Source organism: Erigeron canadensis, chromosome 1 (genome assembly GCF_010389155.1).
Source record: "Erigeron canadensis isolate Cc75 chromosome 1, C_canadensis_v1, whole genome shotgun sequence".
Classification (NCBI taxonomy): domain Eukaryota; kingdom Viridiplantae; phylum Streptophyta; class Magnoliopsida; order Asterales; family Asteraceae; genus Erigeron; species Erigeron canadensis.
This window is the reverse complement of record NC_057761.1, coordinates 52254470-52326558: the sequence shown is the minus strand read 5'-3', so window position 1 is coordinate 52326558 and position 72089 is coordinate 52254470. Positions and strand designations below refer to the sequence as shown.

The following is a 72089-nucleotide window of genomic DNA, read 5'->3' as shown; positions in this document are numbered from 1 at the left end:
TATTCAAAAGATCACAAATCATCAATAAACTACCATATTTGTAATCATATTTGACATGCTTTATTTATAGCTTTGGACAGAATAATTGCTTCTAGACAACATAACCAGACAAAACATCCATGAAAAATAATTTGTTTTAACCCATCCACCTGCCCGACCCACCCATTTTGCTTCTTCTAGTCCAATAACATGATAACATTTAGCATACGGTACAAACAGAAACATGGTATGTATAGAAGGAAACTTACAGAGTTTGTAAATTAGCGAAGTTGCCAATTTGTGGCGGAATTTTGCCGGTTACTAGAGAACTTCTCAATGAACTTCAGAGTATATACAGGTTACATCAATTATTTACAAATTAGAAATAACTTACACATAGGAGTTATCTACTTTAAAACAACATACTTTGCTTTTTATTACTAAACAAACTACCATTCTTGCCAAAAAAAACACTACTTTTTTTCAAGAATGAGTGGCTTTCTGCATTGAAAAGCCAAGTATGGTGGTTCAAAGCAGAAATTACTCCCTAAGACAAAAGTACTAGCAAAAACAAACATAAACAAGAAAGCTGTCATACAGAATCGAAAGGCTTGACAAGTTAACCAGGAAATCAAGTGTCGAATCTCCACCACTAAGATCACCAATTCTCCTATACAGCAGAAGAGCGAAAATAATAGATTGTATTTATTCACTTACAAGCAGAGTAATCCTTCAAAATTTCTGAGTGTTACAAAATTGTTAAAAACAATCTTACAGGTCTTCTAGTTTAGTTAATGCAGCATAACTGCCGGGAATCGGGCCTTCAAGAGCCGTTCCTTCAAGTCTCCTGAAGAACACAAGCAAGAATTTATTACCAGGAAACTGAAACTTCATAGCCAATACTAGAGGTGACATTATTGACCCATTTGCCTAAATGGCTTGATTTGAATTGTATTTTATCTTATAGTGTCAAACAGGCAATACAAACTTGGCTAAAATTATAAGAGGACATAGAGGCCGAAAGTCATGCAAAATATTTCCAAATGCATAAGCTGCATAGACAATTTTATTAAATAACAGTTACATTAAAATGATCTAGTTAAATTATGTTGACCTGACATTTTTGCAGGGGTTAAAAATGACCATTTTGACCCGAACCAGTTCTCATCCATTGCCCAGCCTGTCCACCCCACCCCGCCCATTTTGTCACCTCTAACCATAAGAAATGACAGGCAATTATGCATACAGCGTTGTTAGATTCGTAAAAGTTCCTAAGAACTCTGGAAGCTTTCCAGTAAAAGCATTGTCTGACGCCCACCTGGTGAAGCAAACAAAATGTTTAATATTAGAAAGTTTTTCATACCAGAAGATTAACAAATGTTTATGGAAGCACTAAATTACAAAGTGTGAAGGGATTTCAAGTTTGATAATTCTTGGGGTAACAGGCCACTCACTCCACTGCTATCTATGTACCTGGTTTATGAACAGCATATTGTATCAAAATTTAAGAAATATAGACGAATGCATTCCTTAAAAAGGATGAATAAAAAGTGAAAGGAGTAGCTAATAAGATAAAATTTACAGTTGCTCTAAGGAGGTCAACTTTCCTAAGTCAAGAGGCAAGGGTCCGTTGAACATGTTTGAGCTGAAGCTTCTGAAAGATAGTAAAAAATCTTTATTAGTATGAAAAGTAATATAAAAGAATAAATGAAAAAACATCACAAATAATTAAGGATATTTACTAACAGAGATTTCAACTTGGTAAGGTTGCCAAGGTTCATAGGCACAAGGCCGCTAAAATTATTAATGCCAAGACTCCTGATGATGAACAAGAATCCTGTAATGTTAAGTTATATGCTTATTTCACAGCTATAATAAGTTTAGGATGGGACGGAGATGTACTAACAAGTATTGCATTTTGAATAAGTTTCCGATTTCTGGAGGGATAGAGCCACTTAGTATGTTCTGCCCGAGGTTCCTGCAGCCAATTAAAAAATGAAGTTGCATTTCAGTTGCGTGCTCTAACTTTTAAGGTCAAATAAAGTCATATTTAATGTTGAAATGGTAAAATAATTTGTTTTCATGAGAACAGTTGATAACTACATTGGAGATAATGATGGTGTGAATTGTTAAATGTTTAACAAAATTCACATGGCTTTTACACTTAAAAACTTAGCATAAATGTTTATCATTTTCTCACAAGTCCATAAGTTCGGTCAGCTGAAAAAGTTCTTGTGGCAGTTCACCAGAAATGTCCAGAGCATAAATCTTCCTGCATTAGAACTAAAAAGATTAATCATATAATAGTAAATGTACTTATAAAATAAATATGAACATAAAGAACTGACAGGTGAGTTATATGGCAGATATTGGCAGGACAATCACAAGCGATTCGTGGGTTTGCATTGTCTGCAGCCCACGCTGCACCTGGTGTGCACGGGTCAGTGGTCAAGTTCACCTTTGACCTCAACCCCCAGTAATCTATCAGCTTGTTGATAGCAGCCACTATCAAGAGAAATAAAAGATCAAACAGTGTGTTAATAAGTCAATTAACTAATCAAATATCTTTACATACACAGACCTTCACTGGGTTCGGTGGTTGTTTGAGCAGCAACAAGTTTATAAATGGATAAAAGCAAGAAACAGAAGCTCAGAATCCCCATAATTAAGCTTATGAAGTTTCAACTTTTGATTTCTAACTCATCATAAAGCTGTTATATATACCAAGAGCTTTTTACTTCATCTATAGATAATGCACAAGGTACAATTTGAACATCAAAGTCATGTATACAAACACACACAGACAAACAAGTGTTTTAATTTGTCATGTTCACATCATCATATTTCTTTAATAATTCAGTCAGCTTCCTTGATCAGTATCATATAGTAAACAGCAAGTGGCAAGCAGGGAATTAAGGAAATTGAATTTAAGAGGTGTGAGTGAATCTTAATCCAAATCTTGACCATAAGATGTTGAGTCTTTTCTTTATATGCATCAAAATTCTTTAGATATAAACTAAAAAATTTAGTCCTTTAAGTATTTCCTTTTGCTATTTTCGGCTAAACTATATCAATCTGTTTCAGTCCCCGAGCTTGAAGTCATTAGCGAATCTACGTGAATAAAGTGATGTGCATAAAATGGTACTACCCTAATTTTATTCGTTTCCTCTGATCACTATTAGTTATCGACTTGGTAAGCTATAGTACTTGGCTTATCATTTGCAATTTCAGCATACAACATTGGGAACTCCTAATATGTAACAGGTTCATGCTAGTCAAGCATGACATTGATGAGATACACGAAGGAAATGTTTACACAAATTGACCAGCCAACAAGAATACGCCATATGACATACTCAAAGGATGTTGTTTACACAGGTTAACAATACATAGTTGCTAACGGGTAAATGCAAGTAGACAAACCCTTAACTATGTTCTATCTACAAGGAAAAAAGGCTTAAAATGAGCAAATGGAGGGTCCCTAGGAGGTGCTGTGGTGCTGCAACCATTCATATTTAAAAATCGGATTAAAGTATGAATGAAAACAATTTGACAAATAAAAAGGATTGCCGGCCAGGGAAGATAGTAAAATACAAGATTAAATTAATTTTGGGGGGTCATAATCCCAGAGTTGTTTATTTTAGACTTAATAAAGGTCATATAATATAGAAAAATTATTATAAGGGTTGCTTTCCATAACTTTTTGGTCATAGATGTTGATAATCACATAATGACAGTGAAGTAAAACAATTTGATATTGAGTGCCATGCTAATGGAGTAAGAATCTATAATGACAGACTATTATCAAAAACTGTAGAATGTATGTGAAGCTTTTGTTGCAGCATTTTATCAAACAGTTGTTTGAGTTAGTGGACTCAAAAATACTTAAAAATCTAATGGACTCAAAAATGTTTTCTTGGCTCTTAAAAGGTCAAGATAAAAGGCTTAATATAAAGAAATGATGATAATAATCATCTATTATTATGGTGGACAAAAAAATACAATTGACTTTTTGACTTTGTATGTGTGGACATTGTAATTTTATAGTGACCATTTTTGATTCAGATGTATGAGTAGTTACTAGTTAGTTATATTTTCTTTCCCACCATTTCCCTGTCTAATCTCAAAATTTTTGCCCAATACTCATTGCAACTAGACCATTGGATGATGGACATGAAATAAATACTAGTACAGTAAAAAATAAAGATAAAGATTGTTGGAAATGACTAGAAAACAAGCAATTGACATTCTTTCATTATAAACTCACATTCGCCTTCTCTCAACTTCTTTGCAATCCATTGGATGAGTTACTAGTGTTGATCATGGCGTTGGCTAAAACTAGAAAACACGATAAGGTGGCTACGATGAAGGGGTTTAATGAGGGTGAGGCCTTACTGCTATGATCGATTTGGCCTTACTTAAACAAAACATGGCTTAAGTGCTTAACGAAGACTTCTTTTATATCCAACCGAAACAAACATTCAAACAATATTCTACGAATTTATGGACTTCATGTGGCTTAGATTTTAATTTAAAAATTCCTAATCCTTTGTATTATCACTAATAATTCCATTCTCATGCCTGAGTCAAGTCTAACTGAATAGTAGGAGTTCATAATTAGAGTTCATTTACATAACAACAATTTTATATAGATATATTCTTCGACTAGATAACATGATTCCGAATGAGAACAAATTCCCCATATTACAACAAAGATCAAATACAGGAAAACATCGTAATAATAATAATTCCCCATATTTATTTAACATTTAAGATCATTACAAATCAAACCCGGATCCAAAACCAAACTTGGAATCCGAATCCTCCAAATTATAAACAGCTTTATGTAACCGTCATCAATCATGAAAAATATGTATAAAAAACTTATTGAACAGGAAGGACCTTGTTAACAATTTCCTGACTAAGAGCCGCGATCTGCGAATCAAGTGATTTTATCGTTTCCTCTTTTTGTTTCTCCAAACTCGCAAGCGCTTCTTGCAACTCCGCCTCCACTTTCTTCCTTCCTTCCGCTAATTTCGCATCCACTTCAACCGCCGTTTCTTTTTTCATTTTATTCAAGGCCACCGCTATTTCCGCCCTCGCCGCTCGCATTATCGCCGCCGCTTGTTCCTCCAGCTGTTTCACTTCCGCTGACGTGTCTTTTACGCTGGAAAGCTTCTCTTTAATTTCTGAATCTCTCTTGTCCATGAAGTTTCCTAGTGGTGAGTAGTATAATTTGTCTAGTGTGAACATCAAGAAAAGGAATTCGGCCGCGATTATCGGAAGAGTCAAGTCGAAATCGAAGAGCTGAGCCTTTTCGAATTCTTCGGCTAGTGAGGGGAGTGGTGTGGCGGTGATTATGGCGGCGATTGTGGCCGCGGAGGAGAAAATTAAGGGTTTTTTGGTGGTGGTGGTTTGAGGGAGTGAAATCTGTGGGGCAGGGGTAGGGATGATTGGGGAGGGTTTGGGAGTTGGGGGAGATGTGATTAGGGTTTTGGAAGAGGACATAATCATGTTGGCCATGGGTGAGAAAATTGGGGGTGGTGAGAATGGTGGGTGATTGATTTTATTTTTTTTTTGTGAAAGATTTGGTTGTGTGACTGTGAGAGTGAGGAGATTGGGGATGAATGGAAGTGAATGATAGCATGATTTTTGGTGGAAGGTTATCTCTATTGTATGTATGCCACACAATTTGATATTGTGATTTTAGAGGTTCCCAGTTGTCAAGAGACAAAAAAAATAAAAAAATCAAAGTGGATTTTTGTTGTGTGTTTTCTTTTTATTTGAGGTTTGTATAATTTTTTCTTGATTTGGATTAAAGATTTATTATTTTGTGACATAAAACCTCTATGACTTATTTTCTTACATAATTATTACGAACTTTGACATATTAACATTTTAACCGTGCATTCTCGATAAGCAACGTATATAAGCATAGAACACATTCGGTTATCATGCATTACAGAAACATACTATAATGTATAAACTATGTTGTTGATTAATTCCTTTTGGAACATGGACACAATAAATTAATCATACAATTGAACGAACACAAACAATTATATGAACCATAAACCAATTTATGATCTTTGTGTTAAATACCATAAGCATAAGATTGAGAAAAACAAGTAAATAAATACTAGATTTTATATCATTTCAAGACATAGTTTCGCTTCAATTAATGGCTTTCATCCCGTCATCACCCATTAAACAGGTACTAGATTGAGTAACGGTATTCATATGTAATTTAGATGGGGGCGACGTGTGTTTTGACACATATGTAAGCGATTTAACTAGAACATCCCCGTAACTGTTTTCAAACATTTCCTTTGCGCACACCTCCAATATGTCAACTAGTGAGATCCAAGCCTCGAACCCCTGAAGATGTATATCGGTGACCACGACTAAGGCACCTTGATGGGGATATGTTGATAATATATATCATTCCCGTATTCATAAGAATACGCTCTTGATCATACATGAGATGAAGAAATCATGTTAAATTGATCATGGTAATTAATTTGATCTAGTTTATGGACAGTGATAAGAGACCACATGGATGATTAGTGTAATTTACAATATTAATAAGATTAGATAGGTCAATTAATTTATTGAATCAGCAAACACATGTTGTCGTTCAAAAAAACTACTAACACAATTGGAGTTATCTTCAAATTAATTTATGAATCAGCAAACTACTAATTTATTGAATCAGCAAACACATGTTATCTTCAAACGACTACCTATCAAATCCCTCCTCCGTTTTTGATCACTCTCCAAATATTGGTGTTCTCGTATCGCTAGCCCCAACTTCATCCCTCTTTGCTCTGACCAGAAAGTCTTCATTAGACAAACAATTGGAGTTACAAATGTCAGATATATAGACATGTAAACCTTGCACTCGCCTAGCTAGAAGCCTTGGGTACATCGAACCTGGAGTTGAGTTACAGCATAGGATTGACCTAGACACTGTTGGTACATGTAATGGTATCATATGTCTGTTGGAATCCGTGATTAATCTGTGGAACTTTTCAATTAGGCGTAAACTAACCCTTCCCCGCCATCCTTCTTTCAAAGACACTATTGGCAGTATACGGTTTTGGTATTGACCCAGTCACCCATGATTACAAGGTTGTGTCCATACTGGCTTCAGATATATAGCTGGTGTTGCACACACTGATGATTCCTTTATTTACTCTTTGAAAACAAACTATTGGGATTCGATTATTTTTTCACCAACTACTCCGTTTATATTTACATTTTCAAAGCCATGTCTTTTCAATGGAACACTAATTAAAATGGCTGGTCATTGGCTTAGTTCACGAACCACTAACAATCATGACATTCAGTTAGTGAACTCATGCTTTTGGTACAATTTCATTGCCAATTTCTTTGGGAAAACGGGACGAATAACAACCATTAATGGTTAGCTGTGGTTTCCTTGAAAGACGGTTATGATAGGATTTGGGTGATGAGTGAGTATGATAATGCTGAATCTTGGTCTGTGGAGTTACAACAGCCAGGGTCTCGCAACCTATCATCAATGGTAAATTATTGATATACGATTTCGACAGGCTTCAAGTTTATAACCCCCGGACAGGGTTGGTTACAGAACTTTTGAAATTCAGACATCGTTGTCACCGAGTTATGGAAAACTACGTTGAAAGCCTTGAATTGTTAAATAAAGGGACTACTTGCGGGGAAACCATCTTCTCTTGGATAATCGAGAAAGAATTCTTGTATCAGAATACTCTGGTTTGAGTTATAAGTAGTATTTTTCTAGTCATGAAGCCATGTTTAAAATCTGACTTTAGCTACAATAATACTCCGTAATTAACATACTTGAAGGTCGCTCTTTTTTTCCTTGTAGATAAATATTTGGGCAACAAACAATATTATCTATCAAGTTTTTCTCCCCTATGTTTATTGTTTAGTGATAATGCTACAAAACCAACAAATGCAATATATATCTGTGTGTGTGCATTTTGATTCCATTTAGTTGTCATAAACATTCATTTGTTTTGCAATATAACAATATGATTTATACATCCACGCTCACACTCCAAAACTATATGGATCGTGCCTATACACCAATATTGTTATCACCACCAACTATATGCAAACTCCCCCCCTATTAAATATTTCTGTCTTTGAAATACATTATTTGCCTTTAGACTTTATTGTTTTTTTTTGCCGCGGGTACCATCCTCGTCAATGAGTAAACTACAATTGTATCTGTTAGTTCAAATAGTCACAACCCATAAATGCTATTTCAAACAGTAACCAGTTGGATAACCAAAACTTCCAAAATAGTCATCATATGGTGGTGGTAATGTACTTAACGTATCTCTGTTTTCATGGCTATCCATATCATCACTTGGAAACATTCGGCCAAGTCTTATGGTTGAGTTCACAACATGGTCATTTCCCTTTGTCTGACCACCTTGTTTTCGTCGCAAAAGCAAGCCTCTCGCCGATTTGGATTGAGATTTCTTATCAGCGCTATCGTGGTTACAACCTTTATTGACTTCATTTTGGAGAAGGATTTGCTTATACTTCATATATCTACATACACGTTTCAGATTTGTTTGATGACCTATCCAAAATTCCTCAAACTATGCTCATGTATTTTTCCTCAATTTCACAAATGTGCAAATGCACGTGCCCAAAAGGGTAGATAGGTCGGACAGAATGATGGGTTACAAACAAAACGGGTCATCTCTATATTTAAGTTGTATTAGAGTTTTATCCAATTTTTATTCTTATAATAATCTACAAATAATTAATGTATCAGATATAATTGAGAAATATTTGATTTCGTAAAACAATTATTTATTTTACAAAAACACAAAATAATGAATTTTGGGCTGCACTGTAAACAACTTTCAAGTTTCAAGTTCCTTAATTTGAAGGCAATGTTCTACATTATCAATAAATACAACCCAAATGGATGCACAGTCAAAGCATTGCATCTAATTATAAAGCTTACCCCTCGGACTCATGTGGAATAGAATGGAAATTCTCTGATGCTTCACCTGCTAACATGTAGACGGGGGCACGTCGAACAAACTGAAGCTGCACAATGAAATTAATGTTAATTCTTAACGATGTCACCTTTTATTTTAAATCAACAAACATGTTTGAGGTACATCTAATTAAGTAGCCTAAACACAATGTAATACACTAGAACACACCATATATATGGTTATTCACTGAAGCACATATATAAAGGAAACATTCCATGTCAAAGACCTACCTGATCACCGTTCTTGATCCCAAAACGTGTAATAGGATCACTGTCACGAAGAAGCTTCATACGCTCAAAACATAAGCAAAAATTATCCCATACATGTGACCTAAAGAAGAACACAAACTAATATAAGCAAGCTAGCTACTCTTTCAATATTATAGTTTCAAGTTAAAAACGGAATAAACGGGTAACTGAAGAAGGTTTTCCTTGTTAGGTTTACTCGGGGATGACGAATTATTAATTGACTCAAATGTAATGGTCTAACCGGATTTTTTTTTTTTTTTGGCTAATGGCTTGTTTCCTTGGCCATCCCCAAGTAATTATATTCTTAAGATGAGTTTCAAGATTGAAACTTCTTGTGAGGAAACAAGATCCAATCATTTATTCATTATTTTACAGTGATATTAAAAGTTTAATATGTGAAGGGTTAGATAAAAATACATATTTACTTTTTTGTCTACATATATATATAGGTATACCATGAAATTATGCAATCTTCTTGTTTAGGCAAATGACTAAAAGCAGCCTCAACAGCTAGCTTGACCTTCGCAACGGTTGCTTTATTTGTAACCAATATATCTGAATCATACAAAAAAAATTAAAAAATTACCAATTATTATATTATTAAATAGTACATAATTCCACGTATTCAATTATATAGTGATTTTTGGATCATGATATGTTACCAAAAGACGATCCGTCTAGCTTAAGGACAGAGAGCCTGATCGACCGAGAGGATGATTTTCGAAACCAAAACCGCCTAAACAGGCTGCTACGTTTCGGTTTATCACGAGACAATGTGGGAAAAACGGTTGCGTATGTTGTCATTGTAAATAGAGATGGTTGATTTATCTCAAACCAAACTTGGGGCCGGATTAAATTTAATTACTAGAATTCGTATCGCTTGTGGATATTGTTCGATGAGGTTGGCGTTGCTTATTAGAGTTAATGCTTATATGGACGAATATAAAAATATGATGATGATTTGATTCGATTTTGAATGAAATTTCGTTTTTTTGAATATTTAGATTTCGGTCGAGGGAGAGGATAATGAATGGGGGTTCTCTAAATTCCCTCCCGACTTTTATTGTGAAAAATTTGACACCTTCTTTGGCGGTGCGCTTTTTCGAATACAAAGTTATCACCAAGTATATATATCCTGATTACACATTCCTTAGATAAATATATATTCTTTAATCATAAACATTCTTTCCTAATTATTTAGATCGAAATTATAAGAGTAATGGGCCGGGTATGATTTGTCAAAAATTGGCATGATCAATTGATCACACCCAATGGTTGCTTGCCAAATTTACATCATCATAGTAATGCCAATTTGGGTTAAAGATGTTGCATGCCGCTATATGTTGACTGATAAGGAATGGAGGTGCCGCTAGATGTTGCTAATACATGCTGATGTCCCATATTTATTACTTATATATGTTTGCATGCCAAATCATCATCTCATCGTTTTAAAGAAAAAAGAAGATACTTGACTTGAGGAAAAATAATAATAATAAAAAAAAAACAAATAGAGGAAAAAACAAAATATATATGAGTCTTTAAAGTTTAAACCATCGACTATTGTTGTAAAGTATATTAAATAGAGCTCCGACATCCGAGGGATGGATGGGTTTGAAATTTGGCGATGATGATACTTGCAACACTCGATAACCATCGCTTTGCTTACTTTCCGTGCTAATCTTTTTCTTCTACACAACCGCACTTTAAGTATTCAATATCTATCTATCTATTTATTATATATATATATATATATATATATATTTAATTTCATTCACGATTCAAATTTCATGTCAATCTGACTGCTGTATTCTCCCCTAATCGACCAATACCATCAATCAATTTGTCGAAATCAATCCTGCTACAGGTATCTACCATCCAACCTATTTTACTCTAATCATCATTATCATCATCGGATCATTTCAATTTTAATTCCTAATTATTGTTGTTATTTTATTTCTGATCATGAAAATATTGAAATTTTGTTGTATAATAAACATATTAATTGTTTACATTTTTAGGTAAAGCAGCCATTTGGTGTTTTAAATTTTAATACTAATTACCCTTCTTATATACGAGTAACTTTTATTATAATAACAATAATAATGGTGTCGTCCTTCTAATTTATCCAATAATAATATTAATAAGGATTAGGATTATGGTGAATTTTTGTCACAGCTAGGGATATACTATGTATGTATCTATATATATATAGCTTATTATTATTATTATTATTATAGCATAAGCTCTTAAATGTGAGGAAACATGCATTTCGGGTACAAATTATCCGCGGGTTTTCTCTGTTTTGGTAACTTAACTTCCATCTACATTTTTTTTTAATCTACCAACCTGGCATGTCACTTATCAGTATACCAAATCAGCAAAACCGGATACTAGTGTGAGTTATTGAGTCAACTTTTAAAAGAAAGCAAAGTATATTTCATCGATTGTGGAAATATTAAGAAAGTTACTCAGATTGAGATAACACATATAAATGTTTCCGGTGATGCAATTTTCGCTAAAGTTTGTATCTGCAGTAGCCACTCAAGTTACTGAGCAATATGATATAAGAATAGCGGAAATGATTAGCATACAACTATTGTTGAATGGCTGTTCTTATAAACAACTTTTGACTTAGTCTTGCTAAACACGTGCATTTTTTAAGGTTACATATGAAGGATATTGAAGTTTTTTTAAGCTAAAGCTTATTGGTATCTTATTTTTGTTGATTATATGTGATTAGTTTGTCTTTCACAAGGAGTTAATGGCTGCAAAATTAGTTGCAAAGCGACATTCAACGTCCTTTGACTTTGAGATTGTTGATAAGGATTATGATCAGTTTACAAATACTGATGCATCTGCTGATTACGTTACTCCATGGATAAATCCGGCGTCTATTAAACTTAGGCATAGGATTGGAAGGGGACCATTTGGTGATGTATGGTTGGCTACCCGTCATCAAGTTGCTGAAGATTATGAAGAGTACCATGAAGTGGCTGTTAAGATGTTACATCATATCAAGGAAGATAACATTAAGGCTGTATTAGATAAACTGAATGTTTTGTTTTCCAAGTCTCGTCGACTACAAGGTGCTTGCAGGTTGCATGGTGTCTCCGTCATTAATGGGAAGGTAAATAACTGAATTCTACTTTCTCTATAGTTGGGAGTGTTTGACTGTTACAATCATAGTACCATAGGAATCTTGTCTGCCTAAATCATTTATGCCATCTTTTTGTAATGATTTTCATTATTTAGATAAGTAAGTTTCATCAATACATGCATATGTGTATTATCTTTGTTAAAAGGTTTCATATGTTTCAGATATGTATTATTATGAAGTTTTATGAGGGGTCAGTTGGTGACCGGATGGCTCGTCTAAAAGAGGGCAAGTTTGCTCTGGGTGATGCGTTGAGGTAATATTGGTATAATGGTAAAGTGAAAAAGTTTGCTACTTTTTATTCTATTCTATATAATCCATATAATGTTCGCAGGTATGGGATTGATTTGGCTCAGGGAATTATGGAAATGCATTCAAAAGATATGTTGATTCTTAATCTAAAACCTTTTAATATCCTCATAAATGGAGACAACAAAGCAATATTAGGTGATCTGGGTATCCCTTTTATTCTGCTAGGGGTACCATTGCCTAGTTCAGACATGACTAGAAGACTTGGTACGTCAAACTACATGGCCCCTGAACAATGGCAGCCAGATGTTAGAGGCCCCTTAGCATTGGAGACTGATTCATGGGGTTTTGGTTGTAGCATTGTGGAAATGTTGACTGGTCAACAGCCTTGGTGTGGCAAGTCTGTTGATGAGATTTATGACTCAGTTGTGAGAAAGCAAGAAAAACCACATATCCCTGATGGCCTTCCTCCTGCTGTTGAAAATGTAATTACTGGTTGTTTCCAATATGACTTCAGGAGTCGTCCTTCAATGGTAGATATCTTACGTGTATTTGAAAGGTACTTGTCTTTTTTCATAGACTAAAAGTCTAAAGAACATTACTTCTTCACTGAAATTGCATAATAAGGTAACACACATTAGGTAGATTTCTGCTTTTGGGACAAGTTTTATTTTCAAGCATAAAAATATGTAAGCTAGTCCGTACAACATGTCATAAAAGAACTAAAGAAGTCAATATGGTCAAAGCTGTCTCCACGTCATCATTTTTGACCGGGTAACTGTGTCAGATACCATAGTTCAAGAGTTTTGGTATGCTGGTGACCCTGAATTGAAGTTTCTCAAAGTAGCTTGCCTATTTATAGGGGAAACAAAGTTCTTTAGCTAAAATTGTAGTACTATATGTGCAAATAATCTTTTTGTTTTTTTACCAAATAATCTTGTTTTCGTCACCTAATTTCATATATATGTCATTGCAGCTCAAAAACTGCAGTTTACCATGACGGAAATTGGACAAACATTGGTAGTAGGACCATTGTGGACAAATCAAACTGGAACGGCTACACAGAATGGTTTTTGTCAAAAGACCATCTTCAAGTGGGTGATATGGTGCGATCAAGGAAGCCATTAAACTCTTGCAAACCTGAAAACATGGTTGTCCCAGAGGGGTCTATTGTGGGCTTAGACACCGACAGTGATCAAATTGGCTATGTTTTGGTACGGGTACATGGCATACATGATCCGGTTAGAGTCCATGCATCAACATTGGAGCGAGTCACCTTTGGGTTGGCAGCAGGGGATTGGGTTCGTTTGAAGAATGAAAACAAGAAACACTCTCCAGTTGGTATCCTTCATTCCATCAGCCGTGATGGAAGTGTTGCTATTGGTTTCATTGGGATCGAAACTCTTTGGAAAGGTGTTTATTCCGATCTCCAAATGGCGGAAACCTATTGCCTCGGGCAGTTTGTGAGGTTAAAGTCTAATGTCTTTAGCCCAAGATTTCAATGGCTTCGAAAACAAGGTTGCGAGTGGGCCACTGGTCGGGTATCTCAGGTGTTACCAAATGGCTGTCTTGTTGTCAAGTTCCCGGGTAAACTAACATTTGGTGATGAAAACAGTTGCTTCTTGGCTGATCCAGCCGAAGTTGAATTGGTCTCATTTAGTACAAGTCCTAACTTAATGAAAAAGTATCAACATCTTGAGGATTTTCACTGGGCTGTGAGACCGTTATTGGTTTCTTTAGGATTGCTCACTGCGATCAAATTTGGGGTTTGTGTGCGGAAGAAAATCGGACGCTCCACTACGAAGATTTCTGAAGCTCCAGAAGCTCCGCAAAATGCCAAATGGCTTCCTCCTAACATGGCAAATATTATTTTTAGAGAAGGTGTTACTACTACCACTACTAATACTACTACTTCCAGGTAAATCTTGAACTTCGAAGTTGATCCTAAAATGACTGCTGGTATGGATTAAAGTAGTTGTGTTGAAACGAAAACTGGTATCTGGGTTTGCTTGGTTATGGTAGATTTTAATTAGGTGTTGCAGTCTTGAATTCTTTTGTAAATGTCTGACTGCTTGGTTGTAGTTCTTCAATGGTGAATATATGAAGTTGTGATGAAATTTTTAATCATATTTTAGTTTTCATCTTTAAAGGTCTTCTATAGTGAATGAAATTTGAAAGTCCTATTCATTTATTGCTCATTAAAATTCACAGTCAGTGTATATTCTGCTTGTTGGATAAGAAGTCAAATTTGGATTAACTACATATCCAAACAAGGCTATATTCTTTGAAGGAGCTTATTTTAAAAGCTTGGGGCAGGTTCTAAAAGCCCTTTTGCCAAACATACCAATAATCTTGCAAATATACATAATGAAAATCCGTACTTTGCGTTCAATAACTGTATGCTTTAGTTTATACTACCATTTGGTCATTTGGATAACAATCAGTTTTGATAAATTTTATATGGTTTATGTTAATCAATGGAACCATGCTTTTCATTTTCTGTGGTACTATAATACAAGAACATGATATGTGTAATAAGAAATTGCAGACCAAATGTGAATGTAAGGGGGTTGTTGAATCACTCAAATAGTGTGTTGCAATAAATCATTTCCTACAATCAAATAGTAGTGTGCATGATCTTGGATATTACTAGAGAGGACGTAGGAAAGAGGGAGTGAGGTGTACTGCACTTGTGGAAAAAAAAAGAGGTTACCACCTTGTCTGTTGGGGGAAGGAAAAGAGGGAAAGAAAGAGTGATGGCCATCATTTGGAGGGGCCAAGGAAAAGGTGAGTTAGGGCATAAAAGCTTCGATTGAACGAACGCCACCTTGGTTGTAACAAATCCAATGGTGGGCTAAGTGTTGCCAGCCGGTAATGGCCAAAGGTTGATGTTGTGAGATTAAATCAGGTTTATCCTCTTTCCTACCAATACGATCGTCTCTCGCTCTACCTTTTGCAAGTATTTCATTGAGATGTGAAAGTAAGTTACAATATTTTATCTTTCGACAGTAGCGAAATTAAGCATATATATTTACATCTACTGTAGTCATTCCAAGTCACTGTTTCTTATTGAACAACGTCCTGTTCTCTTGTTACCTACATGAATAATTTATCTATTTGAAATAATCTGTATGTTATGTTTAAAATCTTAGTTATGAAGATTCTGCCTTCCCTCCATTGCATAAATTCAAGTCCTTAGTCATGTGCCATTGCTTTTGAAAAATGCAACTGGATCATATCATTGCCAGTTCTCGATTCTGTTTTGGGTGGCGGGGGTTTGATTTGTCACCCGGGTTTGGACCTCCCGCACCAAATGCTATTAATGTAATTAATTTAATTAATTTATAGTTTTATAAATCAATTTGTTTTTAACATCTATAGTTCTATACGATGTAATTACTTTGCCCGTTAGAACTTAGCAAGTCCAATCCGAAATGGTCAATCATTACAACACACTGTTACGCATCTGAATGCATACTGACAAAATTATTTTCACTGTACTACAGAATAAGAATTGGCAAACGTTGTGTCAGCACAAAATCGTTTTATGGCAATTATTGGGTGATCGCAAATCAAATGTCAAAACCACCTCCATGAATCTGGAAAAACTTTCATTTTTGGGTTTGATTCCTGTAAAACAAAACACAGGCATATATCTTACCCATTACTATTGCTCATTCTCAAACCTACAAACCAGACACACCCAAAATATGAAAATATAATATCCAATATTAGAAAAACCATTTAAAAGTTATAGTAACCAACTTTGTAACATGTCAAAAAAAAACTAAAATGGATTTTCACATTACCATTTTAGCCCGTCACATTACCATTAAGTTTGTTTTTGGTGGTATCCAACTTCTGCAGAAACTCATCTTTTTCTTGAATCAGAATCACGGCTATATTTGGTGATTCTGTTTCTGTTTAATCAAACTGCAGATGTTTCAAAAGTCAAACATATCCATTAAAATAAAAAACATGTACTTTTTTCTGTCAAAGTCAAATCATGGGTCCAAACCTCACGAGTTAAACATATTGGGATGGTCAGCAAAAAATATCTAGGAAACAGCCACAAAATATTGGTTGGGCTACGTACATCAGGGGCAAAGGTTCGACTTTTACGGGGTAGCCTGAATAGGTTTACCCGCTCTGGGGTTTTTTTTGGTCAAGGTCAAAGAAAGCAAGAAAGAAAGGCTAATATGAACCTGTTGAGGCTGCAATTTGAACTCTGATTCTAGTGATTTATGTTCAAGTTTGTCCATATTCCATTGCATTTGAGTTACTCTTTCTCTTTCAACCAAAATAGTTTGCTGAAGGTTTTCTTTACTTCTCTGTTTGGTAATTTCAAGTTCCTCTTCCAATGGACGTAGCAGTAGTGTGTTAAAACTTATAAGTTATAACCCGTCATATGGAAAAAAGAGATACAGTTCCCCTATAGGACATTTAGGCTTGTATTTACATCTTATTATATTAGAAGGGTTAGAGTCTAAATATTTCTCTTATTTGAGCGTCCACCAGTAATGTTAAGTGGATGATTCTACCGACATAATGATCATATTAAACCTATTTGAAATAGATCTCAATAAATTCTTCACAAGAATACTTAATAATAATAATATGTTAATGATATTGAGTTAAATTCAGAGATAATCATTCAAATGTTGTAAGGATAACAAATAGATAGATAGAAATGGTAAGCATACCAAATCAAGATGAGGATCTTGAATTGAAGATGTTTCTTGAATGAGCACAACTGAATCAAGGATCAAGTCATCACCATGTTCACCATCCTGTATTTTCTGGACCATCATCACAAAGAGACAGCTGACAAGACCCTATTCCTTGTATGAAACCAGCCAACCTCTCCATAGTTTCCTGTCCATGCACTCTTACAGGGACCTCACAAAGAGAAAGATCAGTAACAAAAACATCTATATCAATAGCAGCTCAAGTAATAGGATCATGTATTTGTAAGTAATAACCATTCACCGGTGTGTGAAATCCATGTTGTGCCATGTGGCCTAGATTGGCAATTCCATTATTAACTGTTTTGAATCGGCCCAGTTTTAGAGCTAAATCCATATGTTAAAACAGTCTATGTCAATTTATTGATGCGGGTCACATGTTCAAGTGTATACGACTAAATATAGAGCTTGCCTCAATAGCTTTCTGATTCAGTCTAGTTTTAAAGCTAAATACATATGATATCAAACAATGTATTTCTAGTCATTTTATCGATGTTGATCACAGATACAAGTGCAAAGCACAGGAAATAAACTTGCCTCATTACATATTCGAATCAGACTTGATTTAAAGCTACTTCTATCGAGTTGTACATCTCTAGTCAGGTTTTTGTAAGACAACTAACTGAGTACATAGATACTTCTAGTAGGGGATTTCAAAACAAAATGAAAATTTTAGTAATGAAACCCCAATAGTAAAAAGGTAAAAATCAGACAATTGAGGAGAAGTCAGACACAAATGCAATCCACATTACAAGAACAACCTACATACAGATGATCAACCCTCGAGTACAAGCCTCAAAGTACAAGAAAAGTTGAAACAAATGTCTAGGTTTTCAAGTATGCGAACACAAAAGCAATTGAACAACTCAAAAACATATGTAACCTCGATATTAGAAACATTAAAAGCACAAAGTAGAAAGTGTCAAAAGCTAAAGCAGTCTTCACTAGTCACTACAAGAACCTACAAACAAACAAGCAACAGTCAAGTACAAGCCTCAAAGTACGAGAGAAGCTGAAACGAATGTCCAGGTGTTCTAGTAGTGGGGTATACAAAAGCAATTGAAGATTTTAAAACATATGAAACCAATTAATAAAAAACGTAAAAAACACATTAAGTAGAGGAAGCCGGAAGCTAAAGCAATTCCTGGTACAAGAACCCGCATACACACGATCAACCTTTCAAGTACAAGCCTCTACGAAATGTGTAAAATCAATCCCCATTAATAAAACATCAAAAAGACATAAAAGAAAGGGAAATCAAAAGCAGATGCAAAGTTGCAAACCCCAACACAACAACAATCTAAATACACACGATCAACCCTGCAAGTACAAGCCTCAAAGTACAGTAGAAATTGAAATGAGTGTTTACGTTTTGAAGTGTTTAGAGAATAGGAAACTCTCTGGGGTTTTCAAAATATAAGTAACCTTATTATTTAATATATCAAAATCACTGAGAGCGGGGAAACTCGAAAAAATAAAAATTTAAGAAGTGGGGAAAGTCAAAAGTAAAGCAATCCTAACTACAACAACAACCTAGATACACAAGATCAACTCTTAAGTGCAAGCCTCAAAGTACATGAGAGGTTGAAACGAGTGTTTAAGTGTTCTAATAGTTAAGAACTGCAAAAGAGATTGAAAACTTGAAATTTATATCTAACCCCGGATTCATAATAGACAAAAAGATGGAAAGTCAAAACACGAAAATCATTAGTGAATGCCAAAACCAAATGAACAAAAACTAAAAAGAAATACCCTTTCTTAAAAATGCATCTTGCGTCTTCAGATTGCTCCTTTAAGAGAATGTGAAACAGGTGTGTAAGCGCTCTCATAGTTGAGAATTATGGGTTCTTGAATACAAGGTATCACGTTTTTTAAATAAAGTAGGACTTACCAAAATAACTATTATTATTATTATATTATATATCTACAGTACTAGTAATACGTGGTAAATACAGAGCATAAGACATTAGCATTTGCTACCGAAAAATCTCCTAAAAAATAAGAGGCCACCAGTGATGCTAGGTGGATGATTTTAGCAACATTATGAATTTAAGAGCATATTTAACCTATTTGAAATAGATCTCAAAATTTATTTTACAAGAATACTTAATAATATGTTAATGATATTGAGTTAAATTAAGAAATAATCATTCGGATGTTGTAAAGATAACAAATAGAGATAGATAGATATGGTGAGCGTACCGAATAACGATGATATCTGTATCTTGAACTGCAGATGTTTCTTGAATGGGCATAGCTGAATCAATAAACAACTCAATACCATGTTCACTATCCTGTATTTTCTTGAACATCATTACAAAGAGACAGCTGACAGACCCTATTCCTCATATGAAAACAGCTAACCTTTCCATAGTTTCCCATCCATGAACTCTTACAGGGACCTCGCAAAGAGAAAGAGCGGTAAAAAACAACATCTATATTAGTAGCAGCTCAAGTATTATGATAATGGGTGCGTGAAATCCATGTTGTGTCATGTGGCCTAAATTGGCAATTCATTTATTAACTTTTTTAATCGGCCTAGTTTTAAAGCTAAATCCACATGATATAAAACAGTCTATGTCATTTTACTGATGAGGATCACATGTTCAAGTGTATACAACTAAAGATAGAGCTTGCCTCATTAGTTTTTTTTATTCGGTCTAGCTTTAAAGCAAAATACATATAATTTCAAACAATGTATTTCTAATCATTTTATCGATGTTGATCACAAATACAAGTGCAAAGCACAGGAAATAAACTTGCCTCATTACATATTCGAATCAGACTTGATTTAAAGCTACTTCTATCGAGTTGTACATCTCTAGTCAGGTTTTTGTAAGACAACTAACTGAGTACATAGATACTTCTAGCAGGGGATTTCAATACAAAATGAAAATTTTAGTAATGAAACCCCAATAATAAAAAAGTAAAAATCACACAATTGAGAAGTCAAACGCAAATGCAATCCACATTACAAGAACAACCTACATACAGATGATCAACCCTCGAGTACAAGCCTCAAAGTACAAGAAAAGTTGAAACAAATGTCTAGGTGCTCAAGTATGCGAACACAAAAGCAATTGAACTCAAAAACATATGTAACCTCAATATTAGAAACGTCAAAACCACAAAGTAGAAAATGTTAAAAGATAAAGCAGTCTCCACTACAAGAACCTACATACAAACGATCAACGGTCAAGTACAAGCCTCAAAGTACGAGAGAAGCTGAAACGAATGTCAGGGTGTTCTAGTAGTGGGATATACAAAAGCAATTGAACATTTTAAACACATGCAAAAGCAATTAAAAGAAAACGTAAAAAACACATTAAGTAGAGGAAGTCAGAAGCTAAAGCAATTCCCGGTACAAGAACCTGCATACACACGATCAACCCCTCAAGTACAAGCCTCAAAGCACAAGAGAAGTTGAAACAAGTGTTCGGGTACTAGTGGATGGAAAATACAAAAGCAACTGAGAAGTCTACAGAATATGTAAAATCAATCCCCAATAGTAAAACATCAAAACCACATAAAAAGGGGGGAAATCAAAAGCAATTGCAAAGGTTGAACCAAAACAGTTTTCAACATGAAATGTGTCAATTTCAGTACGGGTGGGTGGACCCACAAACACTTTCTGTCCATTTGCTTCAAAATGTTACATATGACCATTGTGTTAACTATGTAAAATCAAATCCCCACTAGTAAAACATCAAAACCACATAAAAAGGGGGGAAATCAAAAGCAATTGCAAAGGTTGAACCAAAACAGTTTTCAACATGAAATGTGTCAATTTCAGTACGGGTAGGTGGACCCACAAACACTTTCTGTCCAGTTGCTTCAGAATGTTACATATGACCATTGTGTTAATTATGTTAACAAAAACAATATTAATAAAATAACAATCTAAATCAATTAACACAATTTAGACCCGTTGTATGCATTGAGAAAAGTACTTTATACAACTTTCAACAAGTTCAACCCATTTGACCCTTTTCCTTTTATCCAATCTTTTTTATTTGACCCATCCCGAGAAAAATTAAGGAGAGGGTGTGCCTGCAATAGAGATGAAGGCCATGTTCATAGATATAGACACATGCACATAGCCCATATCGTTACTTATTTTGCAATCTACATTTATATGTTGTCAAAAGAAATGTGGTGGTTACCATTTACATAATATAAGGGGGCAACTGAAACACTAGAATTGTTAATGGTAAATGAAAGAATATGTGGGCACGAATGAATCTTAAGTTATATAATAGCCACAAAAAGAAAGTTACAAGTACCTTAGTTGTAAGATAATTTTTTATCGGGGACTTCTTGGTTAAATTTGAATATAAGATCCTCCATGTCCCATTTCGCGGTTCTCAAATTCCTCTGATACTCAGAAAAACCTTGGTCACCTTTTGCTGCTCATCCAACGGTAGACTAACCTCTTATCACTTCGAAGCCTCTTCACCTTGTAATATTAGGCCATCATCCGAAGACAGCTTCCTAAAACTCCATTCAACTGCTTCTCAAAATTAACAATTGATTTACCACTTTGCACACTGACCCTTGTAGCTTTGTAAATCTCCTGAGCATGACTTGTATCCCCAGAATATTCAACCACCTTCTTTAACTTAGCAGATCCCATATATAACCCCTTACCACTATTTAACACGGCGTATTTAGGAAGTTTTTGTAAGGAATTGGCCACATCTTTGTCCAGTGACAGATTTCCGTACACAATGACTTGCAGTCAAAAGTATAAGTTGAATAACTGACTACATAGATACTTCTAGTAGGGGATTTCAAAAGCAAATGAAAACTTTAGTAATGCAACCCCAATAATAAAAACATAAAAATCAGACAATTGAGAAGAAGTCAAATGCAAATGCAATCCACATTACAAGAACAACCTGCATACAGCCGATCAACCCTCAAGTACAAGCCTCAAAGTACAAGAAAAGTTGAAACAAATGTCTAGGTGCTCAAGTATGCGAACACAAAAGCAATTGAACAACTCAAAAACATATGTAACCTCGATATTAAAAACGTCAAAACCACATAAAGTAGAAAATGTCAAAAGCTAAAGCAGTCTCCACTACAAGAACCTACAAACAAACCATTAACAGTCAAGTACAAGCCTCAAAGTACGAGAGAAGCTGAAACGAATGTCCGGGTGTTCTAGTAGTGGGATATACAAAAGCAATTGAACATTTTAAACACATGTAAAAGCAATTAAAAGAAAACGTAAAAAACACATTAAGTAGAGGAAGTCAGAAGCTAAAGCAATTCCCGGTACAAGATCCCGCATACACACGATCAACCCCTCAAGTACAAGCCTCAAAGCACAAGAGAAGTTGAAACAAGTGTTCGGGTTGTAGTGGAAGGAAAATACAAAAGCAAATGAAAACTCTACGAAATATGTAAAATCAATCCCCATAAACAAAACATCAAAAACCACACAAAAAAGGGATATTAAAAGCAGATGCAAAGTTGCTACCGAAAAAATATCCAAATAAATAATTAAGAGGCCACCAGGATTATGATCATATTAATTAAACCTAATTGAAATAGATGTCAAAAAATTCTTCACAAAACTACTTAATAATATGTTAACCATATTGAGTTAAATTCAGAAATAATTATTTAAATGTTGTAAAGATAACAAATAGAAAGATGTGGTGAGCGTACCGAATCACGATCATATCTGGATCTTGAGCCGCAGATGTTTTACAGAATAGAGAGAAATTGTTTTGTTAATAAATTATTTTAATATATCTGAATTTCCAGAAAAAGGAAAGAGACGAAATAAACGATCTGACGAGTTAAATTGGGAATTTTATAGAATTAGGGTTAGGGGATGTGTGATTAGATGACCGTTGAATGTTTATGGCGGTTGAGGGGACACTGCGTTAGAAATAAGCACAAGGTTGATGTTTATGGCGGTTGCGGGGATACTGCGTTATAATTAATTAATTTTTTTTTTTTTATGTATATATTTGTGGTAAGAATTCATGACTTTTTTTTTAATAATTAAGTTGAGATGTTTTTGAACAACGTTGTTGAGATAGGTAACACATGTATTTTTAATTTATTTATTTTTATTAAATTAGTTTTTTTAACTAGATTTTAGCCCGTGTATTATACACGGGGCTTATGGAGTTATCAATATTTGATGTTAATTTATTATAGTTTAAAATTTAATATACTATTTTGAGTAATCAAAAATTGATCTATATATCAAAACTTTGAGTTTTATATTGAATATTTTTTTAAAAATATTTTCAACGTAGTTGTTTATCGTGACATGTTTAACGATCTTGAATATTACAAAATATAATATGTTCATCAAAATTGTAAACTATGACATAGTTAGCGATATTTGACCCTTAAAAAAATCATAATATGTCAACAATCATTTTATTTGCTTTATTGTTACTAAACACTTTAATAAAAAAATATTAATATAGTTATTAATATATTTACATTAAATTTCATCTATTGTGAATTAATTAATTTTATACTTACATGATAAAACATATTATCGGATATATATTAATTATTATTGGTTATATATCAATTATTATTCTAGTGGATAAATATAAGCTATTATTTTATCGGATATATATTAGCTATTATTATTTATTTATTATATTAAGATTGTTAGGTAAAAAGTGTAAATTTGTGATGAAAAACAAAAAAGTGTAGTTAAAGTCAAAATTGAAAACAAAAGTCAACTTTAAGAAATCAAGAATTATGATTGGTCGATAAGTTATTAGAGCAACTGTGCTTTAGTATAATAAAAGATTATATGTATATCCAATTTCTTTATTATACTTATAATTAAACTCTAACTTTTAACTTATAGATACAAAATACATTATTTTGTCATTAATAAAATTGTCTCTTTTTTTCCCTCAATTCTTCAACTTCTATTACGTATATTACTTATAATAAGTTATTAACATGAAACTTCAAAAACTTGAGTTTACGATCTGAAATCACAAGTCTATTTGTCGTCATCCATTATGCTTACAAGTTTCAATTTTAAAGTAATTGTAAAAATTTAAGGTAAATCCAAAACCATAACTAAACATATAATATATTTATCATTACTGCTTATTATAATTTAACTTCGATCATCGGTTTACTTTAACCACAATTTATTTCATACTCACGAATCATGTGTGTGGCATATTCGAATTTTTTTATGATACAATCTATATAGATATCGTACGGGTATTATGACTAGTACTATAACTAAAAAAGGAGGTTAGGAGTACATTTGGCACCCCTAAAGCTCTTTTAGTCTTAAAACTCTCTCCTAATAAAGCTCTTTTTTTTTTCTAGATTTCTTTTACTTTTTATTTGCTTATTAGATAGATAATTATATTTAAACTCCATCATATATCTATTTCTATAAAAATAAATCTTTTTAGATGATGCTAAAAGCATTCTATTTGATGCAAATAATAATAATAATAAATAGGTGTGGTAGCTTTAGGATCATTACTACATGGTCTTCACACCACAAATCCAAGACAATGAGAAAATATAGTATAAGTACGAAAGTCTTGAGAGTTTAATAATTTAAAGGTCCAAAAGTAGTACGAAATGTAGATAAATTATACAAATTATTATAATGAAAAAGATGATATTTCTGTTATATATGTAACGTTTATGTATCGAAATACCTGATAGTTGATACTAATTTTGATATTTTGGTGTCAATATTCGAAATCGTCTCAAAAAGTCGAGTCTAGCTGGGCGAGTTCTCAGAAGCATTCAGCCCAGAGTGATTATTGGACATAGGCCCAAAACTGATAATTATCATTGGAGGATGGAGTATGGACTATTGACTGTTGGGCATTTGGACGTCGGACATTCGGACCTTAATATCCTTTTCTTTTCTTTTTTTGTTAATTTTTCATAATTTCTTTTATCATAATATATTAATAAAAACTCTGTATTTTGTTGAAGAATAACCAAAAAAATGGTTAAACGGATACTTGTTGAGAAATGAGAAATCATATAATCAATTTACTATTAGATTAAAAAAAGATGTTATAAACTCTATAGCCTGGTGGTTTTTATCCATAAAATGCATATCTTTTCAATTGTGTGTTTTATATATTTACGATGGGACCTGTTAGTAAATGAAAGAGGTATATTTATGTGGACCATATTCATGCAAAACAAAAACTCATATCTTAATTATCTTTACAATATAAAATTTGGCTTACAAAACAAATTTTTTTTTTTATAAGAATTGGTTCATCATAGGATACGAAGAATAAGTTTAATAAATTGACAATGCATTTGCGTATCGTATCTAAAAGAAATAGACTTTTGTTGTTGCATTTCTGAATTCTGACAATCCGTGATACATGAAGACATAAATTGTGCGTACTTTGTACATAAGTTGGTACACATCTTATATGTTTAGATTGTCATATCAGTTGGAGAATCTTTATACTAATAAACATTTAACGGGTTAGTTAATCCTTTTAAACTAAAGTATGAAATAACACTTGTGCTCCCATTTATCCACTTGTTCCAATTTGTTTAAATAAATAAAATATCGGTAATTAGTTTTCAATAATCACTTGAAATGAAAATAATTGGTATATTAATATAAAATTGTTGTGTACCAAAAATTGAACTATACTTGATTTTAAATGGTATCATTTTGCACCAGAAATATATTTTTCACTAAAATATCTACACAAAATATACTATTTAACTTTCACTCCAACGTTTTGTTTTAATTATATATTTTTGATCATTTAATCTGAACCTTTAACATTTATATGAATCTATGAACAATATATGAAAGGCTACAAATTTGTTTTGCAAAAAGGTTAATACAATATAGTATGATGTGATAAGATATTGGTGTCGCGTCAAATTTTCTAAAAAATGATAGAAGTAAAATTAATATGGTGTTATGCCAAGGCTTGTACCACATATATATGGTGTTAGAGATAAATTTCCACTCCACATTTGATGCTTTGATGTTATATTAGACGGTTAACATATAAAGACGCTAGCTCAACAAAATTATATCATCATATATTACATTCTTGCTGCAATTATACGATACGATATGATATATAAACTTTAAATAAATGAGTCGTGTAGGAAATAATATATATAACATATGCTCATAACATCTTGGATCGAGTATTATAGTTTAAGTACACATGTGATAAATCTTAATGTAATTGATGAATTTCAATATCAAACCAATGAAATTATGATAAATAAATCATTACATCACACTTAGGCAATAATTATTGCCTAGTTATTGACACAAGATCCAAACATACAATACCTCAATAATTAAAGAAAAAAAACCAAAAAAAAAAAAAGGAAAGAAAGAAAGAAATAGAGAAGTGCATGCATATGGAAACCTAAATCAACATCACTTCACAATTCAAACATAAAAATTATAATGAATGTTTATTCGATCGTTTAATACATTTTCATTTTTATTTCGGGTTTAATTCAATTATATAAACCCGCATAATTAAAAATGATTAATGAATTAAACGATCGAATCAAACATATATATATATAATATATATAATATACTTGATTATTCACACTTGAAGCCTGGTGGAATGGTCTTGCCACAAGCACTAAGCAACAAGCTTAGTGAGATTGGAACATTGAGGTTGATTCCCAAAATATTGGCCTTGATGGCAGTGCAAAGGCAAACTGCAGCTTCCAAATCAACCAAACCCTCAAGCAAGGCACAACATTTGCTCGATGAAGGGGTTCCAACGACTACATTGACCAAACCAAGAACGTCGGCACACACCCCTAGCTTTAGGGTGTCCCTAGGGCAAAAGGGGTTTGCCGGGGGATTCTTAGGTGGCGCTGGAACCGTGGGTGTGCATTTACCGCATGCATCGGTATATGTGACGCTAAGGATGAGGAAGATGATGAAGATACTACTAGTGATAGAATGGGATGCCATAGCTAGCTATAGTGAGAAGAAGCAAATAATGATATATAGCTACTATACTATACGTTCTCTAGCTTCTCTATAGAAAGGTGATCTAGTGAAGGGAAGGGTGTACCCTATTTAAAGGAAAAATATCTATTAAATGGATATATGATCATAATGCTAGTAGTAATTTAGCAAATACAATATTTCTTTGATGATTTATCTATATACTATATTTGAAATTATTATTGTTAATATTTATATTTGTATATCTAGCTTATATGTGTGATGAAAAACGTATGTATAATTTTACAAGAATAAGTTAGGTCAAATATTAATTAGTTATAAGTAACATGATACTTATATGTTAAAATTTAACCACATTTAAGTAGCATATAATATATATTTTGAATTACGAGTATATTTTATGTGTGTTGGTATTTTAGAAATGTTTATAAATCTTTTAACTTAAAAAGTCCCCACTTCTAATGTAATATCTCAAGAATTATATATAGTTTGTAAACAATATTTAGATAGGAAAATCCTTTAGGTAGATATTAATTGAGCTTAAGTTAGATTTAATAAGTTGCAAAGATTTTGTAAATAGAAATATAAAAAGTTAGTTAGATAACCTGAATTTAACTGAATTTAATATTTTATAGAAAACCTATTAGTTAAGAGAGAACAATTTTGAGTTATTTAAAGTTTTCATATGAAAAGTTAAGCATTGTGATTGGTTAATTAAAATTTAAAAATATTATCATTTATTAATGTTAATATTGTATTGCCAAATTTCATAACTAATTATATATATATTGCTTATATACATTAACAAAGTAGCACATAGTATATATTTTTTTTTGAAAAAATATTTGTTATATACTTTTAAAAAAGAGAAGATGATTCATCAGAAACAAAAATCGTGTGCAATAACACTATATTGTAAGTTTCTATCCTCACCAGTTGTAACTTTTGTAAGGTTGTGTAAAAGTTATTTGGCATATATAATTAATTTATATTGTCTTATATCTTTGCAATTGAATAGTTTATTATGTTGTCTTATCTTGCCAATTGAATATTTGAATGTTTTAGAGGCGCTACTTTAATTCGGCAAAAATATTCATTAAATTTGGTTAAAGAAAATAAAAAATGGAATGGTGCCCGAACAGTACCCCTCACACAGTCATGTATCACTAAACAAATATTTCTGTCTATTTTTATCAGTTTCAGAGAAGGTGATTAGTTTAGATAAAGAACGTACTTCTCAAATTTTTACCCGTTGAAAGGATATTCACCTTTAGTTAAAACGAGAACGTACCCGCGCGTTGCAACGGCTGTGGAGTTAGCGGCAGTGAGATGGTGAGGGTGATAGGTCATAGAGTGTGATAGGTCATAGGAGGTGACAGGTCATAGAGTGTGATAACCAAATGCCTTAGCCGTACAGGCTCAGCCCTCGGATTTAAAAATTCGTTGAAAGTATATCGAATGACATCTCTAATGAAAAAACATGAAATTTTAAGAATATCCATATAATTTTTATGATTTATCGATGTACGGTTTTGGAGATAAAAGATTTTGAATGAATCAGAGAAATAAAATGATTTATGGAAAAGAGAGAAAAAAAATGAGTGGTTGAGATTTGAAGGGAGAGATGAAAATGAAAATGAAAGTTAAAGTTGAAGTTGTGAGACATTGATGTATGGTACATCATACATTATCATGTATACATTGTTAAAATTGAAAGTTGAAACCTTATTAACTTTATAATATAGTATAGATTAAAAGTTAAAATTTAAAAAAAAAATAAAAATTTCAAACTTTAATTTTAAATAAAGGGTAAAAATTTTATTACCACAACTAACCTGAAAGAATCTTTATTATATGATTTACTTGGACGTGACTAATAAATATTGAAAAGTGTATGAATCATTATCGTATTTTTTTAATTAAAACAACCAGTATTGTATGTTAATGATTCGATAAAATATTTTTCTCAGGCCCCTTGGGGATATATGGTATAAAAGTGTATGAAGAGGATTGTTCATTTGAATCTATAATTTTTGGTGAAACCCAAAGATCAAATCTTGACCTTTGTTTATCCTAATCAATGGATGAGATTAATCCTCTTCTTCTATCTTCTCTCATTCTTCTCCGGCAACACAACTGCCGTCCACCACCTCTTTCTCTTCTCCGGCGAGACAACCGCCTGCTACCACCTCCTTCTTCTTCTCCGGCGCCACCGCCACTTCCTCCTCCGCCTCCGACCACCCAGCCACGACGCCGGCAGCAAGGGCTTCCCCCCTACCGTAGCACACCGCCACCATCTCTTGGATCGCCGCCCATCAAATCCATATGATTCCCATATGCGTCCCTTGACGGTTAAGTTTAGAACGGATAAGGGCCTTTGGCCCGTACCGTATCCACCCGAAAATGAAATTGATATTCGTCGGAGATGCCGCGTGGGATATTGCCGCCGCCGGAGATAGTGGTTGATGTCGTCGGAGATGATGGTTGATGTCGCCGGAGATGATGGATGATGTCGCCGGAGCTGGCTGCCGAAGATGGAAACTTTCATGTATAATTTTATTTTTAATTTCAACTATTGATGATTGTTGATCCAAGGGCTGAGATTGAGCCCTTGGGTTTCACCAATTTTGATGGATTCACGTGAATACAACTCTGCTAAATCATATTATGTTGTTGAGTCCAAATACATTGAAAAAAAAAAAAACACTATATATACAAGACGGCACATAGATTTTAGGCGGCGAAGCATCAGATCTTACCGATAAGTATAATTAAAATGTAAGGTTATTTTGATGTATGGTATATGAACCGTTAATTTTGTTGGAAAAATGTCTAAGAAAGTAAATAACAAATAGATAGATGACAAAATTATATCTCAAACGCACATTCAAGATGTTTCTGTGATTCCACAAGTTATTCTCACAAGTTATGCTCACAAATTATCAGTGGCTTGTAATCTTCGTCGGTTGATGGAATATATCATACAACACGATTTTCATTCTGTTCCTCCCTTGTAATTGACATTTTTTCCCAAATCACGTTGAAAAAAAATAATAAAAAGCAACAGAAATGAACCATCAAACAGAAAAATAAACTTGAATTGAAAAATGATACCAACAAAAGAAAGAAAGAAAGAAACTTCAAGTTCTACCTATATGGTAAAAAATTACCTCTAACTTTTGCATAGGATGAGGATCGAACCCTATGTCAGAATGTTTACCACTTATAAAAAAAAAAACATGCTAGTAATGTTCTACTTCTATAAATTTAATTTACCGAATGATTTCTATAGCTTGTACAGTTGCGCATGTTTTATGTTTTTCGATCTTTCATTTACCTTCAATAAAAATTTGAAACATAAAATGACATTCAAAGTCATGCTATATCATATACGATATACATATAAAACTCAGAAATCAAAATATCATCATTCTTATGTAAGTATCTACCGATTTATTTTAAGGCTGAAAATTTCATTACATGGAATTGGATTGATCGGAAATTTTTAAACGGTGATTATTCGAGAGTACAAAATATAGTTTTATAAAAAAATTCACGAGTAAAATTATATTAAATATAAAGGGTTTTTTTTTTTACTTTTGATTTTAATCTAATTGTCAAAATCTTCAACTTTATCTATAATGTTTAGAGATCTCAATCCAAAAATAAAATTAACTACTAGCATTCAAGTATACGTACAAATCTACCTTGTATCGAACGTCAACCTTTTCCGGTCATGATTTTGGCTGATTTATCTAGATTTGACCAATTTAGACTTTAACTTGGCCAAGGTTGACTTGTTGACCGACTATTGAGCCTATGTTCAATTCCTGATTACTTGGCTAACTTTTACCATACTTTCTGACTTTCTCTTGTGATTTAAATGGATAATTTATGACTCGGTGGCCTAGAGAATAATAACATTTGAACACTAGACCATATTGATCACATCTGTTTTTTGGATTCAATTATGGCTCTAGACCGAAGTTACATCGTGAAGAGTATCATCATAACTGTTATATATATATATATATATATATATATATATATATATATATATTGGTGAGAGTTATGACGATTTAGAAACGAATCTGTTTTTAACCCTACCAAGAAAAAAAGTGAGATGGTGATTCATACATGTGGTCCTAAAATAGATGTAAAAAGTTCAAGCTTAACTGAACCGATTGGCTTGAGAATCCGTTATGAGAATGGATGATATATTTGGACGTTGGCTATTCTGTTGTTACAAAGGAGACTGTTGCATTGGGCTAGTGGCGTGTATCATTGATTTGTTTTGCTATATGGAAAGGTGAGTCCTCGAAGTAATTTTTGTAGCCAATTTTGTAGCTTTATTTGAATTCTAGATTTGTAATTGTATTATTGTTTGTACCTAGCATCTTGCTGGTGACTTTATGTATTTATATATAGTTATTCTGTTGTTAAAAAAAAAACAAAACATTTAAACACTTATTTTACAATGTTATTTTATTATGTATAATAATACTATATGAGTTTTAGATAAAATAAAACAAGTATTAAAGTAAAAGAAATAAAATAATAGAAAATCACCGTGTATCAATTGATTCATGAATTTTCATGCATCAATTTAATCATGATAAAAGAGTCAAGATTTTGTTTTATTTATTTTACTTTAATACTTGTTTTACGATATCCACCTTTACATACATAATCTACATGGCTAAGAGACAAAAATGACTTGAAATCAACTCAAACTCCAAATATATATTCCTATTTGAGTTTCACCCATAGTTAATAATTATTCATTTAAAATCATTCCCAACTCAATTCACCCGTCCATTCATCACATTCACAAGATCATATAAGATGACAAAAACATGTAAAATAGTACACCATAGGCTCGAAAGAGGAAGAAAATGATTTTTCTTTTTTCCTTTTCAAAAATCAGGTATTTTGTGAACTAAATGACAATTCAGATGGGAAAAAAAATCGCTCTATTCAAAACATTTGTACCCTATAACACTTTTATTAGATCATCTTGCATATCATTCAACAAAGCTAAATTACACAAAATTAGTAATTCCATCTCCATCTTTAATGTGTAATGCTAGAAAATATAATGGAGAAAAAATCTAAATTTTCATAGACTTCAATTGTTAACACCTCATATTTGAGTAGTAACATCCACTATATCATGTGTTTCATTTTAGTACTTGCCCTTTTCTTTCTTTTAGAATTTAAGTTTGGTTTCATGAAAATGATACGGTAGACAAAAAAAATATAAAGTAAAACCACGTCCAAAAATTAGCAACTAACCGTTTGTATAAGTTAGATTTACAGAAATTTACATATTCAAAATAAAATGCTTCAAAGTTCAAATTGAGTTCAAAAAACTTTTATACTATCATTAACATATGACAGGGATTCATACACTGAGTTGTATTCGCGTGAATCCATCAAAATTGATGAAACCCAAGGGCTCAATCTCAGCCCTTGGATCAACAATCATCAATAGTTGAAATTAAAAATAAAATTATACATGAAAGTTTCCATCTCCGGCGACATCATCCATCATCTCCGGCGACATTAACCATCATCTCCGACGACATCAACCACTATCTCCGGCGACATCTCCGGCGGCGGCAATATCCCAGGCGGCATCTCCGGCGAATATCAATTTCATTTTCGGGTGGATACGGTACGGGCCAAAGGCCTTTATCCGTTCTAAACTTAACCGTCAAGGGACGCATATGAGAATCATATGGATTTGATGGGCGGCGATCCAAAAGATGGTGGCGGTGTGCTACGGTAGGGGGAAACCCTTGCTGCCGGCGTCGGCGCCGTGGCTGGGTGGTCGGAGACGGAGGAGGAGGTGGCGGTGGCGCCGGAGAAGAAGAAGGAGGTGGTAGCAGGCGGTTGTCTCGCCGGAGAAGAGAAAGAGGTGGTGGACGGCAGTTGTGTTGCCGGAGAAGAATGAGAGAAGAGAGAAGAAGTGGATTAATCTCATCCATTGATTAAGATAAATCAAAGGTCAAGATTTGATCTTTGAGTTTCACCAAAAATTATAGATTTAAATGAATAATCCTCTGATTTAGCTAATTTAACTTGTCTAATAGGAGTAGTACTAGTTACGGCTTGTGGTCTTGCATTGAACGATAACTATAACATTAAAATGACTTTATTAGGGGAATGTTTTTATTAATTTATTATTTAAAAAACATATATATTGTCACAATATTTATTGTGAGGGGGAAATCGATCGAAAAGCAAGTTGGTATGGTTTCTCGAAAAAGAAAAGAGAATTGTAGAAAAGCACATGCAAATGATATTATTAACAACGGGTCCACCACAGCTTCCACACAAAAAACCAGCAGGACACAGGGTCCCGTTGTTTACCTCCCGTGATCGATCGAGTACTACAATGTAAGATGTGATGGGATGGGTTGGGCAGCTATCATCAATCAAACCCATCTATCCATCTATTATTGTATAAATCAAATAATATCCACCACAATATACCATATGTATATACAAAAAGCAAAAAACTTTTTCTAAAACTCTGTGAAATTTATCAATTTATTCTGTCTTAGCAAATGTAACAAGTTTCTTACTTTTCTTAAAGATATGAAAACAACATATATGGACTAATAAATTCGTGGAAATTTAATACTACATTTTGTAATCATGAAGTCCAATTTGTTCAAATAATAACATTGTGCAAAGAAATGAAATTTTGAAGTGTGATAAGTTAATCATTATGTACACTAATAAACGTGTCTCACTAGTCACTAGAGTCTGAGTCCTACTTCCTTATATGTAGGCGTCAATCATTGAAAACTTTTTCGAGAGTTATGAATCTCATCTTTGATATTCGTGTAATTTAAGAATAAGAGTAAGGTAGCTTGCCTTTCTTAAAAGAAACATTATTTCTATGCTATGAGTAGGAGTGACAATGGGTATGTTTGGGTTGGCTCAAAACCAAAAACCAAAACCAAGTTTATGGATTTTGAAAAACATAAACGGTCACATTTGGTGTTTGGTTGGTTTGGTTATGGTTATGTTTCGGCTTAAATTTTGATTTTGGTTTGTTTACGTTTTCAGTCTAATAAGATACGTACATTAAACATTCAATTTCTTTTTTGTTGTCCACATCGATGATAGATAAAAGTTTAGCATTATGAGATTTTATGCATAGCTTACTTCTTATTTTGTTGTCCGCGGAACCTTCTTTTTTGGGTAGAGAGCCAAACATTTTCAGGACCGAGATTTGTCGTTAAAAACAACCAATTTTACATTTAACCAAAAGTTATGAGGAGCACATACCCCCAATTTTTATAGGAAAATAATTAATCCTCTTAATAAAATAGCCTAAAAAACTCTTAACTATTGGATTATGACATGTGGAAAAATCAAAAGGCAAGATTAGGAAATAGAATTAGTGGATACCACATGTCATCTTCTTAGAATATTAAAAAGATTTTTAGGCTATTTTGTTAAGAGAATTAGTCATTTTTCATTTTTATAAATTACAGTTATGAGTGGGGATGTAGTACAATATTAATTATTATTTTATGAAAACTAAAATACAATAAAATAAATTATGTTAATACTCTACAAAACCTTTGCAAAATTTTTTTTCCTTTCATGATGATTTGAACAATAGCCATAACAAAATTTGAAATCATGTTCATTACTTTTCTTTTTTTGAACGGTGGAAATCATGTTCATCTAACATTAGGTATAATTCGTAGTTGAAGCTAGTAATTGGAGCCGAGGATTATAGTTTTGTTTATTTGATTACCGGGGCAACTAGAAATAATCTATACACGATTAAAATAAGAACCTTAAAATATTTATAATTATTTTGTATTTTAAAGATGCATATACAAGTTTCAAAAGTAAAAATTTCAAAATTCAATTAGCTACGATGTGATTTTTAGAAACTTGTAATTCAATCAACCTATGAAATATGACAATACTTTTCCCTATATCTGCGAATTCATATAAAATAAGTAACTTGTAGCAATGTTGTGGTAGTGTAAAACCCCGATTTATGTTTCTGGACAGAAATCACAATTAAGGCTGAACGGATGACGACATCAAATATCCGAGAGGGTTTTTTAGAGGTAGTAATCGGCCCATCGCAGCAGATAAGCCCATTTGAAGTTTATGGCCCATTCCAAACAACCTCCAAAGTCCAAATAACTACATATGCTTAGCCCTAGCTAGGAAAGCCATTAATTATTTTAATCTCATATATATGGAGTAGCACATAAATAAAACATGAAATTAGGCTCACACATCTCTTGGCTTCAAGCCATGCACTTTTTGATCCCAAAATCAATCTAATTAATCACATATAATAATCTCTTATAAGATTGTGATGACATAATATGTTTTTAAGAAAATCTTATTTGGCATCATTAAACTTTTTCTTGTTAATTATTTATTTTTTATATAATTAATTTATGACATCATCTCTTGAATTTAAATTTTTAGTCCCTTTATTTGAAAATTTTTAAATCTTTTAAGCCTAATGTAAAATAAACCTAATGCATGGCCGATGACGATATTGTTGAAAGTAAGCTAAAATTGCTTCTTATAATTCTATATTCTGTTTGTACGCTTCAAATTACTATATTAATCCCAGGGGCGGAGCCAGGATTTCCGGTTGACAGGGGCCGGGATGAAAAATATTTTCCTAACATCGCTAACAAGGAAATATATTTAATTATTTATAGCTTCAACTTATATAATCTTAACTATATATGAAAACTTAAACATGAAAGGGTCGTATTAAGTTTTTGAAAAGTTAAAGGTTGTAAGATGAAAACCAAAATAAAGAAACTATCAAAATATGTGCTGCAGAAGTTAATCGGACCCACACACCCCACAATCCAACCCAAATCACCTTTATTTTATGTACAATAGTCATCTTCCCCTGCATTTTTTTATTCCTATTTCCATCATTTTTTTCTACAACAGATCTAATTTTCATAATTTATTTACTCATTGAAGGTGGCTAAATCATATAAAACTTGATAAATCTACAACTCAACAACAAGAAATCAATCGCATCTACGCCTATTGGGGGAGGCTTGGCACCCCCCAGCCCCCCTTGTCTCCGCCACTGATTAAGCCGTTTCATTGTTAATTATAACTAATTAGTTCATGACTAATTAATTACGACCGTCAACATCTTTAATCTGTTGCATATATATGATTTGATATTTGGTAATATATAGTACGTTCTTAGATCAACAACATTTAGATAGTGTATCATGTAAATATTATTCTGAATATAATTAAATTTGATAACAGCCATTCATGTACATATTAGTAAATCGAAAACTTTGACATTAATTGACATAATCCTGAGAAGATTGGAAATCAAAATATCAATATGAATATTTTTCTAATACTAGAAAAAAATTAAAGGCATGTATGAAATTAACTCCATTCATGAGTTAATTAGATTAGAGATTCCATATATCTATCTAATTGATTCCTGCATTTTACAGGACGCATCCCATTTGCCTTTCTTGAAGACATTCATCAGAGATTCGTTAGGACTTATGGTCGGGCAATTCTATCAGCGCAGGCTTATGGCATGAACGATGAGTTTTCTAGAGTTCTAAGTCAACAGATGGAGTATTAATTACTCTAATGACCCCAATGCAGATAGGATAAACCATCTAAAAGGTGAAATGAGTCAGGTGAATTTGCATTGCTTGAATGTTTGATTAATGCAAAACATTCATTGTAAAAAAAAAAAAGGTAGATTGATAGAAACCGTTTGATCCCATGTACCGAATTGGTTCCCACATAACCCCTAGCAGGGATAGTGTCATGGTAATTTAACCACTTAAATTCAATTCTGCCTCTGGCAAGATTCGAACACCAGGTTGCTCCTAGAAAGTGGCAGCTGGTGGCCAAATCTTCTACGAAGAGTTGGTTAAAAATTTGGGTAACTATGTACAAAACATTCATTGTATATAATTAAGGAGTTTGTTCCATTGATCATAATCAGAATCTGCAAAATTGTTAGTCAGTATTACAGTATATATATCTATGAAATAGAAAATGAACAGTAGCTAGCTAGCAGAATACAGATGTTAATTAGTTGTTGATTGTTGTTCATTAATTATTGATTAATGAACAGGTACGAAATGTGATGTTGCAAAATATAGACAAAGTTCTAGAAAGGGGTAAAGGTTGGAGATGCTTGTGGATAAAACTGCCAATATGCAGACCAATACTTTTCGCTTCAAAAAACAGTCTCGACAGTTCAGAAATACAAGATGGTGGAATAATAATGTCAAACTCATGTATGTATAATCTTGATCTCAACTATATATATATATATATATATGATATGCATGGTGTCATATATGTAAAAGCACAAGTGAAATCAAATTAACACTCTAATTTCTGGTTGTTCCATTGATTGAAATCACAGCTATTTAATAGCTTACAAAAGAAAAACTGAACTGACACGATCACCACTAACAAGAAATACGCACACGAAATTGAAAACTGCAGCATGACTTGGACAAAGTCAATTGACTCAAAACATGGACTAACATAACTGGACTACCAATAGATTAACATAATTAGGCCCACACATAATGACCCATTAAGAATCAAACCCAAAAACGACACTAATAATCCCTCCCTTAAACTGAAATCCACTGCAGAATTCAGTTTACTACTTCAATCTGCGAGACACCCATCAACCTTCTCATCTTCTCAAATGATTCCAGCTTGATTGGCTTTGTCATTACATCTGCAACTTGATCTTCAGAAGAGCAGAAAACCAGCTTCACTTTCTCTTGATTCACCAACTCTCTTAAGTAATGAAATCGTACATCAATATGCTTAGTTCTCTTGTGCATCACAGGATTCTTAGCCAATTTGATTGTTGAGCTATTGTCACAGATGATATCAACAGTTCCCAAGTTCTTTCCAGTAACCTCTTCCAACAATCCTTTCAACCAGATCACATGACACGCACAGTTTGTAGCTCCCACATACTCTGCTTCTGTTGAAGACAAAGTAACTATACCCTGCTTCATCGAGTTCCAACATATTGCAGCATTACTTAGTAAGCAAACATAGCCCGAAGTGCTCCTCTTATCCTCCACATCCCTTGCATAGTTGCTGTCAGTGTACACCTGCAACTCGCCACTTCTTTTGTACATTAAACCATAGTCATAAGTGCCTTTAATGTACCTTAATATTCGTTTACCAAGTTGGAGATGTTCATCTTTTGGTTCTGCCATGAAACGAGATATGAAACAAACTGCATACATCAAATCCGGTCTTGAAACTGTGAGATACATTAAACTCCCAACTAACCGCTTGTACTCTGTGCTATTAACTTCCTTTCCGTTTCCAGTCTTAGTAACCACAGTACCTTCCACAATCGGATTTTTAACCGAATTGCTATCCCAAAGGTTGAATCTTTCCAATATTTCTTTTGCATACTTTCTCTGACATAGTGTTATACCTGCTTCAGTTTGCATTACCTCAACTCCAAGAAAATATTTCATCTTTCCCAAATCTGTCATCTCAAATTCTTTCATCATGGAGTTTTTAAACCAGTTACACATCATATCATCATTGCCTGTATAGATGAGATCATCTACATACAGGCTAGCTATCACAGTCTTTCCCCACACTTTCTTTATAAATAAAGTGTGATCATACTCACTTTTCTTGAATCCCTCCTTCATAAGATAGCTTTCTATGCGTTTAAACCAAGCCCTCGGTGCTTGTTTTAAACCATAAAGAGCTTTCTTCAGCATGTACACTTTATCCTCATTTCCTGATTGAACAAAGCCTTTCGGTTGCTCAATGTAAACAACCTCCTTTACTTCCCCATTTAGAAAGGTGCTCTTCACATCAAGCTGGTGAACAACCCACTGATTTTGTGCAGCCACAGCTAGTAAACTCCTTATGGTATCCCATCTCGCTACCGGTGCATATACCTCATCATAGTCAATTCCTTTCTTTTGAGCATATCCCTTCACCACAAGCCTAGCCTTAAAATTATCGACTTCACCCCTTTCATTTAGTTTAGTCTTATAGACCTACTTTACTCCAATTGGCTCCACACCTTTAGGCGCTTCAACTAACTCCCAAGTGTCATTCTGTTCGATGGATTTTATCTCTGCTATCATGGCTTCAACCCACTTTCTTTCCTTCGTTGCTTCTTCAAAAGTTGCAGGATCCTCTGTAGAGCTAAACATAACCATTTCTGCTTCATCTTCAGACATACCTTCTCCACTTTGGTAGTCTTGCATCCATACTGGCGTGTTAGTGATTCTGCTCGAGGTTCTAACTCTTGCTATTGATGGACTTTCTGCTGCACCTGAAGTTTCAGTACTACTTTCCAAATTTTGCTGTAATGAAGTTTCATTATTGTCTTCCAAATTTTGGCGTGAAGAAGTTTGTTGGTTATCTTGTCTCATTATTTCATTGTTGCAAACTTCATCTTCATCTAACTCACTATCTGGAATCATTAGATCTTGTGCCCCAAAATCATCTCTTTTCCACTGCCAACTCTCCTCTTCCTCAAAAGTTACATCCTTACTAACAACAATTTGTCGTTCGACAAGATTATATAACTTATATGCCTTAGATTCCTTACTAATGCCCAAAAAAATACACTTCTCACTTCTGTTATCCAACTTTGTTCTCAACTGAGCAGGAACATGTACATAGCCAATGCAACCAAAGATCTTAAAGTAGTCTATGTTGGGCTTCTCACCAGACCACACCTCCTCAGGTACCTTGTCTTCTAAGGCTGTGGTCACACACCTATTTAGAATATGACAACCCCACTTTGCAGCAGCTGACCAAAACCATTTAGGCATTTCCTTCTCTAATAATAGGCACCTAACCATGTTCATTAGTGTCTTATTTCGTCTCTCTGCCACCCCATTTTGTTGCGGAGTATAGGCTGCTGTCAACTGCCTTTTAATACCACAATTTTCACAGAATTTATTAAAGGCATTGGAAGTGAATTCACCACCTCTATCACTTCTCAATCCCTTTATACTAAGCCCGGTTTCATTCTCTACCATTATCTTAAATTTCTTAAACATATCAAAGGCCTCATTTTTGTTTGATTAGAAAATATACCCAACCTTTCCTAGAAAAATATCAATTAACATCATCACATACCTTTTACCACTAGGTGTAGCAGGGGTAATTGGTCCACATAAATCTGTATGTATCAACTTGAGCTTACTTGTTGCTTTCCAGCTACTTTTCTTCAGCATACGCATCCTTTGTTGTTTTCCCAGATTACATACTTCACATATTCCAGTCTGCTCTACAATATGAGGTAAACCGCTCACCAATTGTCTGCACTGCATAGTCCTCATAGATCTGTTGTTAACATGCCCAAGTCTCTTGTGCCATACTTCAGCTATAATTTCCTCATCCACCTTTAAGCATCTGCTCACATAAGGTTTCATGGTGCCAACCAACAGAAACATTCTGTTCTTAGTCATTGTTGAAGATGTAATCAACCCCTTCTGAGGATGATACAATTTGCAGGTACCCTTCTGAATCACTATCGTGATATCCTTTTCTTGCAGCTGCCCTAGGCTTAACAAATTTGATGTAAGCTCGGGTACATAATACACCCTTGTCACTACTTGAGTAACTCCTTCAACTTCAAATCTTACATCTCCTATTCCCTTCACATTAAGCTTCTTATCATTCCCTAATTTCACATAATGGTTAAAACTCATCCAAATTTGTGAACCATTCCCTGTTTCCTGTCATATGATTAGAGCAAGCCGAATCTAAGAACCAATTTCCCTTTTTAACTTCCTTTTCCACATTTTCATTTGCCATGAACACCAAGTCCTCGCCTTCATCAAATAGTGAGTAATTTAATTCACAATTCTCTGCAGAAACTTGTTTTTCTTCTAGTTCAACACAAGCCATAAGTAGAAGATCTTCGCCCTCATCAAACTCGGCATAATTAACTACTTTTTCACCTCTTGGACATTCATACTGAAAATGTCCAAGTTGATGATACTTATAGCATTCTACATGTGCCTTGTCAAAAGTTGCTCTACCACGTCCACGACCACGGCCTCGATAGGAAGAACTCCTACCACGTCCTCTTCCTCTGCCACCATATGATTATGTTTCCAATTTCAACACCTGGTCGTCATTGGAAACCTTCTTTGTTAACTTTTGTTCCTGTACCAGTAGAGAGCTTTGCAATTCATCTACCGTGAGAGTATCAATATCTTGTGATTCTTCAATTGTGCACACCACATAATTGAAGTTTTCGGTAAGAGATCGCAACACTTTTTCAACCACCTTCACATCAGACATCTCTTCTCCATAACTTCGCATATCATTAGCCACAGTCATTACTCTACCCATGTAGTCATTAACTGACTCACCTTCCTTCATCTCTAGCAATTCGAATTCTCTTCTAAGTCTTTGCAGTTGGGCACATTTGACACGTGTGTTTCCCTGAAACTTAGTTCTCATTGCTTCCCATATCACTTTGGCTGTTTCCTTTTGTGTAATAGTCTTTAATATCTGTTTCCCAATTGATTGGAACAGATAATTCTTTGCCTTCAAATGTTTCAACCGCATTGAATCCAAATTTTTTTTTTCTGATCTGCTGTTAACTGCTCACCCTCCTTAGGCTCCTTGAACCCTTGTTCAATCACGACCCAATACTCCTTGGATCTCAACAGCGTCTCCATCACCAGACTCCAATGATCATAGTCACCATCAAATTTGGGAACACTCGGTGGCTGGAAATTCAGATTTTCCTCAGCCATTTCACACAACACTCGTGTTTACAAAACCCTAACCTAACTCTCCCAGATTGCTCTGATACCACTTGTAAAAGCACAAGTGAAATCAAATTGACACTCTAATTTCTGGTTGTTCCATTGATTGAAATCACAACTATTAATAGCTTACAAAAGAAAAACTGAACTGACACGATCACCACTAACAAGAAATACGCACACGAAATTGAAAACTGCAGCATGACTTGGACAAAGTCAATTGACTCAAAACATGGACTAACATAACTGGACTACCAATAGATTAACATAATTAGGCCCACACATAATGACCCATTAAGAAGCAAACCCAAAAACGACACTAATAATATACTCATTATCTTTTAATTTTGTTTCGCTATATATATATGTATTAGATCACGCACGTACCCTACATATATGATTTGATCTTCTGATTGATGTGGAACTCAAATGATGCAGGGCTGCGTTCGTATTTCCTCTAGTGTACGTTGATTGTGTATATTGTTTTAGCATTTGTTTGCGACGGGCCCTCATTTCCATCTTGTATATAAGATGAATACAAAGGGTGAGTTCATGTATGCTTCACTCAATCAAATCTTAACAGCCTTGTTAATTAATTGCTATATATGTTAGAGTGAAAATTAGTAAATTTTTGTCCTTCGTAAAAAGTCATGTATTTTTACTAGTACTTTTTTTTCCCCCTATTGTAGCTTAATAATTTTGTCACATTGGTTTGTAGGGATTTCAAGTTCGATATTTGATTCTGAAAGTTTATCTATGCAATACTCCTTTAAAAATCGATCCTATACATTTTAATCAGTCCATCATATCGTATCCCTCATATATAGTTTATCTTCATACCTAAAAATCGACACTACTACAACAATACTAAATTTATGTGATGAGTAAATATCAAAGTAATTTTGTCCAGTAAAATAAAATTGTGTGAATATTATGACAAGATATGTATGAACAAGATCGAGTCAATATTCTTTTCCAGATATGTATGAACAAGCTAGGAAAATAAAATTGTGTTATAGATGGAGTACAAAATAGACAACACTCAGATTATGAGCAATACATGCATTATGAAAGTTTGACATTGAGTCTTCTTAGCCAAACAGAATGAAGCACCATATCAATCAAATCATATGGTCTTGATGGTCTATGAATGATAAAATGCCTTTGCACCTTCATCACCATTTTCTGCAATTCTAAGTATTCATCCATCCTTATACCTTCCAAGATCTCTTTGATTTCCGGTATTCGTTTCACAGGAACATGAATCGAAAACTTGGTCCAGTCAAGAACATCACTAAAGGGCAGCACATAATAATCCGAGACTATCACAGGAACACAACCTGCAGATATCGATTCAACGATTCTTGGGCTTGCTACTTCCCAACCACTGGGACACAAACAAAACTTTGCCTTACCCATTAATTCAGAGTAATTTAGAGTCTTTGGGAGGTAATCAAAGACTTGGACTTTTTCGTCTTTTCCAAGCCAAGTTTCAAATAGGTATTTTCTGACGTGACCGTGGTTACCTCCAGAGAAAAATGCAAGGACCGAACGATCTTCAGGTGGTTGGCCGGTGAGGGGTGGTCCAAGTTTCTCGTAAGGAATGTTGAGTTCCGGTAAGGAGACATCTCTTTCTGGTCGGAAACCTTCTGAACTATTCGCGTTGCAAAGTACTCTCATGAAGTTTTCGTAGAGTTTAGGATTCGTCGCCGAGACTTCAGGTGCCTAAAACAAATCATCTTCTTATTTAAACATGATCAGAATTAACAAAAAAAACTAATTTTGAAAACGCAAATAATCTAAAAAATAATCTTAAAAAAGTGTTACATGCTTTTTCAAAATGCACACATATATAATCTATTTTGAAAACGCAGAACTTGTTCTGTAAATGTAAAACCAAACACCACCTAATTACATTACATACCCAATCATGGCAGCTAACAAAGAAGTGATCAGCTCCACTGCTTCTATTCCAATAAGGATATCTTTCGGACAAAACTCCAATATAATCGGTAACCACATTCTGGATGATTCGACGATCATAGTCAGCACGAGTTCTATACAGATAATGCCGAATGTAGACCACACTGACGGGAAGGAAGAACACAAGAGCTTCGTCGGGGTTTTGTGCAAAGAACCGGCTCTTGTGACTCTCGATTTCGTCAATGATTTGGCCTTCACTGGAGTAGATATTGTGCATGGGTCCTCCATGGAAAATGGGAACTTCTCCTTCCTTGTATGACCACACTTTGAAATTCTTCTCCATCTCTATGTGACTCCTACCGATATATTATTGTATGTATTAATTTTTAAATCACTAACTTGTTTTTAAACATGGCCGGGAATTAATAATCAATATTTAAAAAATTAAATTAAAATCCGTGATCGATCTTTTAAATATTTCAATATATTTATGGTAAAGATATGAAAGATCAATAAATAAAAAGAAAATGAATGACGAAAAGTAGTACTAGTCTTAACTGATGAAAGGCATAAGGGTTTCTGTAAACCGATCCGGTTGGAACGAAAGTCCGGTTGTTAAACCGCCATGGCATCTTATATCTCCTCGTTTGACCGGCTTCTAGTATCGCGGCACGAGCCCTAGATAACCTTTCCTCCACACTACTCTCATCCTTGTTCATCACCTTTCAATACAACACACACACACATGAAATATAAAACACATCAAATTGAGTACCTATATATATATAGCTATCAATAATTAACAGTTTCATTTCAGAAATGTAGATATATACTTACATGGCGGGTAGTCGGTGGTGAGGACGGGGAGGGAGAGAAAAAATAGGGTTTTATAGAAGAAAAAGTGAAGAAATTAAATTGAGTATTGAGGCAAACAAAAAAGAGAATGGCAAAAATACTTGTGTAACACAATGGTGACTTGTAGCTATTTTTGAACCGCTCTATAGCCATTTTTCTTTTTCTAATTTCTTCTACTAGTGGTGATCACGGTCACGGTGGTGATCGTGTACGGCGGCGAACGTTGGTGATCCCGGTGGTGGTGGGGCAGCTAGGGTTTTTTTTTTTAATTAGACTAGTGATTGGTCGAGAACGGAATGAATAACTAAAAAGATTTTTTTTAAGTAAAGGTATGGTCAAACGTGGAGTTTAGAAATAGTCAATAGGAAACTGTGTCTTACCTTAAAAACCTCTTTTTCTGTTTTTCGTTTTCAGCATTTGTGTATTTTTTTTATTTTTTTTGTTTTCTTAAGGTAAATTCCCTACGTACCATATCAATTAAAAAGGTGTGAGGCGGTTTATTATTTGTATTTGTACGTTAAATAAAACGTAAATTCGTTAGTCTTGCTAAATTTAATTAATTTTCAATATACTACTATGAATATTTAATCTGATATATGACCTTTTAATTTATTATTTTTTTTTATCATAAATAAATATTACCTTTACAATTTCTAAATTTTGACCCTTCTCTCATTAGAGAAGTTTTGGTTCATATATAAACGAATTCAGCTTTTATAAACCTTTTCATATATCATCATTGTAAATGCACTTATATTTCAAACACACAAATGATATTTATAGTAGAAATAGTACTCACGCAATGAAGAGTAAGTGGTTGATTATTTTTAACAAATTAAACATTTAAGCACGTACTACTAAACAGTTTAGAAAATCAATTCACCAATCGTTGGTTTTGGATTATCTGACATACAAATTTATCTAACTTTTTCTTTTTATATTTATGGTTATATATAGTATTAGATAAAGAAAACACTTAACGAAAACTATTTTCTTTAATTAGAGAATTATGAGTAATAACAGTACGTATCTCAATTATGAAAGTTTCAAAAGTCTCTCAAATTTATAATGTAATAAAGATTCTCAAAAAACACATGTTATTTGTATATATGATTCTTTAACAGATAGTTGATATTCGACATCAGAAAACTTTTAATCATACAATTGTGAGGTTCTGCACATACTGTAAATTGTTAGATTTAGAGATGATGAGCCGTTAGAAATAGATTGAAAGAAAATTTTACAGATTTTTCACTATCAAAAGTCGAATCAAAGAGTTGTAAGAAAAACCAAAAGTTTGACTCCATTTGTACCACATGTTATATGATGCGTATCTTAATTAAATCAAGCCCAAAATATCAATCGGAATTAAGTGACCCATTAATTCTTTAATTATAGTTGTGTGCCAGTTTCTATAAAAGGTCAAACATACTTGATAGTCCCAAAGTTTTGTATACGAAGAAAACGGGAAGCTAGCCTCATGCAATATCCCTTAAGTTACATCTGACTTGGTAATAATTTTGTTACCTGATCTCGTTGATATAGCTCCTCGCTATCTAATGCAACTGAAATAAGTGCAAAAACTTAATCTTAATACCTATAATCCCTTATGAAAATATTAAACCTTTTGTTAATTATTTATTTATTTCTCTACAGATCAAAAATGTCAAATTTACTCTTAAGTCTTAACCTTTAAAAAATCAAACATTTAATTACAATTAGACAATAATTGAGCATTTAAGAAACATTTATAATACTCTAATAAGTTAATGGGTTATTTATAATTAAAATCTTTGTAAAAAACGAGTTTGTAAACTTTAGTTATGATACAAAAAAACTTTTTTTAAGATTAATAATTAAATTTTCTTAATTTATAATATACACTTAAAAGATTATCAGGTATTTATAGTTTCGTTTATTTAAAATATACATTTGTAACCGTTAATTTATAATTCATAGAAATATATTTCTTTCCTATCAAAAGTATACATATAACAAATATATTAACCATTCACAATATTAAATTACTTGTGACAACAAGCATAAAAAAAACATATTTCAAAAAAAAATCTTATTTGATTAATCAAAAGCATCAATTTATAGGAATCAGATTTTATCTACGTAATAGATGATTTAAAAAAAAAAAAAAAGTTAAACGTATATAACTAAAAACATTCAAATAAAACTCGGGACCAACAAGGGATGGATAGTACATGAATATTCACCTATATATTGTCCATCAACTATGTCTTTCGCCCTCTTCCTATTAAACATAGGTTGTTTGGTAAAAATGATACTCGTAGAAAGTAAGGTTGTGCCAATTGCTAGATTTTTTATACAGTTGGTATTTATTTACTATTTGTTCTATCCCATTGAAAGCGTCTATTTTGAGAATATTTAAAGTTTTTATTATTTTTAAACTTTTAAGTTAAATTATTATTTTTTATATAAAACTTGTTAAAAATCATACCAATGAAAACACTTTTAAAACACAATCACTTTATTTAATTTTCATCAAGTATCAACTAATTAAAGTTATTTAAGATCAAAGTTGAAAAAACTAGATTTTAAAAATTCAAAACATAACACTTCAACTTAATGGCAAGGATGGGGTAGTTTTTAAGTAGAATTGGTATGCAATTTGAGTATGTTTAGAGTAATTGGGAAGTGATTTTCTATTTAAGATTTTACTTTCTCTACTACAAATATTTTTTTATGACATCTTTGCCCTTAACAATTTAGAGGGTGTTTGGGAATACGTTTTGAATTGATTATCTGATTATTATGTTCGTAAAACACAGATAATCTGAAAAAGTGTTTGTATAAAAAAGTGATTATCTGCTATGAAAACGCAGTTTTAAAGAAGCATGTACCTACCTGCTTTTTCAAAACGCAGTTTTGAAAACGGATAATTTATTTTGAAAACTCAAAATCTGTTTTGCAATCTCAATAACAAACACGTTTTACCCTTAACAATAACAAATGGTCACTATTAGCTCTTGATTAAAGTTTCCAAAGTTTCAAACTACTCTCAAGCTCTTACTTCCTTTTTTGGTTACATCAATATCCTCGTTTCCTTCTAGGCCTAAAATAAACAAAAATACCAATAGAATATATCCACTTAAACTTTGAATCCTGATTGAAACGTCCAACTCGGTCCAACCCAGTGATCATTTATTCATATAAATTACTAACTACTAACTCATTAAAAAAAAAAAAAAATTCTCACAAAAAGAAAAAGACAATCTACTTTCATATAACATAATATATGTATCATTTAAATCCAAATAATTGATTCAAGAAAATAAAAAGAAAAGCAATGATCTAAAAAGCCTATTAACATAAATCGGTAGAAATTTAACAACATTCTTGAATTGTTAAACCTTTCATGAAAGAAACAGGGTAGGAATGTTGAAACAGGTGTGTATGTAAAAAAACATATACTTGCAAATTACTCTAATAATCATTATTATTTTATACACTCGTATTAAGTAAAGATATTGAAAAATCAATGTACAAACATCAAAGATAGATATCACTAACGACAAAATTTATTTGTAGTAGAGGAATTAATATCTTTGTAGTAGAGAAATTAATATCTTAAGTTAAAAAATCACCTCCCTTATCAATTAGACGGTTTTTGGGATTACGTTTTGAAGTGATTATTTGATTATTACATTTGCAAAACGCAAATAATCTAAAAAAGTGTTTGGATGAAAAAGTGATTATTTGCCTTGAAAACGCAGTTTTGGAAACGAAATGTAATATTTTTTTTTTTTGAAAACGCAAAATCTGTTTTGTAAACGCAACACCAAACACCCCTTTAGTAAGGTCTTGTTTACGCACGTAGGGTGAAATGTGTTCAAAATCGAATGTTTCGGGTTTTCATTTTTTGAACCGAAGACCTAAAAACTAAATTATCTAATCTGAAAAAAAAATTAATGCATAGATATTAGATTTCAAGGAACATTACTTTTGGAAAATTTGATGTATTGATTTTTTTATAAACAGTCAATCTACATGTTCTAGCTAATTAAAAATAAAATCGACAATGTAAAACAAGAAGCTACAAAAAATAGTAATTGAGCTAGAAAAAAAGCAACAAAACTATGATTTTGGAATCCATTATATTGTGCAAAAATCTAAACCTTTATAACTTCTAGTTTGGTCATTGCTTCACTTAGCTGATTCTTGGTGCATTCTTCAACTTGAACCACTGTAGGACTATCTGATGTAATTACATGTTCAAGAGGATAGCTTCTATTGCTATGGAGCTTTCGAGCTGCGTCGCAAACTCCTTTTATTACCAAAGTTTTATGTATTCCGCCTCGTAAACATTCATAATCTGTGTCCCCGTATTCTCCCACAATAACTACAGCATTTGGCAAGCTCATACCCCATCTTACATACAAGTACCTAAAGATATAATGTATAAGGATTTAGTAGTAGTTGACTAATGAAACTTTCATGAATCAAAACAGATCTTAGTATAACATCTATAATGCATACTGAAGACAAGCATCTATAATACATCTGGTACGATAAATATATGATAACAGAACACCAGCTCAGACAATCGACCTAATGGACAACATGAGTAGTATTTAGATTTCTGATTGGGATAAACATTTTCTATTTTAACCATATATTAGGTGACATTTCGATAAGTTTGATTATGTGAACCCTACAAACAATTAGCTGCAGATATCAACAAAGATGCTTACCAAAAGAAACAGAAATTTTTTCAAATTTTGCTACCTATTAGTGCAATAACCATTGTAGTGTATGTGAATACATCTTTATTCTATATTGACATTCATCATGTGATCATAACGATATATAGTAGTATTATATCAAGGTTAACCAAAGTATACCTGAGAGCCTGGGCTCGAGAAGAAACCATAGGTATCACATTCAACTTAGTGCCGTTTTGGCAATATATAGCTTGGCATCGAAGAGACTGCTTTCTCAAAAACTCACGAAGATCCTTCACTGGTGGTATCTGTCAAAAATACTTGCTTCTCAAATAAAGTTTGCATCATTCAAGATGACTGTTTTTATGACTTAAAGTCTTGACAAACTTGAATAAAGTTAACAATATACAGATAACTTACAGATTCTTGGTCCTTTATCTTGAATGTAAAACAATGTTCAGATCCTGAATTGCAAGCGAGAACGAGTTCTTTATCTTTCTTTCTTCCTCTTATTGAAGAAGCCCAATGAACTAAAGTATTCTTTAAATGATCTCCTCCCCAACGATAATCGACATGTGAAGTATAATCAGTATCCACAACAAATGGAAGATCTCCTTCACAATCTGAAGATGGATAGTAGATCGTGCTACCACTATTACAAATCAAAACATCAAATTCTGAAAACCCAATCTTACTAGACTTCATAAGAGAATGTATTTCAGATATTGACTCAGCTGTTGATAATACTAATCCTATATTTTCCCCTTGTTTGTCCACTCTCACAATTTCAATGATCATTTTCATGATTTCAACAAAATCATTGTCCATGCCACAATCTACAGCAACAACAAAGATCGATATCTTCCCCCTCAGACCTGGGAACTCAATTTTCTTCTGAGATCCAATTCTTGCTAAAGATTCTTCCTTGTTTCCTCCGGATTTCTCCTTGGATGGCATATTGACCAAATTTTCTAGCTTCTTCCCCACACTAGATTTGTTCTTTAATGACGTGGAACTTGTGTCAGGCTTTTGAGCGTTGTCACTACTTCCTTGATCATTTATCACCCCATCTAGTGAGATCTTTAAATCATTTATATCTCTTAGTGAATCTTCAGGTGATTGTGATTCTGAATACTCGTATCCAACTGCACAACTTTCCCATTGTGGATGTCTTGGTCTGCAACAAGCTATTCGAGCTAGATATGTTTTGCAATGCTCTGGCCACGAGAAAAGATGAATATTTTTTAAACCATTTTGTTTACATTTTGACCATAGTTGCTTATCTGCTACAAGCTTCAAAAGTGCGTCTGCTATGGACTGCTGGTCATGTGGATCGACTAGTAACCCATTATCTAGAGCCTGTTGTGGATTCATTCTCGGTATTAGAGACTACAAGGCATCTTATACTAAAGTTTCATGGTATAGATAAACAAACCCTCCTAGAAATCGAGGTAACACACCTTTTTAATATCAACTGGACCTCCATTTTTAGTTGCCACCATTGGTAATCCATATGCTGCTGCCTATCCAGAATAACAGTTTATTTCAGATCAGGTTGTAAAGTTAAAGGATATATGAATGTGCATTTTGAAAGTTATTACTCGTATGGGATATTGAAAAATCAGAATCTGACAATCAATTGTACCAAAACAAGCTACAGAAATAATATTTGGATATTTTGCATGGTTCAAATCTGTAATCACATAAGTAAATTACTTTAAGGTAAGAAAAGAACCTCTATCAGAGTGAGACCAAATGGCTCGATGAATGCTGGATTGATGAACACGCCCTACAAAAGAACACTTTGAAGATCAAAATATTTAAGTGTCAGAATTAATACCAAACAACTATTCAGTACCTTCGTCCTAGCTGCTAGGCGATATATATCAGGAACTTCAGATTGCTTATGGTGCTTTGGATAGGAAACTTGACCATACATATCGTATTTGTCAATCAACTTCAAAATCGAAAGTAGAACTGATGAATTTGTGGCAGACATTTCTTCGATATTATCACGATTTCCCATTATCAATGTCTGCAAAGTACAAGAAGGTAAGTTAATTAACAACATATAAACGAGGAAACATAAAACAAAAATAAACAAAAAACGTACGAGGTTTGCAAGCTCCCTCAATGGACGACACTCTCCAAAAGCTTTCACCAATGTGGTCAAATTCTTTTTAGGGTCGGGTCGTGCAAGAGCCAGTATGATAGGCTTGTGTGGGTTCGTAAAGAATCGCATAATCTGCAAATAAATAAAGGGTTGTTGTCTTCTTTGAAATTTAGGAACATATCAAGAAGACATTAGAACAAATATGTGATTTCACACACTTTTCATCTTCAGAGGTTTAATAAGTTTTTGTTATCAATTATGATAAATTGATAATAGTAAAACCATATATTAGTACTTCTAGAAGTGCTAAATCATTAAATTTGTCTAGTTTTCCATTTATTACACCCGTTTTCATTGCGACTTGGTGATTAGACCTAGAAACAAGATGTAGTCAATACGAGTATTACATTATGCAGCTTATAAATGCGATTATTTTCCTACCGTAATTACTACAAAAAATCATTTGACTAAATTATAAAACATCTTTTGGATGATTAAAATTGTTAAAAACTTGACAAAGATGTACACATTTTCCTTGGCCTATGTAGAAAAAAGTGTGAAGATCATATAACTGCTGTAGTGAAATCTTAATGCATTCAAGCTGTCAACAAACCTCAGACCAGACAGGTGGGTTTGGAGTTTTCGAACCATCTTGATGTCCGGTATCATCTTCTACACCACCACTGTGTGGAACAATATGCTTAAACTCCATGCCTGGAGGTATAACCTGACACGAAATGAGCATATTATATGCAGAACCCAAATTCTTTAAGGCAGTTATAATTTACTTCTTAATGGGTTGATTTAGGTTATGTTTTTATTCAAATGGGTCAAATAAACACAGTAGAGATCAAAGTTCATTCTAAGCATTGATGCATACAAGGTCTTGTATGTTTTTGGCAATCATACAAAAGCTCATTGTGGGTTCACCTGACACGTTTTACCCATACTAGAACCTCATTTCTTTCAAACCTCAACTCGCTTTAACTTCTTACCCAACCCACCCATTTTGCCACATTGAAATACCAGCAAGGAGATACTTACGATTGGGCGGGGCATGAACCTGCCAAAACAGTTCACATTCCGTCTATTCCTAGCTCTTAATTTTCTCTCTAACCCAGGATCAAACCCGTCATATAAACCCCATTGTTCATCTATCTCTTGCTTAGTGCTAGTAATAATCACTTCTGATGCATCAACTGCTATCTCCTCTGCTTCTATCCGTCTCATTATTCTATAAGTGGTATTAATATCATCCTCTGATTGTCGTCCCTGTTTCAATATCTGTTCTAGTTTGTCACGTCCAAGTGAATGGCCCGTAAACAACATTGGAACATTCAAAGCACCAGATAAAAGAGCAGCTGCATTTCCGGCATCTGCATAGTGTCCATGAATTGAAGCGGGCCACACAGGTTTCCCATCACCAATTTGCTCACTTAGAACTTTTGACATTTGTAAAATGTAGCTCAATGCACCATCAACAAACTCGGGAATGTGGGGCCAGAGGAGTTCTTTTGGAATATATTTATCTTTGGGGCCAAAGGGTATACGAATTATGTAGGCTCCACTGCTTTCACCACTTTCGCAGTCATCGCCATTAAGAGGATTTAACATCTCTGTTGGTTCACCATAAGACCAATCAACACCAGGTGCTGACACTTGTCTAGTTAGCAAATCAACTCGATAAACCCCAGGCATTGCGCCCAAAGCCCTCGCCAGTTCTACTACATACTTAACCTGAGATATCAGAGGCGTTATACCAACATCAACACATTATGGGACGTTTGTGATTGCATTTTGAAAGATATAATATAGCATGGAATAATAATCAAATAAGCTGTAACAAAATAGGCTGCAAAGGAGATGGTGTTTGGACGTGCTTTTACTGTTTCAAGTTTGACAAATAATTGGTTGAGTGTTTAGAGAACTCTGATTCTTTAACATTTAAATATAAACGACCCCTGAAAACTCAAAAAGTCCAACTTAGTTTTGTTTTCTATTTTTTTGTTATTCTTATTGACCACACCAAACCTCGAACCACAAGAAGTTTGGTGTCCAAAACTGATTAGTTTTGTTATCCACAAACTCTAAAAACTAACTCATATAAAACTGGAGAACACAACACAATTCCAAACATCCCCTTTAACAATTAAGCCGTCAGTCTTAAAAGCTAATGACAATTGCGACTACGACAACTGACAAGTTATGGAAAGGTTACCTGCCCCCCTGTATCCGAGTCACGGCCAAGCTCCATATTTTCACCACGAATCAGACCATGAAGACTGAAAACATTTTGTTGTTAAGAACTACATACAACAAAAATATATAGAAAATGTATATGTTTAGATAACAAAACACATACCTGATTAATACAATGTAGAGTTTCTTCTCCTTCTGTTGAGTAGCAAAATTTTTCAACACATCCATTGAATTAATTCTTTTCATTCCACCTTTAGTGCTAACACCTTTTGGTGACATCTCGCTGATTGTATCCAATCTCTCTCCTTCGGATGACTCTTCTGGAATGTCTGCAATCAAAGGTTTAGGAACCCTCGCTAGTCCATTTTTTTGTTTTTTTCTTTGTTGAGATTCTTCGCCTAGCTACACACAGATAATAAAAACAAAGTTCTCAAAACAAAGAAAGCTAGTAGAGTTATGCTTTCTATGATTACATGAGGAATTCAAGGAGATGTTTTGCCGAAATTTTTTATATTTGTCATGGAATATTTTCTTAAAAATACATCTGCACGGAAATATAACTAGATGGGTACATATAAGGTGTTTTAAAGACAGGTATAACACAAATCTCATTGAATGTTCGTGGTTTTACTGGTTACTTTGGGCTAAAGAGTGACTCAGAGAGGTTCTTTTGTTTTTTATAAACTGTTGGAAACAAGAGTATATTCATCAAAGTCCAACCTGAACAAACTATAAACTGCACAAACCTATCACCAAAAACATAGCTAAAGAGTATTAATTTATTATTAATATGTTTGTGCTGTAAAAAGCAGTATCTCTTGAATCTATCTATATAGCTAACAATGATAGTTTAAAAAAAAACCTTCTTCTTTCTGCGTGCCAAGTTCCAAATCCTCCAAGACATATTCTCTAATCGTGTGTTTCTTTCTTGCGAATCCCTGATGGACGAGGCCTGCATATGAACTAGTCATCAAATGCCAAATTCATGAACTATATACCCTTCTCAGTTTGAAAACAATACAAAAAAATTAGTCATTCCCCAACTTACTGATCTGTCAAAAGAATACTCGTATATTATATTAGTTTCACCATACGTTCAACAATAAGAGCTTTTTTGATCTAAAACCAAATCGACATCAATCATCTTTGTATCACACGGATTAATACTTACTACTTTGAAGCTTCTTTCTAACAAAAATCTCTAATTACTTAATCAACTATTCAAGTAACACAATCTTACACCACTAGCTATCTGCATTACTTTTTGGTCACTAATTACAACCCGTTATGTGATTACTATTTTATTTCAAATCAGACGTGTGAACAAAATTAATTTTATATTTGCATACTTAATCAGTCATGAATATCTATATCGAATGAGCGCACATGTGTTCTTAAATCCAGGCGAAATTTCATTACATAAAAATTTGATCAAAATTTCCATCTCAATTTACAGTTTGATGTATTTGACCTCTTATATGTACTGTAACATGTAATGGGACGATAGATGTACCATAGCCCAAGAACGACGAAGATCGGTTTCGTCGAATTTAGTGATAACTTCTTCAACAAAGTATCTGGTGGGACTAAATTTGCCTCTTTCTCGTAACATCAATGACGAATTCTTCTTGTCTTGATCCAGTCCCGGTCCTACGTCCAATATCGCTTCCAAGTAACTGTTTATCCAATCGTTCCCTGCCATTTTCTTTTTTCGATATTCTTAATTTTGATTTCTTTTTCAAACTTTTGTTTTTTTTCTGTTACCTGATGATTTTTACGTAAATGAATACAAAGACAATGTGATCGATCGATCGATCGATATATAAATGGTTGATTTTTTTCGCAAGAAAAATAAAACGAAATTTTTTATTTGTGTTTGTTTGATAATTAGGGAATTAATTAATTAATGGAGTAATTATTTTGGGAGTGAAAGATTAATCTGTGAGAAATGAAGTGCATGATGATGGTACCAAGTGAAAACAGGAATTGGTTTAGCGTATTATTCGGGGGGATGTGAGACTCAGTTTCCTTAGGTGTACGGAAAACCCGCCATTACTGGAGGTGATCGATCCATCCCAATCTAAACAAATTTCTTTTGTCCATCTTTCCATACCAAATATTCATTCAATCACAATATATTCCTTTTCCATTCATTAATTCCAAGCACCCCCTAAGAAGTAAATCAGTATTAAGGGATACCAAATATTCATTATTAGATTAAACCCAGACGAGATCAATAACGTAAATTAAAAATATACTGGCGGTTATAGTATTATCCATGGTTTATGATATCATCTTTCTTTTATTATATTAAATCATAGTTGCTCTAATAACATACCGACCAGATTTTTTAAAGTTGACTTTTGTTTTCAATTTTAACTTTAATTTACATTTTTTTGTTTTTTATCACAAATTTATACTTTTTACCCAATAAATTCTTTACATTTTTTTTGTTTTTTATCACAAATTTACACTTTTTATCTAATAAATTAATATATTAAATAAATAATAATAGTTAATATTTATCAAATAAAATAATAACTAATATATATCCAATAGTATGTTCTATCATATAAATATAAATCCAATTGAATAATTACTAATATATATCTAGGGGTGAGTTATTTTGAGAACCACTAAAAAAACGAACGCGATAACTAATCTCAACCCTCCATTCATCAAGATCAGAAAGGACATGTTTGTCATTATTAAAAAAGTTGTCCAGCACTCTTTTTTTCTCTCCTCTTATTAAATCAAAAAATATCTAAATCATTAAAAATCTTTTATCTCACAAACCGTACATCGTTAGACGGAAAAAAAAGCATGGGTAGTCTTGAAATTTCGTCCTCTTTTATTAGAGATGCGATTCAATATACTTTTGACGACTTTTTAAATTTCTTTTTTTTTCATCACGTTCATCCTACACATGTGTATGAAAGACCTAGAAGTAGTGAGTTGTATAACCTGCCCATGCGTAAGTACAACCTGCCCATGGGTAAGTACAACCTACACATAGGTAAGTTACTTATAAAGTTCAAAAAAGATGAGGACGCATTGTAAAACCCTAAATGCTAAACCCTAAAGCTTAATTTCTAATCCGAGGGGGAAGTTACTTTCTAAAAACCCTAGAAAATCTAAACCTTAAATGTTAAACCCTAAAAACCTAAAACGGACGAGGGTTCCTACTCTAGGGTTTAGGGTTTGAAGCCCGAGGGTTAGCCTATCCGGCTAACCCTCGACCTTCAAACCCTAAACCCTAAAGCGGGTACACGGTACGCTTTAGGGTTTAGGGTTTGAAGTTGTAGGGTTAGCCTAACGGCCCCTAACGGCTACTAACCCTACAACTTCAAACCCTAAACCCTAAAGCTAAATTGCTAATCCAAGGGGGACGCTATATTCTAAAAACCCTGGAAAATCTAAACCTCAAATGCTAAACCCTAAAAACCTAAAAAGGATGAGGGTTCACACTCTAGGGTTTAGGGTAACCCTCGACCTTCAAACCCCAAACCCTAAAGCGAGATGTATTAGGGGTAAGTACAACTTACACATGTGTAAGATGAACGTGATGGAAAAAAAAAACAAAATTTAAAAAGTCGTCAAAAGTATATCAAATCGCATCTCTAATGAAAGAGGATGAAATTCTAAGACTACCCATGCTTTTCTTTTCGTCTAACGATTTACGGTTTGTGAAATAAAAGTTTTTTAGTGAATTAGATAGAATTCTATTAAAGTAAGAGAGAGAACAAAAAAAGCTGACAAAAATACCCCTCTAGTGTTGAGAGGAGTTTTTTTATTTTTAATCTTGTCCATCCATTTTCTTTGATCCAAGAGTGTAGATGAGTTATTGAGTTCTTTTTTTTTAGGAGTTCTCAAATAATCTCTCCTCTATATATCTAATAGTATGTTTTATCATATAAATATATATCTAATTGAATAATAACTAATATATATCCAATAGTATGTTGTACTAAATTTTAAACCCGTCTTCAACACTGGACACGAAACTTACGACATTATTAATATTAGATATTAATCACAACTCTAAATTTTCTCTAATTTTTAATTTTGGCTAATTTTGACTTTTATTGTAAAAATAAATATAATTACACGACTAATTCTATACCCAAATATATATATATATATATATTATATATATATATATATATATATATATATATTATATTAAAAAAAACTATTAAAATTTTATAGCACTAAATGTCGACTACACTTCTATCCATATGTATAAATATTAAATTAAAGTTAGGTAAGTATAATACAATAATTACAATTCAACTTAAATATAAATATTAAGTCTTTAAAAAATTATTAAATATTTACAGTAATATTTTACATACAAAATACAACGTTCTAACTTCAAACAAATATGAACTTCATTCAAGATTCATGCTCTATTTTAATAAATAAAAAAAGGTATAATTTTCTTACTTTATATGTGTTAAATTTTTGTATCAATAATGTTCACAGTTAATTATTATCAAAGCATTTAACAATAATAATATTGTAAGTCTCGTGTCTAGTGTTGGACAAAGGGTCTAAAATCTAGTAAGATGTTATAACAAAGTTGTATGTGAGAATAATAATTACTGATTAATAGTAATAAGAAGAAGAACTAAAATAAATATAACAAAATAATAATTATAATAAAAATAATATAATAAAAATACATATAGAACACATAAATAGAAGAAAATGTAATAACTAAGCAAAATATGACATGAAAAATATATTATTTCACAATTTATTTATTGATAACATATTAGTGATTAGAATTAAGATCGGATGAATTGAAATATATATTAATAGAAAAATTTAATGGAAAAAACATGACACATGTTGAAAATGATGATTTGTGAAGATTAAAGGATACCAATATAAGCCTTAATACACCCTCTGTTACTTATATAGGTAGATATACGTATCTTAGAAAAAAAGAAATATTTTTAAACTGCAAATCTTAATATATATATATATATCTCAAAGCGTATACGTGGCATGTCTTTGGTGTCGTCACATCATCTTTTTCCAACGTGGCAATCATATGTTGATCATCTACCAGAACTTGACAAATCATCATCCAATCAGCAGCCACATGGGCATTTGCTTTTATCAAATAAATAGGCAATTAAAAAGTCATAAACGAGATTAGAACTCATAACCTCTAACTTTTAATGTGAATCATAAACCAGTTGATCAAATAAGATTTTTGTTTATTTTTTGCAACACATAATTATTATACGTTCTAAAATCTCCAAAAATTTATAAAATATATTATTTACATATAAAAGATATATATATAGTTATAGTTTCTTACCAAAAATATTGAATATTAATAATATATATTATGATATATATATATATATATATCTTAATGACATATTCTAAATTTATAAAAGTTTTCATATTTTAAAGATTTTGTCTAATTACTACTAAAAAATAACCATGATTCTTTTTTTAAAATATCTTTTAAGGATATAAAATTTCTAATTTATGTTCAACTTTTACTTTCCAATACAAATCTATTGCAAAAAGATAAGCTTCATATTGCTCAAAACATAAAAAATAAAAAAATAAAGTGCGAGTGATGTTATCACACTCAAGTTTAATTTGTTATTGCTTCGTAAGTTATATGTATAATTGTTAATAACAATTGATCATTACAATAATATTAATTATAATTAAATAAGAAAAGTGAATGTAAGATTGTTATGTAGCTAAGTTTATACATAAATACGTCCACATACTTTACTTTTTTTTATTATTAAGTTTATAATGAATAAGTGATTATATTCTCATCTCTTTTATAATTGTACATTACGTGAACAATTATTAAATAAGATATATATATATATATATATATAACTTAATTATATAATATGAGTTTATGTTTAGTTTTATAACTATCTTTAACCCACGTGTATCAAGATGAGTTATTTATAAAAAAAATTCATTAGTATTATAAGTATCATCAAATTTTTAATAATGAGTGAGCAAATTCGATGAATATGTTTTCTTAACCAGGTTTACATAGAGAGCCCACTCGCAATCCCTGATTATATCTCGCCTCTTTCATTCCAACATTTTTTTTTCAAAATATGTTATTATATATTGATAGTAAAGATAATAGTTATTGATGCTCTTTTTATTATTTTCTCTATAATGGTCGTCTTTGTCACTGTCTGATTCAAGATTTCTCTAAAAGAAGTTATTAGAGAATATATAAACACATAATAAAGTGTGACCTTCAAAACAACTTTACTATATTAAAAAGTGAGATGGTTAAAATTATCTATAAATATATACAAAACATGTAATTTATAATGTATCCCGTTTTGGCTTTTAATTTGTTAACCATTATGATTTTTAGTTGTGTTACATAACGAGTCACTGCAAAAAATGTTGTATTAAAAATTGAATTTATGTTTCTATATACTATATGTTTAGTTTTTTGATGATGGACGAAGTACGGGGTAGCAAGGTGGGGACCGATCGGTGACCAGGTGGAACGCTGACCCGCCTATAGTACCTATGGGGTGGGTAGCAAAGTGGTGATGGTGTTGACGGTTTTTCCTCACCCTCTCACCTTATTTGTTTAATTTTTCCTTGTCTTCTTTTAAGTGGGAAGAGATGGAAAAAGAATGGTGAAACAATCTTTTCTTGTGGGGAGAGGATAAGGAATAATGAAAAAAGAGATGAGAAGTGGGGAAGCACTCCGCTCAGGCGCCCACCCTTGATATTTATTTATTTTTTTTGTAATAATGTTTAATACTTTGTGTTTTGTTGACATTTTACTTAAATTTCATAAAAATTATATTCATTCTTCAATGAAAGTTATTTTTTTATATTAATTTTTTATTGAATTATTTGTTATAAATTTGTGTTAATTCGTGCAACGCACGGTGTAAAAACCTAGTATATATATATATATAATAAGACAGTTGAACTAATGATTTATTAACTAATCATATCGCTTAATTTTATCAAATTGACTTTTGATGATATCATCATTTGAATTTCCTAAGAGCTAGGGGACGACTCACATTTGAATTTCACCAGTAATCCTGCGTAATACTTAAAGTATATCAAAATTTATTTATAAATTCGATTATATAATAATTAGCAATTAGTCTGTAAAAGATAAAAGTACTCAACCAACACATTATAGTGCAAGGAGTAATTATTGAGTAAAAAATATGGGGTTTGCTAAATACAGTCCTTAGGGCTTTGTTTAAGTGCATAAATGGTTTGTACATTTACCATGCAAATCAGGGACAAACTTTTAATTTAGAAAATATAAGTTTTTTTATGCACGTTAAATAAAAGAGGATATCCCAAAAAATATAAGTGCTCAACAACCAACCCATTATACAGTCAATAACCAACGCGGTCAAGAAATGGAAGGGATCAGACTACCAATTAAATTAAAGAGGGATGCAAGGAGCATACAACATTTTGTATCCAAATTGTTGAGACAATTACCTCATTGAAATGCGAGTCACATTACAAGTTTAATTCGAAAGATAGATGAAACATACAAACAAAAGCATCGAACAAATGACAATGTTGGAATTTGTTGCAGTAACTATGATTTTGGTAGAAACGAGAAGCAACATCCATATAGCAAAAGAAAAAAAATGTGGGTTTTGTCAAACAACGAATGATAGCCTTCTGGTCTTCTCGATATTCGTGAGAGAATTTTAATTTAAAAGGAAATACGAGATCATATGTATGGAGAAATGAAATGTAAGTTTTCGATGCATAAAAATACTACTGTATGTATGATTTTTCTTTCTGTTTTGACATATATATTCCCTTGGCCTATATATTTTGGTAAAATATTTTCTCTTTGGTAAATTCCATAAAGCGATTGCCATGAGAGCTCCTGCTGACCACTTCTTCAAGTTCATTCCCGTATCTCATCATAACAACTCCCGTCTGCAGGTCACTCTCTTTCTCCCTCTCTCTAAGCACTTGTACATTTGCGTTAACCACTTGTACCTTTACAGTTACTGGCTGCTTTATACTAGTATATACTCGTATTCAACATTTGAACAGTATGTAGGAATAAACCAGCTATTTATGAATTACTAGCAGTTTTATCTGTTAATTCTTACACTAAATATTACACCATTACATTATACCCCGATTGCAAATAAAAATTTAAAACAATTTTCAATGTTAATGTGGTGTTGACAATGATAATAATCTGATTATATTATATGAGTGTGTTTCTCCTACCACAGTTTGAGCTTTGTTTGGCTACCAAAAAATTTAATTAGTTGCTTATGGTTTTTTTGAGCTCCAAAATCATAAGTTACTTGAAGTAGTTTTTGGCATCTAAGTTAAGCTTTGAAAAAACTAAATTGCCTATTCCTCCTACTGAAAATACTCGTAATATATTTGTTCTTTTGATGTACTATATATAGCTAGTTATTGAAAATACTTTTGATGTACATTAAACTCACCTACACATTGCACATTATGAATGTATTCGCGACCCTAAATTATGCGTGCATATGTTGTTGTAGTCCATACCAAAGTCATTCAGAAAATATTTAAAAGCTGGAAGGAAAAACAAAATTGCCATATTAAAAAGGAGGAATCAGAGATGGGCGGTGAAGATTGTTGATGATTGGGTGTTTGGAGAAGGTTGGGATAAATTCACCAAAGATAACGGTGTGAAAGATTTTGATATTGTGGTTTTTAGGCATGAAGGAGATATGGTTTTTGACACCATGGTTTTTGACAGTAGCTGGTGTGAAAGAGAATATTCAACTGATTTAGTTACAAAATCTTCTCGGACATGTAAGCTTGACTCTAGTTTTGAGTGGATTCTGCCTTATTCAGTTAAACAATCTATATAAAAGTTTAATGTTTATAAATGTATTCAACTTTAGCTCAAAAGTCTTTTAGTATATGTATCCAGCTTAGAACGTTTCTATAAGTCTTTTAGTGTATGCATCCAACTTAGAACGTTTCTATTACATGTATTCAACTTTCAAAGATTACCATTCTATGTATCCAGTCGTATTTTTAAGTGACAACTTTTATTGACTCAATGTGACAACATAGATAGATAGCACCTCAAAAGAAGTACCTATAGATGGATACAGTTACAATATTTGAAAGTTGGAGACAACCAATAGAAACATTCAAAGTTGGATCCTTGGATAAATACAATCGACTTTGGACTAAAGTAGAATATGTTTATAAAGCACTTAACCCTTATACAAATTGCATTAAGGTTCGACTTTGTATTAAGTACTAATAATTGTATCCATGAGTTTGTAGCATTGAAGAAGATCCATAGAGCAAATAATGTCTACTACTCAAAAAAATCTCTCCTCAAGGCTAAAAAAATAACGAAGCCTGATCAAAGTCATCATCCTTACTTTGTCGGCACATTGAAGCAATATGGACGCAACTTAAACAAGTGGCTGGTAATATAAATAGTAATATATAAGGACATTGTTTTATTCTGTTCATTTGTATTAAGAATAGTAGAAATATATAATTTTTTCTATCTCTTCATTTAGTATGTTCCTAAGATATTCGCATTAGAAAATGGATTAAGTAATGGAGAAATGATCCTAAAAGATGTGGAATATGAAGGCTCGTGGACAGTTAATCTAAGAAGCCACTCAGGCAGGAACTTCTGTATTCAACGTGGATTAAGTGAATTTTGTACTGCAATCGGTCTGGAGGCAGGAGATAGTTTCCGGTTTGAGCTCATTCAGAAAGAGGAAAAGCCTGTTGCCATTGTTTCAAGTATGAATATTGGAGAAACTGCAAGAAAATGCACGGATCTGTTGAATTTCTGTATTCAACGGAAAAAAGTGAATAGACTTGCATTGCATTTTCTTACAGTTTGGCCTCGAATTATGATTCTCATTGAATTATATTACCTATAAACATAACAGGAACTTGTTTCTTTTGTGTAATTTGTGTATTTCCTAATAAAATTATATAAATATCAGGATTACCAAAGGTGGCTCTCAGTAATCCGTATTTCAGGTCCACTGTCACTGCATATAGTATCAAGCGAACTTCTCTGGTAATTCCTTGTAGATATTGTAGCTGTTATGGCCATATGAAATTATCAGTTGTAATCCTATGTTTACTTCCATGTTTTGCAGAACATTCCTTTAAGTTTTGCAAGATCAAATAGGTTGGACAAAAAAAACTGTGAAATGGTTGTGATGGATGGAAAGCAAAGGCTGTGGCCGACAAAACTCTGTAGACCGGGAGATCATGTCTGTATAAGAGAGTTGCGGGATATGCTGGTTGCAAATGGATTAAAGGAAGGAGACGAGATCTTATTAGAACTTATCAAGAATGAGGATAATCCTCTAATGAAGTTACACGGTAGACTCTCCATCTTTCTGATCTGTTTCTATTTTTTAGCTGCTTTGGATTCGGGAAAAGCAGGTTGCCATTATACTCGTGTTTCTTTAGAATTGAATTTTTAAATGATTTCTAAAAGTAGTATTTATTAATCTCAGACTTATCGGAAGTTTCCCCAAATGGGAAACGTGTTCAATCTATATTTCAAGCAATCCCAAGTCGTCAACGTGTCCCAAATCCACCACCCAATCTTTGTTTCAAGTCTACTGCTACTGCACATAGTATCGAGTACTACCATGTGGTAATTCAGTTTACATATTTCAGCTCTTATAACCATACACGATTGTTAAATGTACCGTCGTATTTTTCAGTGTCGTGAAATGGTGCAGAGAGTTCAAAAAAATTCTAATGTTTTGCAGAGAGTTCCATTACGTTTCGCAAGAGCAAATGGTTTGTTTGGTAGAAACTGTGAAATGGTGGTTATAGACGAAAAGCAAAGGCTTTGGCCAACCAGACTTTGCTGTCATGACACTCATGTATATATTAGAGGAATCCGGGATATGTGGGTTGCAAATGGTATTAAGAAAGGGGATGAGTTCTTTCTTAAACTTGTTGACAATGTGCAGAGGCCTCAAATGACTTTGCAGAGTAATCTCTCTTTTACACTTCCCATTTTTATGGGTTTTTTATTCTTAAATCATGTCGTGTTTTCATTTCATGTAATAAAATGAATTTTTCTAAAGTTATAATCAATGCTTGTTTAGGCAAACGACTTGATAATGGAAGTTACTCTTATACCATTTGCAAAATTCATCTTTTTCTTAAAAACAAATAGATTAACTTGATAAAGTAATCTTTTAGCTAATAATCCATTTAAATACATATGAGTCATTGGAGTGAGCTTTATCTCTTTAATCTACATATTTAGAACTTAGATTTAGATACGAGGATCTTTTGAAGGACTAAGGTTTACATTGTCGCAATTAGCCTGTGTCTGTTTTATCTTTTATAAAGATCATTCTTTACTATCTTCGATGGGCTACTAAATTTGTAATCACGTCTATATGTTTTACTTGATACAGTATGCCAACAAGGGGTTCGAGAAGACGCAGAGTGATTGTTGTATGTAATGGAATTAACATGAGATTTCGCCATAAGTTTGTCCAATTGTTTATCTGATCTGTCCTTGGACAAGGTCGAAAATATGGTTCATTTGTATTTGATTATGGTGGGTGTAATGAGATGGTAAACAAAAAGGATGGAGCAAGAAAAATGAAATCGATATCTTGTTTGGTATTACCATTTGAAAAATATGAAGGTGAATGATTCATTGTTTGGTCGTTTAAAGAGATGGATATCAGTTTTATTACTAGTTACCAGTGTTGTGAAACTCGGCAGTCGAGTCGCATCGTGTACCAGTTGACTGACGATATGGGTTTGTCATACTCGGTCTGAAAATCGATCAGGGTTTCAGACTCGGGTTAACTTGGTCAAAACTCGGCTGTATAGTTTAAGAATCGGCTGTATCAGTCAAGACTCTGCTGTATCGGATTAGGTCAACCAAAGTCAAACTTTTTTTTTTAAAGCTTTTATTAATTATGTTATTGTTTCTAGACAATTATGTTTAAGTTGAAAAATCATGTTATGTTTAAGATTGAAGTTTTATATATATATATATATATATATATATATACGAGCATGGTACCCGCGCAATGCGGCGGTGGTAGGGAAGACAATCTGGTGGTGGCGTTGATAGGGTTTTACTTTGCTAGAGACGAAAATGGTTGAAGGGCATAGTTGGTATATCACGTGAGAGGGTGCTTAGCAAGAAGATTATTTAAGGGCATTTTTGTCTTATCAGGTTCTTAATTAAGTTAAGGGAGAAATCTAGTTTGCTTTATAAGGTATTATAGATATATTTTTTTTTATATATAATTTTAAAACTTATTATTTTATACATAAAAAACTCATCTATTCACCAATTCGATCTCGATTCCTGAGTTTCGCAATTTTGCTACTTACTAGTATATACATATTTACCCCATCGATTATTATAATCGATTATCTTGTTTAGGATGACCATAGAATTCAATTTGAGCAAAGTCACACACCAAATTTATAAAACTAGGAGTGTGTGCGTGTAATGTACAAAAGCTGAATGTGTTTTATAATTACACATGTGGGTTGAAAACTGAAAATGATAAGGGTAGATGTTTGTGATATTTGTGTACGATAAAGGGAAAGTCATAATGATATTATGCTATATAATTAATTTTTTAATTGATTTTTTAAACATTTATTATTGGTATGTTGACTTTAGTAGTATATTATTGTAGATTTTAGACTCGTGTTTAACAATGGATACGAGATTTATACATTTAAGTCATAAAAGCTTATAACTTTGAAGATATACAGTTGTAAGTGTTGTATTTTGAAAGTTATACTACGATAATCATAGGTTCGTCACTGTTATTATTAACCGAGACATATTGATGGAATTGTTTGTCATAATCATTCCATAAGGCATATGCTATGGTAATTTCTCTATTGTAGAATATTATGAAACTAGTTGTACACATAATGAGATATTATTATGAAAGATAATTAAGAATTAAAATATAAACATACTTGTGATCCTGCATTTAACATTAAATTATATGTATTTGATTATGATGTAGGCCCATAACACTCATAGGTTTATTTTTAATCACCTGTCATATGATAATTAGATAATAATTAGAATTGTTTGTATTTTCTTTGATAACAATTAGGACTATTGATTTGAGTGGCAACTGTAACTTTAAATATTAGTACGCAAAACTAATAAGAATTCTCCCAATGTGATGGATAAAAATAAATATAAATTAAACATTCAGGGCTAAAAAGTGTAAATTATTAATGCAAAACAAAAAAGTGTAAATTAATGAGACTTTTTTTACAAATTAATATAATAATATATTTGTATAATGATTATTATGATTATTAATTTGTTAATTAATTTAAATGATGACATAAGCGATAATCCATTTGATAAAATTAAGTGATTTGATTGATCAATAAGTCATTAATTCAACAGATTAATTTTTTGTTCTATATAATTTGATTTTGTGTTAAATGGTTAATTTATATTTTTATAAAACAAATGATGTATCATTTTGCCATCATTTGTATCCATTTGTTTATACAATAACACCATAAGAGAAAATCTATTGGAAAAAAAAATTTTTTAGTTAAGATTTGAATTCATAACCTCTCAATTATTAAAGTAATTAGTTTTTATGTTGTGTTTACAAAATATATTTTGTATTTTTAAAATAAATTTTGCAAATTTATAATTACATTTTGAAAAAACATGTATATATACGCTTCTTTAAAATTACGTTTTCATAATAGATAATCAATTTTTAATACAAATACTTTTCATACTTTTCCAATATTGATTTTAAGTTTCAACATTTACTTTTCCAAAATATCTCCCCTATTTATTCTATATTTACCTTAAATAACTATAATACCATTTATCTCTCTTCAAATCTCAACCAATGTTTTTTACTCTCCTCTATAAATTACAAGTATTTTATTTTTCTAATTCATTCAAAATCTTTTATTTTAAAAACCGCACATCGATAAATTATAAAAATTATATGGGTGTTCTTAAAATATTATGTTCTATCATTAGAGTGGTCATTCGATATACTTTCGACGAATTTTTAAATCCGATGGCGAAGTCTTTATGGCTAAGGGTGGAGCCTTTAGATCACTCCACCACCGCCGCCGCCGCCATTAAATCACCAACCTACCATCACCTCCATCATTGACGCAACACACGAATACCGTTCTTGTTTATGTTTTACAAATGTAAACATTCACTTCTAAACGTAATCCTACCATTCCTTTTGTTTTATTTATTTATTTATTTTTGTTCTTTTTGGTAAGGCATCATAAATTGTTTTTATAAACCTTAAAATAAAGATTTGTTTTTTCAGTGGAAAAATTGATAATTAACGCTGTAAATATTCATATAAGCCGGATCGTAAAATTAAAACAATTGTGATTGTGATTTGTGAAGTGAGTGTGGGTATCTCCGGACGCAGGGTGTAATCTCTCTTTCTTCTTCTTCTACGTATATTATCAATCAATGGCGGCTGCGGGATCTCAATTACTAGTCTTACTGTCATTAATTCCATGCCTTTTATCATTCGCAATCGCATCTCCGTACGTTTCTTCCCTAATCACCGATTAGGTCATTTTTTTTTCTTTCAATTTTTGCTTCATTATTGCATCTGATTAATCAATTCTTGTATTGTTAATATTGTTTATGTTCATCTCAATATAAGATCTTCTGATTATGTGTATTAATTTCATCTTTGATATGTGAAAATCAATGGACCCTTTTTGTTTTGGACTCAAAATAACTTTTCCCTGTGTGTGTGATACTTAATCCATGTCCCTTATTCATCATTGATTTAAATGATTGTTGTATGCACGTAGGTAATATGTTTATCGAGGCCCTCTATGTGTAGAAATTAACCTTTAAGATAGCCACATATTCATGTTAACCAGTGATGATGTTTTTCTGGACCGGTTTGTTTCTGAAAGAGTGAGTCTGTACAAATTTAGCCAAAATACCTGACTGTGAATAAAGCGGAGTTATCCAACAACCATAACCATCTCCAGTTGTCCAAGCCACCTGTAGAACGAGTTGGATCACGTAGTACATAAGAAAAGGGACATCAGTTCGATAGGAATCCATAGTCCATACCCAATTATTCTCCCAATTCACATTTACTAGTACCCATTTCAAGAGTGAAGAGACTAGGGAAAAGTTCCTTTCATCTACAACCCACTTGACACCGTATCATCCCAAAATTTTATTATATCGAATTCCCGACTCTTCAACATTGTGTTGCAGATCCTTTTTTTAGGGTAATCTACTTATTTTTACGTAGTTCAACTCTCTCTTTTGATTTTTCTTGTACTTATTATTACTTCTAACCAGTGTTTTGTGTTTTCATAACTAGTTGTATTTCCAAAATTGCTTTCCCCCTGTTTCTTGTTACAATGATTTCATGCAACACCCGAAATTTTGTCTGGACTGGGGATTGGAAAGTGCTCAGCTGATGCAGTTTATGAAATTTCATTTACATCTCATGTTTATCGAGTGTCACAAATCATTGCATATGGCATGAAGTAATTAAATCCATTACCGCTATGAAGGAAGTTATTAGAATGTGGGGGACCAATCGGATTATCTAACAATGGTGATATGGCCGAGTTTCTGAAATAAATAATACAGGCTCACAAGTCATGCTGGAAGTGTGGACATTAGTCAACAAGTTGGTACTATGAATGGTGATTGGGAAAACTTTATTAAATGCTTGGCTCGTCATAGCTCTACCCAACATGCATAATTCTTCTAAGTGTTCACTGTTACACACATATATAAGTTCTAGACTCTGACTAGTATTAAATTGGTTCACAATTGAATAACAGTCTTTGGACTTTGGATCTCTACTGCTTATACATATCATCTCGAGAATAAGTTTGTTAGTTTGTTCTATTTGATTCAGGTGTTTTGGTTTCTCTTCATTAACATATTTTCTTTTTGCTTGTTGCTTTATAGAAATGGAGGAGCATATGATATTAATGGTCGAGTTAAATTTCCTGGTATGGAACTTTCTGCAAAGAAAATTCATCTTTATCTTGCTTCTGTTTGAGTTTTTTTATTATCTCATTTTGCTGTTTTCTGAATTCTGATATCTATTTCAAAATTTTTATTTGAATTTGACATTTCAGGTTTCAGTGCAAAGGGCTTTGGTCTACCGATAAAGTCTACCAACACCAAAGTCATATTGAATGGCGGTCAGCAAGTTACCTTTCTAAAGCCTGATGGTTACTTCTCATTGTATCCTACCAACTAACTTTTCCATCCTTTCCTCTGATTTTCAATTTAAGAACATTGTCATATATTAGTTACTGGAAAAAGTTAATTTGACTGAGCCATACAGCAAGTAGGGCGTAATTGATGTTTAGGGCTTAGTTATCACTCCACTAGTTTATTTTAATCACTTCTGAACTTCCTTAATAATACCTCAAAAGCCACAATGTGCCTGCTGGAACCCACCTTATTGAAGTTGATGCCATTGGTTATTTGTTTTCACCGGTCAGTTTACATTATGCCCCTTTTGTCTATAAAATTATATTTACCTCCATTTATTAATGCTTTCATTTTAAACCAGGTACGTGTAGATGTGAGTGCCAGGAACCCTGGTAAGGTGCAGGCTGCACTGACAGAGACCCGAAGAGGTTTGAATGAGCTTGTTTTGGAGCCTTTGAGAGAAGAACAATATTATGAGGTCAATATTTTTACGTGTCTTAGTACTTTCTGTAATCTAATACCTCTTTTTATAAGTAAAGATTTTGTATGGTACTCAATTGGTTGAGTTTTTCTGTCATGGATTCAGATCAGAGAACCTTTTAACATAATGTCTCTTGTGAAAAGTCCAATGGGTCTCATGATTGGATTTATGGTGGTGGTGGTGTTCTTGATGCCCAAATTAGTTGAGAACATGGGTAAGCATTCTATGTCTGTACTACTCTTTGAGCTCTCATCACCCGAGAAGATGTGTCTAATTTAGTTTTTTTTTTTTTACATTTGAGTATTTAAAATGTAAATTTTTTATGTATTATGGTTTTAGTAAAGTTTTACTATAAAGTTAGTGCTGCATTAGTTGAAGTTTGTAAGCTAATAAGTAAATCATAAACAATGCTACACTTGTAACATCGTTAGGAGCTCTGGGTTAATTATCATTTATTCGTTTCCTTAATTCCTTGGATAAATTGTTAATACTCTGTTTGGTTGCATTGAGAACAGATCCAGAAGAAATTAGGAAAGCGCAAGAAGAAATGAGGAACCAGGGGGTTCCATCTATAGCAAACTTGATGCCTGGAGCTGGAAGGAGCAATTAGATATCAACATATCCATCTGCTTGTTGCTATTCGTTCAAATTTGACGGTCCTGAGTTTTATTTCTGATCATGTATATGTATCGGGATTACAAGACTAGAATGGGGCCAACACACAACAGTTATGTTTTATGTAGGATTTGCTTAGGTTGATCATGGCGTTTTTGTACACTTCACTTCATGCACTTTAGTTTTATTGAAGTTTATATGTTTGATCTTAATGCAGAACATTAATGTGTTTTCTTAATATAATTGTAATCATGGTAAAGAGACTTTTTTTTTTTGGAATTTTAATAAAATTAGGGTTTTATGGTAAAGAGACTTTATTACATGTTTTTTGTTGTTGTACTACTCAAAAGTATGGGTCTGGGTTACATGATGTGTACAATGTTTTGCAGACACAGAACATGCAGTTTACCTGCAAAAGGCTATATCATCATGTATTCATATTTTTACTCGTCTAGACAAATGCATTTTAAAGTTGCACCTGCTTTTATGTTACGGTTGGCAACAAATGGTATTCTGGCAACGCAATGGGGTCGACCGTAAGGAATGGTAGTGGTCAAGAATTATTTTTTTGGCATCATGAGTTCATGACTGGTTTTAATTATAAGTATAAATCTAATAGTATATGTTAAAATGAGTTAGTATTTGTCAAAATATAAATAGTTTGATGTAACGAATGGTTGAAGTAAAAAATAATAATATGCTGAGAGATCGCCGGTTGAGATCATAAGTTATAAGTTGTGTGTAACGATGGATTAAAGAATAAATATTAATGGGTTAACTGTATTATATGA

General features: G+C 32.8%; 8 protein-coding genes and 1 pseudogene across 10 annotated transcripts in view; 4 read left to right on the top strand and 5 right to left on the bottom strand.

Annotated features, from left to right (window-relative positions):
- The window catches only part of LOC122585991 (probable LRR receptor-like serine/threonine-protein kinase At1g56130), a 5831-nt gene extending 2924 nt beyond the window's left edge, over positions 1-2907 (bottom strand). Inside the window, exons 1-11 of the mRNA XM_043758107.1 lie at positions 2561-2907; positions 2328-2484; positions 2180-2251; positions 1886-1957; positions 1726-1797; positions 1562-1633; positions 1381-1452; positions 1226-1297; positions 755-826; positions 578-649; positions 249-320 (exon numbers count right to left, since the gene is read on the bottom strand). Coding sequence (XP_043614042.1) covers positions 249-320; positions 578-649; positions 755-826; positions 1226-1297; positions 1381-1452; positions 1562-1633; positions 1726-1797; positions 1886-1957; positions 2180-2251; positions 2328-2484; positions 2561-2642 — 887 coding nt within the window. The 5' untranslated portion in view covers positions 2643-2907. The remainder of the gene's footprint in view (positions 1-248; positions 321-577; positions 650-754; positions 827-1225; positions 1298-1380; positions 1453-1561; positions 1634-1725; positions 1798-1885; positions 1958-2179; positions 2252-2327; positions 2485-2560) is intronic.
- A 1811-nt stretch (positions 2908-4718) lies between these two features.
- Positions 4719-5614, bottom strand: LOC122610922 (ATP synthase subunit b', chloroplastic). Its single transcript, XM_043783878.1, has one exon. It carries the CDS (start codon positions 5500-5502, stop codon positions 4864-4866), a length of 639 nt encoding a protein of 212 aa, XP_043639813.1. The 5' UTR covers positions 5503-5614; the 3' UTR covers positions 4719-4863.
- A 5214-nt stretch (positions 5615-10828) lies between these two features.
- LOC122606218 lies at positions 10829-14797 on the top strand. Of its 2 annotated transcripts, none has more exons than XM_043779189.1 (5): positions 10829-11117; positions 12009-12380; positions 12572-12663; positions 12742-13215; positions 13633-14797. In XM_043779189.1, exons 2-5 carry the CDS (start codon positions 12015-12017, stop codon positions 14576-14578), a joined length of 1878 nt encoding a protein of 625 aa, XP_043635124.1. In that variant the 5' UTR covers positions 10829-11117; positions 12009-12014; the 3' UTR covers positions 14579-14797. The 2 variants fall into 2 exon arrangements, with proteins under 2 accessions (XP_043635124.1, XP_043635117.1); XM_043779182.1 differs by having other exon boundaries at positions 11994-12380.
- Positions 14798-26595: 11798 nt separating this feature from the next.
- Positions 26596-27466, bottom strand: LOC122603161 (14 kDa proline-rich protein DC2.15-like). Its single transcript, XM_043775794.1, has one exon. It carries the CDS (start codon positions 27366-27368, stop codon positions 26985-26987), a length of 384 nt encoding a protein of 127 aa, XP_043631729.1. The 5' UTR covers positions 27369-27466; the 3' UTR covers positions 26596-26984.
- Positions 27467-36861: 9395 nt separating this feature from the next.
- Positions 36862-42708, top strand: LOC122594793 (annotated as a pseudogene).
- Positions 42709-43164: 456 nt separating this feature from the next.
- Positions 43165-45232, bottom strand: LOC122585364 (probable glycosyltransferase At5g11130). Its single transcript, XM_043757496.1, has 4 exons — positions 44939-45232; positions 44660-44823; positions 44103-44457; positions 43165-43903 (listed from the first exon to the last, which is right to left on the bottom strand). Exons 1-4 carry the CDS (start codon positions 45107-45109, stop codon positions 43244-43246), a joined length of 1350 nt encoding a protein of 449 aa, XP_043613431.1. The 5' UTR covers positions 45110-45232; the 3' UTR covers positions 43165-43243.
- Positions 45233-48907: 3675 nt separating this feature from the next.
- Positions 48908-55740, bottom strand: LOC122584911 (probable sucrose-phosphate synthase 1). Its single transcript, XM_043756986.1, has 13 exons — positions 55476-55740; positions 54825-54914; positions 54126-54364; positions 53982-54045; positions 52808-53500; positions 52377-52490; positions 51764-51895; positions 51509-51685; positions 51386-51439; positions 51111-51173; positions 50071-51009; positions 49831-49958; positions 48908-49372 (listed from the first exon to the last, which is right to left on the bottom strand). Exons 1-13 carry the CDS (start codon positions 55662-55664, stop codon positions 49099-49101), a joined length of 3156 nt encoding a protein of 1051 aa, XP_043612921.1. The 5' UTR covers positions 55665-55740; the 3' UTR covers positions 48908-49098.
- A 5892-nt stretch (positions 55741-61632) lies between these two features.
- On the top strand, positions 61633-65942 carry LOC122582270 (B3 domain-containing protein REM17-like). Of its 2 annotated transcripts, XM_043754645.1 has the most exons (10): positions 61652-61723; positions 61845-61921; positions 62509-62785; positions 63272-63420; positions 63517-63748; positions 63958-64034; positions 64117-64345; positions 64483-64625; positions 64744-64972; positions 65407-65942. In XM_043754645.1, the coding sequence occupies exons 1-10, from the start codon at positions 61705-61707 to the stop codon at positions 65439-65441; spliced, it is 1467 nt and encodes a 488-aa protein (XP_043610580.1). In that variant the 5' UTR covers positions 61652-61704; the 3' UTR covers positions 65442-65942. The 2 variants fall into 2 exon arrangements, with proteins under 2 accessions (XP_043610585.1, XP_043610580.1); XM_043754650.1 differs by lacking the exon at positions 64744-64972 and having other exon boundaries at positions 61633-61723.
- A 2413-nt stretch (positions 65943-68355) lies between these two features.
- On the top strand, positions 68356-71557 carry LOC122609343 (ER membrane protein complex subunit 7 homolog). The gene is made up of 7 exons (XM_043782398.1): positions 68356-68539; positions 69948-69991; positions 70121-70229; positions 70424-70487; positions 70564-70680; positions 70789-70897; positions 71199-71557. Exons 1-7 carry the CDS (start codon positions 68463-68465, stop codon positions 71291-71293), a joined length of 615 nt encoding a protein of 204 aa, XP_043638333.1. The 5' UTR covers positions 68356-68462; the 3' UTR covers positions 71294-71557.
- Positions 71558-72089: the final 532 nt, after the last annotated feature.

Excerpts from the sequence above, each read along its gene's own strand:
- LOC122610922 (XM_043783878.1), bottom strand. The coding sequence starts at position 5,502 with ATGGCCAACATGATTATGTCCTCTTCCAAAACCCTAATCACATCTCCC.
- LOC122606218 (XM_043779189.1), top strand. The coding sequence starts at position 12,015 with ATGGCTGCAAAATTAGTTGCAAAGCGACATTCAACGTCCTTTGACTTT. Across the intron at positions 12,664-12,741 it reads GCTCTGGGTGATGCGTTGAG|GTATGGGATTGATTTGGCTC; the intron begins GTAATATTGGTA and ends TAATGTTCGCAG. Across the intron at positions 13,216-13,632 it reads ATCTTACGTGTATTTGAAAG|CTCAAAAACTGCAGTTTACC; the intron begins GTACTTGTCTTT and ends ATGTCATTGCAG.
- LOC122603161 (XM_043775794.1), bottom strand. The coding sequence starts at position 27,368 with ATGGCATCCCATTCTATCACTAGTAGTATCTTCATCATCTTCCTCATC.
- LOC122585364 (XM_043757496.1), bottom strand. The coding sequence starts at position 45,109 with ATGGCTATAGAGCGGTTCAAAAATAGCTACAAGTCACCATTGTGTTAC. Across the intron at positions 44,824-44,938 it reads CACCACCGACTACCCGCCAT|GTGATGAACAAGGATGAGAG; the intron begins GTAAGTATATAT and ends TTGTATTGAAAG. Across the intron at positions 44,458-44,659 it reads AACCCTTATGCCTTTCATCA|GAGTCACATAGAGATGGAGA; the intron begins GTTAAGACTAGT and ends ATATATCGGTAG.
- LOC122584911 (XM_043756986.1), bottom strand. The coding sequence starts at position 55,664 with ATGGCAGGGAACGATTGGATAAACAGTTACTTGGAAGCGATATTGGAC. Across the intron at positions 51,686-51,763 it reads TGAGGGAGCTTGCAAACCTC|ACATTGATAATGGGAAATCG; the intron begins GTACGTTTTTTG and ends TGTACTTTGCAG. Across the intron at positions 51,174-51,385 it reads TTGGTCTCACTCTGATAGAG|GCAGCAGCATATGGATTACC; the intron begins GTTCTTTTCTTA and ends TATTCTGGATAG.
- LOC122582270 (XM_043754645.1), top strand. Across the intron at positions 62,786-63,271 it reads TACAAAATCTTCTCGGACAT|CATTGAAGAAGATCCATAGA; the intron begins GTAAGCTTGACT and ends ATGAGTTTGTAG. Across the intron at positions 64,973-65,406 it reads GCCTCAAATGACTTTGCAGA|TATGCCAACAAGGGGTTCGA; the intron begins GTAATCTCTCTT and ends TACTTGATACAG.
- LOC122609343 (XM_043782398.1), top strand. The coding sequence starts at position 68,463 with ATGGCGGCTGCGGGATCTCAATTACTAGTCTTACTGTCATTAATTCCA. Across the intron at positions 69,992-70,120 it reads TGGTCGAGTTAAATTTCCTG|GTTTCAGTGCAAAGGGCTTT; the intron begins GTATGGAACTTT and ends TTGACATTTCAG. Across the intron at positions 70,230-70,423 it reads CCTGATGGTTACTTCTCATT|CCACAATGTGCCTGCTGGAA; the intron begins GTATCCTACCAA and ends ATACCTCAAAAG.